This window comes from Aphelocoma coerulescens, chromosome 1A, assembly GCF_041296385.1.
Source record: "Aphelocoma coerulescens isolate FSJ_1873_10779 chromosome 1A, UR_Acoe_1.0, whole genome shotgun sequence".
Classification (NCBI taxonomy): domain Eukaryota; kingdom Metazoa; phylum Chordata; class Aves; order Passeriformes; family Corvidae; genus Aphelocoma; species Aphelocoma coerulescens.
In genome coordinates, this window is record NC_091014.1 from 61,740,677 (window position 1) to 61,812,765 (window position 72,089).

Below are 72,089 nucleotides of genomic sequence, written 5' to 3' on the forward strand. Positions count from 1 at the left end.
AGTACCAGCTTGCATCCCCAGCCTGCTCAGACATAAATCTTGTCTGCTCTGAGTCAGAGCTCTTGATCTTTCCTGTGCCTTTTTTCCTATGCCTTTTTGATTTCACCATTTTAGATGAGATGCATTTTTCAGACTGGCTATAGCATCAGTAGAGTCTCCCAGGCCACCAAGATGGACATTAACATTTTATAAAACTCACTTGCTGCTGAGAGACACTCCCCTGCCAAACATTTTCTGTCCATTTTTTCCCTTAAGTAGACTTACAGAACTCACCTAATTCAAAACTAATAGTCAACTCAACATATTGTATTCATAAATTATTACAGAGCAGCTCCACTTTGATCACAGCAGCTCTGTGACTTCCTGCAGATCCAACTTCCAGAACACACTGCCTTGATTTATATTTCAGGGAGTCATCATTTCTTTTCCACAGGAGGGAGCTTTGGTATTCTGGCAACCTGTATAACCTGTATTTATATGTATCAGTTATATTTTGACAATGTTGACACTGAGGATCTTCAGTAGCACTGACATGGTTCAGCAACACAGGCTTAGCCACAGAGTGCTGTAAGAAATGTCCTCCCTTGGATCAGCAGGGCACAAACACTTGTCCTTAGTACCAACAAAGTGAATAGTCCCCATGGTGGCACAGTACCAAATTGATTTTTCCTGTCCTGCAAATTTAACATGCTTTGTGCCCTTCCAGATGACTGAGTCCCATGTAACACGAGTCACAGTCTACACTTGGCTGGAAAAAAATTCACATGGCAATACCAGAGGCATTCTCCTCTCTGAGCCTGTGAAGAGGTTTCCCAGCAACAGCAACATTGTAGAGGTACTATCAGATAAAACATAAAATCACAGCCCTGAGCACCTGCTATCATCAAGCATCCCTTAGCACTCAGCACAAGATTGAAGGTGTTAGTTCCATTCTCCTGACCAGATTCCCCTGTGAAATTTAAATCCCACCTGCAGCTTCACTTTCTCTTAGATTTCTAGCTCTTGGTTTCCTGTGCACTGTTAAAAAACTGCCAGTTTCCAGGGTTAAGGAAAAGGGAAAGTGTGCAGGAGATATTATTCACCTGGATGAGTAAACAAAAGACACTTTTTGAAGTTAAGATATTATTTGCCTTGGAAAAGGCAAATGGCTGTGATCAGCAGCTCAATTAACTCCTATGCCTAATGCTTATGCTTTTTCAGGAATTTTGTCCTGTTTTACGGCAGAGAAAAAAAGGACAAGTGATAAAACTACTGAAATTATCAGTTTCAGGAGGAAGGTTTCCATTTCAGAGCACTTGCAGTTGCATTGAACAACTTTATGTCTACTGCCACAATTTCCTTGGTCTTTCTTAATTCTGTGGTCATCTCTGTGCCATGATTTAGCTGTTTTCAGAGAGCTCAGTTTAGACTGGCAAGCCTCAGAAGCTAAATGAAAGTGAATCTCGAGTTAAACTGAGTCTCTGCTGTGGTGTGAATGAGAGAGAAAATGTCCCATCAAATCATGCATTTGTATTTCTGATATATATGGTATATCTTATCCATATTTTGGATGGTTCAATACATATTGCATGAACTTTGTCCAAAAGTCACCTCGCTGTCTGATTAACATACATGTCATATTTTAACACTTACAGAATTTTCAAGCACGTTCATTTGTATGAAATAACATCATAGGAACCTTTCAGGTCAAGGAGCTGTCACTCAGTAGAGATTTGTCAAGTGTTTATCATGAACTGAAATGTATTTCTGATTGGTTGTGGGTGTTCTGTTGTAACAGAAGTGCTAAATAATAGCGACTGTACCTCCAGCCAGTGCAAGTACTTGTATGTGCAAACCTGGGTTTTTGCATGGTCGAATAAGGTGATTTTCAAATTTTGCAGGCACATTTATGGATCTCTGAAAAATTTTACATTTTCAGCAGAAAAAGAACTCTATTACTGAGTTCTGAAATACCCTTCTTTTAAATGTTTGCCCACTCAAAAATTACAGTCAAATGATTTCGGGTGTATAAAGCCTCTTAAATTAATGGAGTATAATAAAAAGTTAGTACATATAAAAGTTTATAAAAAAGAGATAGCAAAATAATCTTGGAACTAGACTGTCATGTATATGTTGTACATCATTATGTTAAAAATTTTTAAAAAGATTACATTGATTCCAATTAAAAAACTGAGAAAGAGGAGAAAAGGATGGATTAAATGAGTATTTTAACTAAATTTTTTCTTAATATTGCTCCAAAAATGCATCCACAGAAATAAATTAGGTAAGTAATTGCTTTTCCCCTTAAAAAAAACAACCCAATGAAAACAGTTATTGTTAGTTCAATATTTTCTTCAAAAATATTGAATGTGGTGCTGATTCTTTAAGAAAAATATATAGTTATTTTACTTAAACATAAAAAGTCAAAGGAATTCCATTTATAGAAGAGGAAATTTTGCAGGGGAAGTTGCTGGCCACTTTATCTTTGGCCAATATTCATATTCCTAAGCCCAGCATAGAAAAAAGATGGTGGGGAAAGAGCTCATTGCTTGCTGGGAGGGCGAGGAGAAGAGCCATGTCAGCAGAGCTGTACAGTTCTGTGATGCAAAGCTGAGGCCATGGAGTGCTGTACATGACTTAAATCTTCTTGAGCTTGTGCTCACCTGTGCAGTGTGAAAGTATAAAAAAAGCTAGGCTGTGCAAAATACAATTCTTCTTAAGTACTGGTGCTGTTTCCAGTAAACTGCTTCAAGAAAAATAACTCAGGCCTTTAGGAAATGAAGCTTTTTTAACTGTTGTAGAAGTACTACAGTATATTTTACACCAGCCTTTTGCCACATTTGATTCTTCCCAAATTATGCTAATGTATGAGATATAGGAGAAATGTAGATAAGCAGGAAAAAATCAGGATGGGAGCAGGGAACTTGCAACTTCTTCAAATTAAAATATCTAAAATTCCTTAATAAAGATATACATTGAGCAACCTATTCCTTGACTTAAACTGTGCTAAGCTCTTCCTTGGGGCTTCTGTGATGTCACTGAGAGTAACTTGTGAGCCAGGCCCTAAAGCCGATGGTTGGGTTATATACTACGTACATATCCTGTCCCTTGAGATGGCTAAGGAAACAATGGGGAAAAAACATCTTTTTTGCTAATTCTATTAATCACTGCTAAGGGGATAAGTATAATTAATTAGGGGATCATTTTTGAAGTTAGACATCCTGATGATTTTGCAGCCTGATTTCTCCTAGATGCAGAGCACCCATCCATCAAGTTTAGACACTGAAGTCATTCACTATTGTTACTAACAATACCAAAAATAACACAACAAGGGGGCACAAACTGAGCCTTTGGTATTTGACAACAATTAAAATTTAAGAAAATGAATCTCAAAATACCTTACTACCTATGATGAAACATACAGGATACTCATAGAGAACAATAAAATAGGTAAAAATACGTTGCTCATTGCTGAACACCTATGCTACATTTGATCGTGAATTTGTTCGCTTTTTGGATATTAGGTGCAAAAAAGTGCAAAGAATATTTAGTTAACTGTTACAGTACCACATTACAAAAAGTATTTTCTAGGCCACAAAGGCCACTGCAGATATAATTTATATTAAGATAAATGTATACATAAAATAGTTTTTCAATCTCCACATATATATACATATACATCTGTTTCTATATCAGCCTTGCAGAATCATGTTGAAAATGATCTAGGCCACAGAATTTTGTTAGGATAATAATGATGGGAGGAAAAAAAACCTCACGGAGGAGAGTTTGTTCTCCCATTAAAAAAATTACTCATCCAGAGCAAATGGAGGAATGAAATTCTGCAAGGCTGCTCTGTATTTATGGTGATGAAAATACAATCTTAAGCAGGGAGGATCAGTGTTCAGCATTACCAATCCTCTCTGGGAGAAACCATTTCTGCCTAGAGGCTATGAATTACAACCTGAAACAGGCATTCAGAAACTTGGGCTGGAGCCTTTTCTTTTTTCCCCTTTCCCCCTTTTTTCTTTCTTTTTTTTTTTTTAATTTTTAATTTTTAAACACTGTCTGAAAGATTGATTTTTATATTTATTTGCTTGTTTGCTGTGTTCATAGGCACAGGAGCCAAGGTATAAAATCTACCCCCTTTTTTGACTTAGATACACCTGTAGTGTTAAGACCAGCCCTGCTAGCTTTCCTGGAGTAGCTAAGACACTTCCAGGCATGTTTGACTGTTTTAGAGATTAATCAGTGGCAAGGAGGGACTGGATCTTCAGGAACATATTCTGTGCCAACCAGGCTAAACCAACCCAAAATGGTTCTTCAGAAGTTTGCGAAAATGACCTTTTGCCTTCATATCTAGATTCATTCTCAAAGTTTCTTTCATTATCCTAAATCAATCTTCCACTGACATTTTTCTCCTGCATGACACTTCTGCAAAAATGCTGTCTTGGAAAACAGGGTCTCCTCATTTTTCTTTATATATATTGCAAAGATACAAAAAGTGCCACCACCACAGCTTTTTTCTGATTGCAGTCCAGATTTCAAAACATCAGACCCAATCATGCAGTTTTTGCTACACTCTTCACAGAAAGAAAGAAAAAAGAAAAAAAAGAAAAGAGAAAGTAATTATCTGATTTATCTGATTGAGGTAAACTGCAGTGTTTAGAGACAAATCCATGAAATATTATGTAGTTCTCTTCTAGTTTTAAAATCATCTGACAACAACCAATAGTTTTTTGCATTTGCTGTCACTGTGTATTCTAATAGATGAATTAACTTGCTAGTAAAATAGCCACATTTCAATTTTTTTCTCCATGAACTGACAGAAAACACATCTCAAATTCATATTTAGCATATATGTCTAGAGGCATCCAGCCAGCAACAAGAAACTAAATTCCATGTGTGCTGTGCACTCAGTCAAAATAACTTCAAAGAAATCTAAGTCTGTCACATTAAATCAAGAATCACAAAAATGTTGTAGGTAACTACAATATTTGGTCAATTTTCTGAAGAGATAAATCACATGAAATAAATTCCTTTACTTCTGAGCATTCTCTCCTCTGCAGTTTGACTTGTGTAGAGATGCAGCTGTCATCATGAGTGCTGGAAGGTTATAACTGCATAGATCCCGTTCTCATACCTGTTCCATAAGGGCTGGACTAAAACCTATTGAAGTCAGTAGATCCTTCTCATTGCCTTCAGTGGACTTTAAATCAGCCCTTCCTCCCTGCCCAAGGAATGAACTGATTTTCCAGATACTCAAAACATGACAACAGTTGGTTTTATTCATGCAACATTCAGTTTGAAGTGCTATCTTGCAAAGTCATAGAGGATTTAGTGCAATTTAGAAGAAATTGACTACATGAGCTGTATATGACTACTTGCTCTCCCTCGAAAGAATTAGGTGTTAAAAGCTGCAGTAGTTTTGAATTGCTTAAGGGATCTTTTTGTTTGATTTCTCTGCCTACGAAAAGATATAGGTCCTGTCAAAACACTGCTTGAATATGACACTGGATATATGCCAGAGATAAAACAGGTGAATGAATTTGCACGAGGCAGGGTTGTATTTGACTCGAGTCAACTTCATTCATACATTAACAAATTATTATAAACTGTCATATAAGACTTGGTATAGGAAAAATGTATTTTGATAAAAAAATATGGATACAGTTCATCTGCAGAAGCCAAACCTTCTGTTTATGTAGATGTGAGCTACGAGGGAGCTTTGGCCACTGACCATGATGAATCCACTCCTGCTCCCTAGGGTGTAAGCGGTGGTTTGGGTGAGGAACAGGATCCCTGGCTATCAAAACTCGTTGCTCGGCCAGGTAGCTGCAAGAAAGGTGTTATTTTTACAAATGTCATCATACCTGACTGTGCATCATGCTCTTTTCAGAGGATGAGAGACTCTCTCAAAAAAAAATCCAAACCACATCTAGACCCTTTCTAGTCTCTGGATCAAAGTCTCTGGTATCAAAGTCTCCAGCAGAACTAATAATGGAAAGAAAACCTCTTAACTGACCTTCTTAAAATGCCTCTGGGTTGTTTCGCAGGACTGGGTTTATTTCACCAACAGTAGTGTTACCTCTGTCTCCAAACTTACGTAAACCAGACAGAGCCATGAATCTCTAAAAGACCCTTCTCTGCTGCCTTGACTCAGTTTCCTTGCCCCCACACTCTTGGTGTTTTACTGAAGCCTTGATGTTATGCTTTTTCTACCTGCCACAGGACATGTTGTGCAGCCACGTGCTACAGAATTGGGAAATCAAATGCCTCAGGCAGCAACTCATTTTTCTCCAGAGATTGCTTTTGTGATGGGCTAAACAGTGCCTCTGTGTCCCTGCTGCGTCCCAAGCCTTCAATATGTATCTTTCTGAGGCCAAAGCTGTGAGGCTTTTGTGTACAGAACACCAACAATGTGTGGCCACAGCAGATTGAAGAGGGAGTCCAGGCCTGGGGACTTGTAGATATAATCACCCCAGCATCTGAATAAGCTTCCAGTAAGCGTTTGTTGAATAACTCTGGAGGGAGCTGCTGGTATGTTGCCACAATTTAGCCTAATTTGCAGGCCAGTTCCAGATTAATGTTTTAGCAACAGCAGTTTATGCCAAAGATTTTTGAATAGGAAATGATTGCTTTTGAAATTTTTGCAAATGATCTCTTCTAAGTAGCTGTAAGCTCTTTATCATAATATCTGGAAATTTTAAATGTCTAAATGTAATCTTACAATGCCGTCAGAGCATCATGGAAACTGCTGAAAATGCTCTTTTAAGTGATTCATAAACCCATGCAACTAGATTTAGGCTGTGCTAATGATCTTGTACCTGATCTATAGGTGCTGCACTGATTTTCCTGATTCTCAGAAGCCCATAAATGTGAGGGACAAAAACATTCAAAATAAAGGAGAAAATTTTGCTACTTCTTACCTCTAGTAGAGGATGCCAGTGAGTTATTGGTTTACGTGGGTAAGCCAACATTTCATTCCAGTGATCTCTTCCCAGTCCTTCAGCATCAATTCCTGTCCGACATACTCCAATGACCTCATTGTGCCCTACTCTGAGAATTGTAGAGAGACAGAATTTATTTTTAATAAAAAATAGCTTTAATAACCTCTGATATACAGTCCTGTTTACTGGTTTAGTGTGGCACAAAATACATGACCAAAGTTTTCACATCATTTATTACAGATATTAGTTTTAATGGTAGTATCGTAATATTCAATTCTGTAACGGTAACATCAAAAACCTCCAGCCACTACCAGAGTGCTTCTAGCAGCTATAAAAATAGCAATGAAAACACAACCCTTGCCATTAAAAGGTTACAACCCATAAGACACAAGGACAGAAAAGGACCATAATACACAAAGTTATCTGAAGGAGAACATGCTTGAATTTTGTGGGAGAAGAAGGTGAAGGAAAGTGGTGGGGAATACATTTCCTGCTGCAAATCCTTCAGATATCATTTCATAAACTATTTCTCAGCTCTAGCTGTTGTGATCTGTGGAAGTTCAGTCAAAAATGTGAGAGGTAAGAGTCATAGCTGTAATATGCTATACCTTAATGCATCATGGTCCTCACAGTGCCATAAACCTGTTGAGGGACCCCAGAAAGTAATTTTCTGTACCTTGAATCTATGTACCTTAGAATAATGCTATCCAATTTTCCCTAGTGTGTGCTGAGAAAGGAAGAGCTGAGGAGGACTGAAAGTGTGCAAGTTGCTGTGCTCCTTCCCTGCTAATGGCACCACAGTGCCATTTCACGTCTGACTGAGAAAGCCTTCCTGGCAGAACTTGGAGAACAACCAGAAATCTGATGGCAAGGGAAAACCATCTGAAGGGTGATGTTACTAAGTTGGACTTTCACTGTTTGCCCTGCAATCTCAAGAGCTCATTACTAATAGCATTTGAATGAGGCAAACTTGGCTCGAGCAGGATTCTGTCAGTCACTGTCTTGTTCAACCTGCAGTCCTTGAGCCACTCTAGGCAGACTCTCTTCCTGTCAATTCTCAATGAAGCCATAGATAATTGGGACTTAGACACGTTATCAGTGAGGGCTGAACCCAAAGGTTACATGTTGAAGGTTACATATTGAAAGGTTATTTTACTGAATCAACTGAAGAATTAATTACAACCTAATTCAATGAGGTAATTAGCATCTAATTCCTTTTCAGTCATTCACATTTTCTTTAGTTTCAAATACCTGCTATTTAAATAAAAATTAGAGGTGTGAGGGACCTTTTTAAGCTGGAAGACATACCTGATTTATAAAGCTTTTACACAGTCCAGCCACCAGATATTGACAGAAATGTAGGCAGGGCTAGTGGCCTGAAAGAAGATCGAGCCAGATTTCTTCCTCATTCCAGTTATTTACGATGCAGGTAAGTTGCCATGTGCTCTAAAATGTGTGGGAACTTCAAACCTCTTCAGGAAGAGGTCCCAAGGCTTTATGTTTTGTGACACTGAAGCTGTTTGTAAGCTCAAGGAGGCAGAAAGCAGTCACTTGCAACGATCAGGAATTGTCTCAATGGTCAGAAAGCAAACTGTGCTTACCGGTCATAATCCATCACTGCAATGGAGAGGCTGACCTGGTCCACGTTCTCCGGAGGGATATCAAAGATGATGGCCTCGTTATAAATGGGATTCAGCGTGTTCTTCTTCGTGGTCGTTTTCCGCTTTTTCAGTCTCCGTCCCTCGCACATCAGCGACACTTTGACATACGGATCTGAGTTACAGGGAATCAGTTCGTGCATTAGGACTCAAAGCCATTCAGATGTGGAGCATAAGAACAGTATTTGTGGTAGGGATGTCATATTGCTAAGGTAAAAAATTGCAAAGATTTGAGTGACCCTCAATGCTTTTATCATGCTGTAAATGCAAAGGAAAGTTACGGGCATTCCAAACAGACACACTGGCTGCCAGGCCAAAGATAGGCAGCCCAGCTAAATAGGGTCTGTGTCCATTCTCCTGCTGCTTCCATCCCACAGCCAAGTTAAACACACAAAACCCAAGGAGTTGTTATTCATCCCCTTCCTGAATAGACTCTGCCTCGTTATTTAGAAACAGCAGATTCACCTGATGCACCAGTTATATCCATTGCTTTGAGATTCCGACATTTGATGACTGTCAATGTCATTCGCCCAGCAGTAGGCAGATAGCAAAGGGAAAACATGATCTCGCCCAAATCTATGCTTTCCTGAAACAGAAAAGCAATTATTAGAAACCTGATCATACTGCCAAAATTCAGTTCAGATCATGCAAAACAGTAGTAATTTTTTTAACATGGAGAGAGGCTTCTTTTGCAGCCTCAGATTGCTTTTGAAGAGGTCACAAGTGATTTTCAAAAATTATTTCCATAAAGTACAGGAGGAATAAAAACAAAATAATATTTTAGGGACAGGATCTTCAATTACAAAACTGAGAAATTAAAAAAAAAATCAGACACAAAACTTTCTGGATTCCTGGTATGTTTGTGTTGAATTCACACAAATGAAAAGGTGTTGAAAATAGAATGTCAAGTTCTGCTCTTAAAAACACAGCCCCAGTAGAAAGAAACCTGGTGGAATATTTAGACCATACACTTTTAAATGCCCTTTAGACACTGGAATTTATGTAGGAGAATAATTTCTGCACATGTATGTTATATAAAATGCTAATACTGTGTAAGGGTTTCAAAAAGAAGAACATGCTAGTAAAAGTTGCTCTCTTCACTGCTCTTAACGTGCTTTGAGAGGTTGTTCTGTTTTAGAAGAAAAGCAAAGTAAAGGAGTAGCACCTACAGCCTTCCTGGCTCAGCAGCCACTTTTTGGAGGATAATATACTCAGAAGGATGGATAGGGTCCATATGAATATTAATAATCCCCACAAAGAGACAGGTTCTGTATTGAGACCATGTGCTACATATGCAATACGATGTTGCCCCAGTTTAGATGCCACAATACTTGAGATGTGTAACCTAAGGAAGAGAGTTCCTACCAGTTCTTATTTTTTCCCCTTTTCTCACAGTTATACAATTATCCTAACATTGCAAAATTTTAGGTTTTGAGATGCTTCTTATGTTCTTAATTGTTCTGTTCTAAATTTTAAACACACCTTTGCTACTTCCCCACCCCCAAAAATTTGCATATTAAGAACTTATCAAATGAGCTTGTAAGGGGCATGTAAGGCAGCCACTCTCAAGCATGTGATCTCAAAGGCCTTTTTTTTTTTGACTAATACTAAAAAGCTTATTTTTAACATCTCAGCTTCAATATTTTATCTGTCAAACCTACACTTACCCTGAGAGTACAAATTCGCTTGAGAGCTGCTGGATTTAGTGTACAGCTGTTCTAGCATCAAAAGGCAAGCATAATACATTTTTAAGTGAAACATATTAAAATAATGATTGCTGGGTAGATGACAAATATATTGTTTACAGTTATAAGGCTAGACTGGGCTTCTTGTTCACATTCTTCAGCTGCTTATGTGAACAGTTTTATTGCCTTCCTTCAGGCTAATACTCTGTCTAAATTGAAACAAGTACTTCACATCTTTCTTGAGTAAAGATGGACTTAATCTCGTGTTTCAGGGTTTGGGGTTTTTTTTGTATTTTGTTTTTTTTTATTGGCTTTTTTCCCCCTGCATTGCAGACTGGATTGAAAAATACAGTTTTGGAATACCTTTAAAGTTTATGTTGCAGTGGTAATAAAACATTGACTTTTGTGTAGGTTGGTCAGTTGACAAGTTCAGTCATTTTGCTAGGAGTTTGTTTTGACAATTACTAGTTTGATAAGCAGGTGAACATGCACTGTGGGAAAATTCCATGCTTGTCAGAATTTCAGATTTCTCAGAATTTCAGAATTATTTAGCTCATTCAGTCCACACAGGACAAATACATCTGCTTGACCTCTCCCTTTCTTTGCCACAAAGAGTGCAGAATTTCATGCCACAGAGTGAATGACCTAACTCTTCTATTTCAGAAAACACAAATAAAACTGGAACAAATGAAGGGTAATTCTTTCCACTCATTTGTTAAAGTGGCAAGTGGTCTCCTATATTTTACAGTTCTTGACATATCTGAACACTTTTTCAAGCAGAGCTGCTGTTACTGGCACTACTTTATGAATTCAGAGTGTGATGGTTGTTTCTCATGTCCACATATCAAACAGATCTCACTCTTTTGTATAAAAGAAAATAGAGTTCCCTGAGTTTCAGTGCTTCAAAGTTATCTAAGGTCTATGTTGAGAAAGGTGGTGAAAATAGGTTGTAACATGACACACCATGGGTAGCTCATAAAAAGACCTAATTTTTCCTTCTTCAGAGAGATGACTTGTGTAAGTGAATAGAGAAAAAATAATTTTTGAAGATGGGAGTATGCACTTGCGTGTTCTGTTATTTCTTTTTGAAGAGAAATTGGGTAGACACTCTAAGGTTTGTGTGAGCTCAGCTGATAAAGCAGAATACAGACAGGACTACATACTATGACTTAAATGCTTTAGAAGAAGCATAGCTCAAAATGCTTGCAAAACTCACTTTGTTGTTACTCTACAGTACATTTTTAAGAAGCAGAGAGAAGCAGTTTCTGCTCTGGATATCTGCCAAGATTGGTGGTCTTTCTTCATAGAGGAGTGTGAATGTGCGAAGTTCTAAATGTTCTTTTGAAGAATGAAGATTAAAATTATAAATATAGTATCAGGGACTGGGTATTGGATAAAATGCCTGTGATATCTCAATTTCTACACACACACTTTTATTGTTAATTTGAGTGCTAGAGGTTCATAAATTTGGACCTGAAAACACAGATTCAGACCTAGATAATAAACATAGTAACGCTTTGGTTTTTTGATTTTTTTTAAACTTCTCATGACAGTCTTAATCACACTGATTATCATGAGTAACATTTTTAAATTCCCTGGATCCCTAAGCATTGTTGATTTTAATTAAGATTTAAATATAGGCTTCAATTTACTTTAGAATCTCAGTGCTATAGAAAATTCATCTTTTTCTTACCTTGTAATACACTAGATAATTAAGTTGACACAAGTAATCTGACAGGAACCCTTCAATACAAGCAAACCTGAAGAAACCAAGACACAGACTGCCCTCAACAGTCACATCTGCATTACAGTGCACCTCAAACAAAACACAACTCAGAAGACACAATCCAGTGGCTGCCATTTGTGCATATTTTTAAGTAGTCCTCAGATTGCCTTACGTGTCATGTATTTACCGAAAATTGCGAGACTTAGTTAACTCCCATGACACATCATCTCTTTCATAGACCTATTTTGAGTTTTTCTTTTTCTTCTTGAACTAAATTTGGATTTCAATTAACAGCTAGCTTTACAGATGCTTGTAATGATTGCCTCCCACTGACTTCTACAGAAAAACCAGCATCGAGCACAGCTGCACTTATACAAACAGAAGCATTTGTTGACACTTCATGTTTCTTCTTCACTTATTTCCCTTCTGTATCCACAAACCATCACACAGTACCAAGGACCTCAAACAGTGGCTAGCACTATACCAGCTTCAGTTATTTTGATAGCTGCCATTATACCTCTATCTCATCCATTTTCTGGTATGGTGGGTCCAGAACAAAATAAAACAAAGAAAACAGTGACCTCACGTGCACATATCAGTTATTCTGATGAACTTTGTGGGTTTTGAGCTACAGAATGCAGATTTTTTTAATAAGCATAATTCTCATCCCACACTAGCAAGCACGTGAATGAATGTGCTGATATTTTTTTTCCATTAGTTCCATTCTCTGCTTTGTGGGCTCTTGGAAAATTAGTCCCGGAGTTGGCACAGTCACAAATAAAAAGTTCCTTTTTCTATTCTATTATCATACCCAATGCACACCAGTCCTCTCATTTTCACACTTATGCCTGGAGAAATAGCAGCATTTCTACAGAGGCTGGGCTCCCCACTCACAATATGGATAAAAGGGGAGGGATGTGAGGACAAGTTTGGAGAACTTGTAGGGGAACATCAATTAAACTGATTGAGTTTTTTGAACTGCTATTGCTGGAAAAAGCCTTGCTGTCACTTGCTCCAATTAATTTTCTCAGTTGTTTCCACTAAATTCAATAAAAGAGACAACTTTTAACTAGGAACCTCCATAAGTTTAGTGGGGAAGGTAACTATAAATCTTTCCATGTTCAGGGTGGTTTCTACTCATGGTATCAATCCCCGTAACCCCGAAACTGAACAGGAAAACTGTTTCTTGATTGTACTGACAGTCTAATAACTTTTGTAGTCTCCCTCGTCTGTGCCAGCATCTTAACTGGTTTCTTATGACAGCAGGAGTAAAATCTTACAAGCTGCAGTGAACTGTTGCACTTACAGGCACCCGATATGTGAAAAAGGCGTCATTTTTGAGTCATAAGCTGACTTTTGACCATTTTTTTCACCAATGTTTGTTTCCACTAGACTTTCAAGTTTTGAAATTCAAGCAAAGTCCTAAAAGAGCAACTTGCTGTGTATTCTTACAATGAACTATGTCGATGCTACTGGAACTGGAAAATTGATATGCTTTTATTGTTACTTGTGTATAATTAATTTCCATGGTTAAAGCAACAAGTATCTTTATAATAGTGCAGTAGAAATTTGATTCCCTCAAAAACTTGTTGCTACTTTATTTATCATTCAGATTATCATAATTCACAGTAATAATGTCCATTCTTAATCTCAATTTTAGTATCTGGAACTACTTCCCTATTAATTGTAATTGGAATGCTGTTTTAAAGATTGTGTGTAAGAGTAGCATAGCAAAAATACTAAGGGCAGCATTAATTTCTTTTGTACTTGATTCCTAACAAATGATTTGCAAATTTCGTTTTCAGCTTTCCTGCTATATTGTGGGCAAGAATCTGTAATAAATAATAATAGTAATTTTCTAGCTACCTAAGAAGGTATTCAGGCATTTACTTTTATAGACTTCTAGCTTTTTTACCTTTAATAGCACTGAAACAAGTTTTTCTATATAGTATGCAAATTTAAAGAAAATTGAGTTGGCAGAGCTAGACCTTTGGATTACTTGAATATTACAGGAAGATAATTCCCTCATAGGACAGATTTCTCTTTCCCTGTTTAGAAATAGATTATATATATTTCTGATATTATATATATTTCTGCTTTCCAGTAAAAGCTACTGAAGTAAAGCTTCAAGAATCAGGGATAAAATATAACAATGAATGTTGGGAGTTGGATGGAAAGAGAAAGGAAATCTGTCCCCCCAGAAAGTTAGCTAAGAATGTGTTAAGGTATTTCTGGTTTTGAGGTACAGATAAAAAGAGTGGTAGTAAAGAACAGAGCAGAAATCTACCAGTCTTTTTTCTCATTTATGCATTTAGTATCTGATGGTATCCTTGCTATCACAGAAATTATTAAAAGTTCTGAGAGGCTCAAACTGCAGAGCTAATTCTACCACCTCTCAAGGGGATTTTCCTTTGGAAACCTTGTCCTTACTGCTAATATTTATTTTTGTCTTCTGTTATTCTTTGCATATCAAACCCAGCTCTTTCCTTCCTCTCAGCACTGGTTACTGATTGAGCTGTTGCCCTGGGAAATGAATCAATTAAGTTTGTGTTTGTTCTTGCCTCTGTGGAGGACAGTATGGAAGCAGTGGGGCCTGTTGCTCTGTAATGACTGTCTTCTGCTTGTGGAGGGCTAATGCTTGTCTGAGCCTCACACCCTGATTGCTCTGGGTAAGCACTGCTGCTGATTGCAGACCTGATTGCAGAGGGAGGACTCCCTGAGATTGCAGAATGCCCTCAGTAGCACCCTGGAAGCCTCCTGGGTGCTCCTTGTGTCGCTCCCTCTGTACAGAACCATCTGTCTTGTGCACTGGGCGACTGCTACATCTTGCCAGGCAGCAAGGAAGCCCATTCCTGCCTCAGAACAGCTGAGAACAGAGGCACTTCTGTGAGCTAACTGTGACATGAGAATGAACCAAAAGGTATGTAGCCTCCCACATAAGGGTGCTATTCTGAAGCTGCAGTGCATTGTCTGCAAAGAGACTGTTTGCAGTGGGACACTCAGAGACCTCTCAGGGCACAGCAGATCAGACAGCCCATGGACCTTAGCAGAGCTGCCACAGCACTGTCTGGATGCAGAGATACTAAAACCCCTTGTGGAAACCATACCCTTCATTCACCTAATATTTATAATTTTTAAGGCAGACTGAAAGTAGCAGTTTGTCCCTAGCAAATCAAAATATTAAAATAATTTGTCATTTCAAATGAAAAAAAACATTAAATAATAATAGTAGAAACCTTCCCTGCCTTCAGTAACTGGACAGAAACCCACCCTTTCTCCATCATCTTTTCTAGTTACCAACCAGACCTAAAGCAGTTCCAAACACAAATGAAGGTCTCCAAAATGTGTCCTCTAAAGACTGATCCAGAGTATTCTCTCACCCGCTCAGCAACAGCAATGGTCACAGGGGTCCTTTTCAGCACTGGCCCCAAGCAGAAGTGACAGGTGCCAGCAATTCTTGGCTTAGAAGGGGCTGTTCCCATGAGAGAGATGATAAATGTTCCTACACTGACAAGCCCTCAGTCTTTCACACCTGTTTAAGACTGTTAGAGCTTTCAGGTGCATTTCCAGGAACATTCATAAGTCTTAAGTGCATTTTGATGAAGATGGGCTGCTATAGAACTTAGCCCACTACAGTGCTGGTGAGAAAACATTTCCTCATAGTGCTCCTCTTTGAACACTGAGGAACAGGACAATCCTTAAAATGTGGCCTCAGGTTGTCACTGCAAAAGACATCTCTGTCAGCTCTCTGCCACAATTGCCTTACTCAAGGAAAGGTCTTATGCTCTGTCCACTTACAAAACAGTGGGCATGGAGAAAACTAAGCAAAGATAATGCTCTGGGTGGACTTCACAGGTGGGTTTCATTCTTGTTTGATGAGGAAATCAGAAGAATCTCTTTCCATAGCAGAGGCCAGCAGCCAGCAGAATTACCTGTGTAATATCCTACTCTGGCAAGTGTTTGAAATAAATGAACTGAGACAAATGTTACTGTCCTACTTATTTAAAAAAATATATATGTTTAAGCATTTCTGTCTTTCCCAGTGATGCTATTCAACTATATTCCAATTGCTTTAGAAGCAGCAATCATGCACCGTGGACATCACAGGAAGACTATGTCCTTACAAAACCTGCTTTGACATTCTACTTCACAAATGAGCAAACTGCAGCACTGGAAAGCCTGGTGTTGGAGAACTAAACAACAATCAGGTTCCAGCTGTCTACATGAGATAATTCAAGAGGCTACAAGTTCATGACAATTCGATGACTAAGATCCCCAAGAGACTACCACTGCTGGAAATGGAACTGTCTTACCTCTAAATTCTGTGCATTAATTTTTTTCCCAATTGCATGGTTTCCTATAATTAGTTACTCTAAAAGACTTCACAGGATACCTTCAGAAAAAAAATCTTCCTGACAGTTACTTGCCAATTTTTTTAGGCAACAGCATTAGAGGAAGTTTCCAAAGCAGCTGATCATTTTTAAAAGTATTATAGGAAGTTAATAAATGTTTACATTCAGAAATTGTTGGATCACAAGCAGTGGACTTTTTCCTAGAAAATTTTAAAACACTGAATATTAGAAGTGCTTGTTACCAATTCAAATAAATGAGTTTTCCTCTTTTAAAGTATGCAGTATATTTTGATAGTAACAAAACCTCAGAAATGTATGCAAAAATTACAAGCACTTGACAAAAACAGAAGCCTCATATTTTGATTAAGCAATCCATTTGATTTCATTTGTTTGCCTCTAATGTTATGAATTAATTTTCTCAAGTGTAGTGAGAATTACAATATTCCAATATATTGAACAACATTCACAGGTGGTCCAAAGCTGCCTCTTGATTTTTTTCTTTTTTTTTTTTTTTTTTTAATTAATCAGGTCAACAGAAGCAAATGATTAATTATTTATTGAAAATTCAATCACCTGTGTATAAGCAAAATTTGGGGATATATCAGATATCTGAGATACTTTTTCTACTGATTTTGAACTAAATTTATCTTAATAATCTAACATTAAGAAATAGATATACTTTAGCACTTAAAGCAGGTACATGTTACATATTATAAAATGTGGTATGTTTTCAACACAATGTATAACAGAGAAACAATAATATAAACAAAAAATAAAGGTAAAAATCCAAACTACAAAATGTGAACAAATATCAGCATCTGAAAACAATGAGAATAAAAATGAGTGTGTGTGTGAGCCAATCCTGCGCTTCCATAGAATAAATTCAAGTGATTATTAGGAGCAAAGAAAGTGTATTAAAACTGTAGATTCACACAGAATCATTGGGTTTACACCCACAAAGACTCAGTGCAACTATCCAGTCTGATCTTTCCCAGATTGTATTTCCTGTACCAAATAAAACCCTTTATGGTTGTGCAAGCAAATCTTTTAAAAATTATGTTAGCTACTGACAAAGGGTTGTTGCATAACAAAACATCTCCTGATCTCCTGTGGCAATTTCTTTCACAGGCAAAATGTTGCAATCCATTTTCATGTTAAATCTCTCCAGTAGTGTTTAAGACTGCAGAGTTTTGTGTCATAAGAATAGATTCTTTTCATGCAGGTAATAGGAATTGTTTTTACCCTCATTTTAACTTCTGAGTAGAAAATTCTTGACTGTGGAAGAGAGTTAAAAGATTCATGGCTGAGGAGTGGCTGCTTCCACTGTTTTTTTAAAGTTTGGGACTAATTCTTTGATCTATTCCATTATTTTCCACCATCTATCATTTAGCAACAGCACGAGCAGACCACTGGGTGTAGGAATCATGTCTGAACAAAGAGATGAGAAACTTCTCAGAACATACAACAAAACAGAGCAAAGGTGAAGAAGAAAAAAGCATGAGAGAAATATAATTGCAGAATGGCATCTGGGCTCCTGGGCTCCACTGGGTGGGTGTGGCCTTTTCCTTTCACGCAGCCTTCTTGAGTTTCAAAGATTCTTTATGAAGACCAAAGCATATTGACCTGGACTAGAACTATTTTCCACCAATTGTAGAACAAGCTGGATCTTTCTTTTTCAAGTCTTATCAAAGTTCAATTGACTCTGGCCAACATTAGTCATTTAACTGCTAGTTAGTGACTTTGGTAAACATTAGATCTGGTGTTTAAGACTGTAAGTCCCCATTGATTTACATCTCACACAGTGTTTATTTCTGTGCAGGTTTGGCTCTCTCAACTTACAGTTTCTGAACTGCCAAAACTAGAAGCTTGTGCTAGTATTCCATAAAACATCTCAAGTAAAACACAAGGAAGCACATTGCACATAGAATTACTGGACATCTTCTAGGAGGGTTTCATTTTTTCAGGAAAAAAATCAATTTTTAGTTTCTTACTAAAATTTTCTGAGAATAGGGTAAGGCTTGTGAAAGCTGATGAGGTTACCCAACACTAGAAGATATCACAAACTTATGAACCTATCATTGATGGTTTAAGTGGAGACGACCTTTTCATACACATTTCTATAGTGATGGAAAGGCTGAAAGCCAAAAACCTCATGCTTTCTCTTAAGCTTCACACAGACCAAAACATCAACACAGTGAACTAGGCATTATAACTGCATACACTAACCTTTAGTGAGGAAGAAACTTGGATTAAGATCCAGTGCCAAGTTTGACAACCATCTTCATCCAGGGGTGTACTAGTACCTACTCCAACTGAACAATCTGGTATGATATTTCAATCTGCTCAAACCAGTGATGAACAGTCCAGAGATTCATATTTGCTGAAACCATTCTAGTTATCAGCTAAAAGTCTCACAGACACACCTGCTGCAATTGACCAGTGAGATTTTAAGTAATTACTACAGTACTAAACACAATATAAGTGCTGGAAGAAATTTTTAGAAATGGTTACTTGGACTGTTACTCCAAGACCTTAAACACAGATTCAATTTTAAGCTTGAGAACACAATTCTTAAATGTACCTGAAATCTGAGCTTGATCAAACTAAGCATACACAGATTCAGATTTCTGGAGGTGTGCTGAAGGCTGTGCAGAGCAGCTTGGTAGGCCCAGCAGTCAAAGTAAATTGCTGCTGTTGTGAATTCATATTTGAAAACTGCCCCCGCTATTCTACACTCTCTGGTGTTTCTCCTTTCTCAGGAATCACAGTGCTCATGCTCAAATTGGTGAGGATATATGAGCACCTCTGGTCCTTCTAGTCATGCAGACCTAGACCTCTCTGTCTAACAGGTATGAACATCCTGAAAGCCTTTGGTGGAAAAGGCATGGGAAGTCTCTGACTGTAGAGCAGGGATGGTGTGAAGCTTTTGTCACTTTTCCCTAGTTCTGGTTTGTCCTCCCTTCATCCCTGTGTGGAAATCTGGCCCATGCTGAAACCCTGGGATGAGTCACACAGTTTGGATACACCCACAGAACAAGCAATGGGAAAACTTCTCTATAAATAGCATGCTAGTTAAAAAGAAACTGAAACCAAATCCAAAACCAAAACAAACACTCTACACCTCACAATTTTAACTGGATTTTTTCCCCCTTCAAATCCTAGCCAGGGAGGATGAGTTTGGAATGTAAAGTTAATAAGATGATATCTGGAGACTGCTCTTCTCTGGTAGCCTGTCATTCATCCTGCCATCCATGCACAGACCTCCTTTTTTTGCATGCAACAATAAACAAATTAATTTCTATTTCCTAATTCTACTTGCTTGTGTCTCTTGAGTTTTGCTAGCAACCAGCAGCAATGCAGATACAGCTACTGGGGACGCTATGCACAGTGCAGCCAGCAAAGAACACCTTAGACTTCAAGCACTTTCAGCCTCTTTTCCTTCCCAAGATTTCTAACATATGAAAATTCCCTAACAAGAGCAGGATAGGATGGGCCTTTTTTCTTAATAGATGGTCATTTTGCAGGACAAGGTGTTTTGCTGACAGGAAAATGTTATTATTTCTGGCTAAGCAATGACTTTCATGATGTAGCATTCAATTAATAAATGTAATTTATATACACACAGTGAGCCATAAAGATGACAGTATGCTCCCAGAAGATTTTTTGGTAATTAAATTTTATATCTTCCCAAGCATTATTTTCTGTGCTCAAAGCAAATATTGGCAGCTCCTTCTTTTTTATTTATTTATTTATTTATTTATTTATTTTAAATTTCAGACTCTGCTGATAAACAGGGTACCCTGCCAAAATCTACAAAAGAGAAATGAAAATATCATGTTAATGCTTTTGGAATACATTACTTACTGTGGTGGCACAGTGGATGTCTTTCCATACATTGGCTTCCCTGGAGAGATCTGAGACTTCAAAAAGGTTATCAAGAATAACTTCCCCAATCATGTCATGTCTAGAAAATCTGTCAAAATCATAAACACTGAAATGCAATTTCCTGTTGCTGAGCTGATCATAGGCTACAGGAAACTGAAAGGTTTCATCAAAGACAGGATTTAATGTCTTTCTGTGAACTCGTGTCTGAAACTTCTTTTTCCTATCTGGAAGCAGATAAATCTTAACGTAGGGGTCGGATGTTCCTGTGAAGTCTTTAGCAGGCAGATCTAAGGCTTTGACAATTGTGACAGCCAGAAGTTCATTCTCATAATCATACCGGAGAGTGAAGTTAAGTTTTCCACATGTTTTCACATCTTCTTGTTGCCCATCAGAATCCACAGACTTCTGTTTGTAGAGTTCTGGTTTTATTCTCCCAATGCTGGTTGTTGTCTCTCCCCTCTGCAAAACTGGGTCTGTCCCCATGTTAAAATCAACACTGGACACTTGCATCTGCCTTGGCAAGTGCCTCCTGAAAGAATTGTGCCTGAACACACAGACACACAGACACACAGACACACAAAACAAGCCATGGTTATCTCTGGGAAAAGACCATCACTCAATAGAAAATATAAGAACAAATTAGTGAGGGCTCCTCTCTTTAAATTAATTAAAAAATAATCCTCTCCACACCCCTTCAATGTTTTGCAAGTGTTAAAGCATCCTTGAGAGGAAAAGATCATTCAGAATTAATTTCTTGGCCCAGGAGACACCCAGTGTCCTGGAAATAAATATATTTATAACTTTGCTTTCAGACTATGCAGCTGAAACTGAATTCATGTTCTTTCACAGAACAAGTTGACAGTTCCAACATTGCATGATCCCACTGTGCTAGGGCCTGAGTAAAGTACAGTCAAACAGAAAAAAAAAGCACTTGCAGAATTTTCATCGGTACTCCCTGGTTTTTGGAGGCATTCCATGGTGGTTTTCTAATTAAATATTTACCAGCCTTCACACTGATGGCTGTAAAAGGCACCTGAAAGGGAAATGCAGAGCTGTGTCTGGAGGTTTTTAGCACAGTGCTTTGCCATCCTACATTTTATATACACCTCCTTGGTATCTGCTACACTGAGGTACAGGCTGCCTTCTCCAAAAGCACTGGGAACATTTTGTTCTGCCTGCAATGCATTTCAGAGTTTTGGTCAACATTTTTCTGCCATTGTTTTGTTATTCCTTTTGTCCTCATGGTCTGCTGTGCAGTGTATCAGAAAGCTGATTCCTGTACCACTAGAAAGAAACAATATGTTAAATTCCTTGTAATTCTGAATACAATGTTGTATGAACATATGTATTTATGGGTTTATCTTGGCTCATGAACCCGAAAGGAAAGTTGTGCCATTACTACTCAGAGTGAAATCAAACCCCTGGTGTGCCATACAGCCCTACAGCAGTATGAAAACACTGGTCAAAAAGCTTCCCAGCATTTATCAGCAGCAGATGCCATTATGACTACACTATCCAGATCAGATTTTAGGCATTTTCACATTTCCTTGGTGCTTCCCTACCCCAACAATCTGTGCTGCAGAAGCTTACCACCTCCTCCTGTGAGCACACTTAGTTGCCATTAAAGAACAATCTGATTGTCAGAATTTCCTCTGCTTTTTGCAATCAATTGCTTATTAGTGCCACATGTAGCCTTGCCTTATTGCTTGGTTTCCCTGTGGTGTTGTGTTCTGAAAACAAGAGGTGTCACAGCTGCATGTTTCTTTCTTAAAATCAGAAATGCAAATTGTCCATTTGAAAACAACCAGGACTCATTTCATAGATATTATTTGTATTTTTGCTGTAAGTGAAGAGGTTGCAAAAGGCAAGAAGCACAAAACTGCTGCAGTTCAGCTGAGCAGAGATACAAGAGGGTAATCTGCAGCTATTGAATAATAGACAAGAATGTTTCCCATTTTCAGCTGTTTTAGTCCTGCTAGGTGCAGGGAGCAGTCTTAGCTCAACAAAAGAACAGGGGAGGGAGAGCTTCACAGCCTAGACTTGAAGCAGCTCAACAAAATCCAAGTGTTTTGATTTCAAATGTAAATGAACAATACACCCCTCTTGTAACACACTTTGCCTTTCTTTCTTTACAGATAGACAAGTTGAAAGATTTTCTTCTCTCTTAAATGTTTAAACTCCCTGAATTCATAGTGTATAATGCCCACACTGGAATGGAGTGAGGAATGAAAAGGCCCTGACTGGTCAGAAAAGTAGAATGTTGTCCTCAGGGAGTTTCACAGCTGTTCTTGTGCCCTCCAAGAAGTGCAACCTCATAGGTGTGCCAAACATAGGGAAGGAGCTGAGCTCCACTCAAAATGTAGTACAATAAATGTCTGGGCAGGCAGCAGTTCAGGGACTGTCTTTTTAGTATCTTTGACTTGTAATGAGGTCCAGGAAGACCTGTGTTACTGCTACTTCTGTCAGTGCTAAGGAAACCTGTGCTCCTCACACCTGCACCTGCACTACTGAGATGCCCAGATGATCACAGAATCATAGAATAGTTTGAGTTGGAAAGGACCTTAAAGATCATCCAGTTCCAACCCCCCTGCCATGGGGGTATCATGTTCCAACCCTGTTGTACACTAGCAGTGGCTAAAACTGCCTTTGCAGGGAAACAGTGGAGCTCATTGTACGACATCAGTTTGAGTGAAAACAGGTCCACAACAAATTGTCTTTGCTTCAACCTCTCTTGCATTTTTGACAGTGTGGGTTAATGCATGCAAAAGCAATGTATAAAACCTGAAATCTATGATTTCTAAGGTACCAGCTTGTTTTTAAATTTTCGGACTTTATGCATTTCAGATCTTCTACTGAATTGTTGTGAGATGTTCCTAAGTAAAAGAATGCATCTGTCTGGCTGTTCCCTGTGGGAATCAGCAGCACTTTTGCTCTAGTAAGCCAGAGTCCTAATTACACAGTGCCTAGTATCTGTTCTGAGTCACAGCATTTCACCAAGACAGCTAATTGGTCTGATAATAATTAAGATGTTTCATTGTTGTCATGGCAACATATTTATCTTCCTTTGTTCTGCAGTAACAAAGGGATTAATGGCTGGGATAATGAAGTACAAGGATGTCAGAAAACCAGGTTGTTAAAATGTGGCAGAGCTACCAACATGTGCAAGTCCAGGTACTTCAACCTCTACTGATTCTCACACACAGCACTCCTAGAGCAGACTGGCCTTCCCTAGCAGAACAAATGCATTTTGAGTGATAGCAAATCTGTATGTAAAGCTAATATAAAACTGTGTTTTCATGGGCATCATGACAGTATGAACCTAATTTCTAACCCAGTAAGGCTGCCACGTCTGTGACAAAAGGGAGGAATAGGATGCTTGTTTATGATATAACTTGAGATTAATGAGGGGTGACTCTGGTCTAGCTTTCCTAGATGGCATTAGGCCAATCTTTTGGACCAAATCCAGAAAAGTGCATGATCATTGGTGGTATTTAGACAGAACAAAAGCTTCTCTCTTCTTGCAAACACTAAAATCAACAGATATGTTTGTTTTTCTTTAACCTTAACAACCCAAGCCCCTCACTTTTGCCTTTGAGCCTCTTGGGAACTGGCTGGCTCAACACATTCCTCTCCAGTTAACTCTAAAGAGCAAAAAGCATGTTCTTGGAAAATACAGGTGAATGTTTGAAGAATGGGTTTTCATAGAAGCAATAAACTATATTGCAAAATACTTTCACAAAGTGTGGGAAACGGTGGTTCTCAATAATGCAGAGCAAAAATATTTGCAAATGAGCACCACTGCTGCAGTTCTTCTGTAGTGTACTGGTTAATTGGTATCAAGGATTAAAGAGCTTTTAACAAACAGGTCTTTTCATATTATCAGGGACTGTGAAAATGGTATAGTTCTAACCAAGCAGAAATGCATTATTTCCCCATACTAACATGTCTCTGTTAAATGTCCAGTCTAAAAATTGTGATCAGGCACATTTTATTGTTTCTCTCATTGGCTTATTAAAATTCTTATGCTTCAATTACAATGACTTAGTATGATTTCATTTCTTTTATTAAGAGCTGATGGCTGCATGAACCCATCACAAAACTGGTTACAACCCTTTAATTTGACCCAGCTCAGCTGAGATCAGTGTACAGGAGACAATCCAGACAGCAAACATTTCTCTTAGATCCTCTGTCAATGGAATACATTTAAGAGATGGTGCACCTGAATCCCTCAGGACTCCTGAGGACAACAAAGCAATGCTGCATTGAAGATGGTGCAAGAGAAGTTGTGCTACCTCTGCATCTGCCATTGGCTCCTCTTTGTTTGGAAGCCCCCAATTACAGACACCAGAACCAGGTTTCAGTCATTTTTCTGGTACATAGTTGCCAGCTGGGGTTAATACACAAAAAGGAAAAATTCAGAGAGCTGGTCTAAATGTCCAGCCTTCTGTTTATACATTGTATTATTCCCAGCAACAATTAGTATAGGTTGTTACATTAGAACTCCCTTAAGGCAGGCAGGGGTGTAGATAAAATGCATTTACAAACACAAAGATTGCCATTTATGGGTAAGTTTTAAGACAAATGTAATTCTAAACATGTTTTGTAAAAGGATGCAGAATTTTTCACCAAACTCTAAAAGAAGGTGATGTTTCCAAGCACCCTTCTACTGATTGGCTGTGGTGGGACAGTCACTGTTACTCAAAGCAAGGGAACTGTCCCTTTTGGAGGAGATTTAACCCTGATAATCTCGAGAAGATAAAAAGAAAACTCCCTTACAAGGTTGCCAACATCTGCAGAAAGAGTAGGATTGATAACAGGTTTTACTTTTGTAAAACTCTCTTTGGCTTCAGAGATACTTCATATGCATTTAGATCCCAGTCCAAACCACTCTAGAGGTCTGTGAGAATATTTTCCCCACCTGAAGTAGATCTGGAGCATATCCCTGGAACTTGTTTCTTCCCCTATAGTACCACTGGGACTATTCAAGTCCATTTTCCAGCCAGCTATTTCTTGTGTCTGTTCTGGTGGTCAGACAGTCTGAATACTTGGATTTGATGGATAAAACTCTTTCACTTAATATCCTTTTAGGTAGTAGTGAGCTGGGTAATAGGCTTGTCATGCTAAACTGAACCAATTTTTGTTCCTCTGTGTTTAGTGTAAGAGTTATAAGTTCAGAATTGTCATCTGAGTGTTGTGGAAATGTTCCTCGGTGTGGTTTGGATACTGCACTCCTGCTCTGAGCAGACAGATACAGTAGCAGGAAGCAGGCACAGCCAGGGCAATGTGGCTTCGAGCCAGCTAGACAGTCTCATAATTCAGGAGATGCTTTGGCTGCTAAAGTCAGTCAGACCTCCTCTGGCTGGAGTGCTCTGATTTTGGAAGCCTCCTGTGGCTGACTGCTGGCTGTTCCATGAGGTTGGAATAGCTGAGAAAAAGCACTCGAGCACTCACTGCCCCAACAAGTGCACTGAGCTGGCAAAACATTGTCTTTAGGGCTCCCAGAAGGCCAGCAAAGTATGTGTCCACTGAGAGTAAAGCATGTGTCTTCTCCTCCTTGTGCCTCTTATTGTGAATGTGAGACTTTTTTGTTTGGTTGGTTGGGTTTGGTTTCGGGGGTTTTTTGTTGGGTAGTTGGTTTTGGGGTTTTTGCCTGTTTGTTTTTTGGTAGCATGTGTTTCTTTAGCAAATAGCATCTTAAGAAAAAAGCTACTTCCCACACAGTATCTAAAATGTAACTTATGCCATTACACAATACTTCTTATCCTTAATTTTCCCATTCTTTGTTTATAAAACACTCCCCTTTTTAATGTAGGATTTGAGCTTTGCAGTTCGTTGTTTGTTTCCATGCATTAAATTTGCTGACAGTATTTGAAGAAAATCCCATTTGAATCTATAGGTCCTGGCTTGTCTTCACTGCTTTTCAATATAAAGTGGTACCTAAGGTAAAACTAAAGTTTGTGTCCTCCACTTTAATACAAAAGAAACCACCAAGGAATGCTGGGTGCTTGTCATTTATTTACAGACCTATAGGGAATCTGTACAGCTTTAAGATCAGCCCATAAGGATATGTATATTTAGATTGGAATTTTAATTCCTTTGTAATCAGCAAACCATCTCTTAAGGAAATGTGCCATCAACAATGAGCCTATCATTTATTTGGTTGAGAGGGAAACTTTCATCTGCAAAAACAACTGACATATCTATCTCTGTGAAAAGCTAAACTTGCAGTTCTTTTAAAAACAACACTGAAATATGTTTTCCTGTAATCAAAACCCAAAAGGGAAACACTTAAAGTAGCAACATGTATCTTTACAAAGTAATAGAAGATGTAGATTTCACTTTCATATGTTAAAATGATTACGTAACTGAAGGAACACTAAATTTTTCAGAATATTCTGTTCCAAGAACACTGTGGCTTCACCTTCACATGACTGATGTTTCCCCCTTAACTGCTAAGAAACCTATGAATAATCCAGGATCCTGGAAATTTCAGCATTCCTGCTCTACCTGTTCCTGGGAATGGTGCCAGCAGTGCGAGTGCCTGTGACTTACCTTGATGAGGATGTGGGCTCAGTGATCTGCCTCTGCATTCGAGCATGTCTGATCAGGTGCTCCTTCAGTGCGTTCTGGACCTCTGCTGGAATATCAGGCGAAGTGTGGCTAATTTTCAGTGCAGCTTCAAGTACCTTGGTTGGAGGTTTCCCATTTTCTTTAACTTCCTTTTTCTCACTGTTCTCCAAAACCTCTGTAGGAGCGCTGGAGTTGCTCTGTGGGACATTGCTGGCACTGGAGGTGAGAGGTTTGCTCCTCCAGCAAGGCCAACACAACTTCCAAAAGACAAAAAGTGAGACCACCAGCAAGGCGAGCCCACAGAAGCTGACGACAACCGCTAAGAGACTGACTGAGACATCTGCAAGGAGTTAGAAACAAAAATCATCGTGACAGACAAACATGCAGAGAAAAAAAATCATTAAAAATGACACAGGCAAGGAGATAGAAGCATTTTTATGACTACTTTTGTGTAGAGGTTTAAAGACTTATTTAAGGTTGTGAGTTTTTCTTCTTTTTTTTTTTTTTTTTTTTTTTTTGATATCTAAGCCTGTATCTTTAAGATGTAATTATTTTCTAATGTCTGCTTCACAAACACTCCTTTAATTGTTCAGGCCAAGGGCCAGTAGGTGCACCACCCACCACATACTCAGACATCCTTCTCAGGAAGTAAGAGACTAAGGAAATGATCCCCAAATCTCCCAGCCATTGTTGTCTAAGGACTTTGAGATCAGTAGGTGAAAGAAATATTGACCTACTTTGCTGAAGCAAAGTTATTATTATCAAACAACCAATATCCTCACAGAAATTTAAAGCAAAACAGATGAGAATTCTGTTCCCAAATCTAGAGTTCCAAGTTTGATGACCAGCACCTATACTGTGGGGAGAGACAGCCTTTTGCTTATAGGTAATGTACACATCCCTTTGCTTACTGGCTTCAGGGGGAGGACACACCTGAAAACATCAACAACCTTCATTTCAGTGAGAGGATGTTGATGCTTAGTTCTTTAGAACATATAATTAGAACATCAAGAACACGTCTTGATGAAAAAGTTAAGCCACAGCCAACATTTTCTACCAGTGCACATAAAGACAGATCAGATCTAAACTGCCAGGCCAATGCACAGATTTCTTCAAGATTTGCCAAACTTCTGACTCTGTGTGCCAACTGCTTCAGAAACATTTTAAAACCTAACATTTAGGCGTAAATAGGAACTTTATCTTTATTCTTATCATAAATAAGAAATTTCTGTGGTTAAATCATCAGCTCTGAACCAAGTCTGTGTCAGACCAAGATAGCACAGATAGATAGCAGTATCTAAAATTCTGCTATGAAAATGCAGCTGGCTTCAGAGAACACAGTGAAATGCCCAGAGCTGTTTGGAGATCATGCTGTACACTCAGGTACCCCTGCTGCCCTGTATTTGACTTTTGCTGCCAAAACTGCTTAACATGTCCAATAGTCTGGCCAAAGATAGAAGATAGGAGAACAGATTTCATACCAACAAAATTCCTTGGACACACTTGTATTTTAGGAGATGGTGGATCACCAGGACTGCCATTTGAGTCCTAATTAGGAGTCCAGTATCCTGTAACATTATAACCAAGAAATCCCTTTCCTTTTCAAAAGAGACTTTTATATGCCTTAAAATTATTCACTAAACCCTGCTTAAATATCCCTCAAGTAATGGCTGCTGCTGTTTGTTACAAGTTTTAACAGTTTACCAGCTAATATTTTGTATCCATAACTCCAGGCTACAGGCTACTAAACTGAATCACTAGAAAAGGGCAAAGAGAGTTCGAGCATATTTTTATAGATTTTCACATGAGGAAAAATGTATGGATTAGCTCCATGAAACAGTATGTACCTCACCAGCCCTTATGAGAAAGAAGATAGAAAGATGAAGCAGAATGATGAGGATTGAAAGCTGAAGATGAAAATTTGGGGAGGTTTTCTTTATTAATATATAATATCCAGGTGCAATTCTCAGTAACAAACACTGAACTTATGGACCACTCATCACGAAAGTGCATGAGAATAGCAAAAATGTAAAGAAAATGTTGTAGTCTGGAGATTTGATACATACAGTTCTGTTTACATCACATATGTCCTGGCCAGGGTCATTTGTTGGGGGCAAATTGGCAAATGTGCTTCTGGATTTAAGGAGTTTGGCACAAGCTGCTGTTCTGCCCTGAACAGAAGTATGTCTCCTTGGCCATTTCCTGAGAGACCTGAAAAAAAATCTTCCTTTTCTACTCATAGGTAAATGTCAAAATGTAGCCCTTGGAATAAGTATGTCAGTTATTGAGACATTTGTATGGCAAATTTTGGAGGGAAGATGCCTCTGCAAAACGAATGGGTGCACAGATATATCTAATAATAATGCAACAAAAGAAGCAAATGATACATTTACTAATGATTTTTCTAGATAATTTCTCCCCAGAAGGGATTATTAGGCTATTTGTTTTAATCTATTATTTACCCAAATATCCTTCCAAGCCCACTAATTTTTGCTTGTCTTGTCTGTTCTGCAGCAGACTGTCCTGCCTTGGCAAGGGAAGACATTGGGAGATACTGAGTTTACAGCCTCTTTCAATGGTTAGTCACTCTGTTGCAAATTTGTATTTCTGTAGTTGTAATTTACAGTCATTGCTTCTTTCATATTTCTGCATGAGGGACTAAAAGATATGCTATGCTTCATAAGACACCCTATACAAAATGCAAATAAAACAAACTCTGCCAGGAAACAAACCCAGGACTCAAAACTCAGTTTTGAGTTACCATTTCCCTGGAATGGCCTTAAACTGGGCTGGTTCATACCCTCCCAGTCAATTCCTAGCCATGGATCAGGAATTAGAATAGGACAATGATCATTGTTGGTGGGTGGTTTGGATGTGGCCCTTCTGTTTCAGCAGACGACAGACATTAATAGCAAGGAGAGAGGCTCTTGCATGACCTCAGTGACAAGAAATGGTCTGTAGTGGGCTGATTGACAGATCCCAGAGGCTCATCAAAGCTGCTCTATCACTCCCCTCCTCAGATGGACAGGGAAAAAAAAAATATAACAAAAAACACTTGTGGGTCAAGATAAGGACAGGGAGAGATCACTCAGCAATTACTGTTATGGGCAAAACAGATTTAACTTGGGGAAATAAACTTATTACCAAATCACAGCAGAATGATGGCAAATAAAACCAAATCATAAAACACCTTTCCCCACTCCTCCCTTCTTCTGGGGCTCAACTTCATTCTCGCTTTCTCTGCCTCCCCCCTCCAGCAGCACAGGGGGATGGGCAATGAGGCCGCATCAGTTCATCACACATTGTCTCTGCTGCTTCGTCCTCTTCAGGGCAGGACTCCTCACACTCTTCCCCTGGTCCTCTTCTCCAGTGTGTGGTCCCTCCCACAGGAGACAGTCCTGCACAAATTCCAGTGTGAGTCCTTCTCAGGCACCTCTCCAGCGTGTGTCCCTTCCACAGGGTGCAGACCTTTGGGAGCAGACTGCTCCAGCATGAGTCTGCCATGGGGTCATGAGCCCTGCCAGCAAACCTGCTCCAGCAAGGGATCCTCCCTCTTTCCACAGGTCCACAGATCCTTCCAGGAGCCTTCTACAGGGTTGGCTCCTCACAGGGTCATGGCCTCCTTTGGGAATTCACCTGCTTTGGGGTTGGGATGTTCCATGGGCTGCAGTAGTGAAGACCTGCAGTGGGAGGCAACTCACTGTGGCACCTGGAGCTCCTCTTCCCCTCCTTCTTCACTGACCTCAGCATTGCAGAGTGGGTCCTCACATGTTGGGACTCCCCTCTTCCAGCTGCTGATGCATTGCAGATTTTTTCTCCCTTCTTAAAAATATTTTCCTGCAACCATTTTGTGGTGGGCTCAGCCTAGGCCAGGGTGGGTCCATCCTGGAGCCAGCTGGCCTTGGCTCTGTTGGACATGGGGAAAGCTTTCAGCAGCTTCTCACAGAAACCCCACCAAAGCTCCTCCTGCTATCAAAACCTGGCCAGGCAAACCCAATACACAGTCAAAAGTGAATTTAATATATTCATACAGAGGTATGCCTCAATGAAGGACTAGTTTTGATAGATTGAACCAGATGAACTGGCAGGCAACCTGGCCAAATTTTTTCCCGCTCTCAAAGCCTGATGAAAAGCAGAACTCTTGACAATGTTGATGGTTTACCAGAAATAAATAAATTTAAAAAAAAAAAAAAAGAAATAAAAAAGAGAAAAACAAAAAGAAATTCAATTTTGGGTGATCTACAATATTTCCAGCTCAGTTTAGGGATGGTTGGCATAATTAGATTATATTTCGAGAGGAAGACTTGTAGAGCTGAAAATTGTAGGGTTTTTTTCATTTGGAAAATGTTGAAGGAGAATGTTTTAACAACTTTGAAACTGCTGGAAATATTTCAAAACCAGAAATATGAAAATTGATCCCTTCCAGCAGAGCTTCAATTTGATGAATAGATATTATCAGCTGAAAAACATTGCATCAAAGCATTTCTAGCCAATTCTAATTTAAGTTTTTCACTGCAAGACATTTTTCAAGCCTTCAAATAACTTGTTGTCTCCTTTCAACACCTACTCCTATACTTCAACTTTCTCTAAGCTCTTTTTCTGTATTTCCATTAAACTACTTCAAAGTTGAAAAAGCTTCCAAAATCTTTACAGAAAATATATGCTTTATAGTCATAAAATGATCCCATGAAACATTTAAAGTGTCAATAGCAGAGATACTGAACTAATTCTGCAAACAGTTGCAGTCTCAATTTTTGCTATTTTATTAATGAATTCAACAACTTCACATATTGAATTTCAGAATGCAGAAACTACATGAAATATTTGAATTGCAAAAAAATTGACCAAAAATAGTTCAAAACAAAAACCTATTTAGTTACATTTATTGCCACAATTACTAAAAAGCAATTAATATGCCATAAAAATAGACATAGAAAAGGAGTCAAACCCTTTGTGTGTTAGGCTGGATATGTCTCTTATATTAACTTTTTATAGAAAGTTTGGTTAAAGTATGTAAAACATTAAGAGACACTTGTGCAGACTTAGAACTTCTTCACACCCCTGCCAAGGAAACCTGTTTGGGAAGAAAAATGAGTACTGAATGATGGATTTGTCATCAGACCAAGGTTGCACTTCACATACATAAGTATTATTTAAAGATATAGGACTGCTGACAAATTCAAAGACTGCCGAAGTTTTTAGGGGCAGAAGGAGAAATAGACACTCTGCTAGGACAGCATTAATTGTCAGCATTGTGAACAATATTCTCACTGGTCTCTGGTCCAAAAGAAAACAAAAAACCATCTCAAACTACTCTCTGAACTGGTAACTGCAGCTTGTCTGCAATGATTTAGATTTGCACAGAACGGGACATCCTTCTGAATGTTTAGGAATATTACAGAATTATGCATTTCCCACTCTTGTTCTCATGCTTGGTACACCCAGGAATGCCAAGATTTTTTTTCTCACACCATCCCCTTCTGGTCAGTGGGAGATCTTCCAACAACTTCAGTGAAATTACCACTTCACTCCTGGTGAACTCCCTTTACTGACCTCTGTCCTTAATGTCATATTCCTAGTCTTGATAAAATCTAATAACTAAAAGCATCCTGTTTCCTCATGGCCTTATATTTAAAACTACTCTTTCAAGATATGGAATTTTGGACAGTTCTTTATGTCTCATTTAAGAAAGGCACGTCTATTGAGAAGCCTCAAAAATTCTCTGTATTTTTGTAAATATCCTCTGATACATTTCTACCATAAAAGTCTGCTTGATAGCAAGTCTTTTGTATCAGGCAAGTACTTCAGAAAAATCCCCATGTGTTGGGGTTTTTTTTTGTTTTATTTTTTTTTTTCTTGTCTGGATTCTGGGTAATGTCTTGAGCAATAGTTTCTGTACTATGGTTTCCAAACATTTTTTGTTTGGAACTTTCCTCAGAAAAGTTCTGCCCATGAATCCATTCGCAAACATGCACATTGGTAGACTTCCACTTCAAAACCAAATTAGGGTCGCTGACATTTTAGACAACTTATGCCTCTTGAGGCTGAACTTTGGAAAAACATGCTCCACAAACCCATGATCTTGACTGGGGACAGAAACACCCCATAGTGCTGTGATGTAGATGCCCAGGTGTATGAGGGTCAGGCACATCTGATGTGAACCACACTAAAGAGAATGGATTCTTGCCAGAAAAGGAGCAGGGATGAAAGCAACACTTGGGGAAAGGAGGGGTGGTTCTAGTCTCTTTTGACACATTTCTTTGTCTATATCTGGTCTTGGTTCTCTTAAATATTTAAAGCTCAATGTCTGTAACCTGTCTTCAAATATTTTTTTCTTTAACTTTGAATTTGTTTGCTTGTTCATCAAGACATAAAAAACTTCACCCTTTCCATAATAAAGGAAATGTTGTGTATGTAATACCAGGATTCATCTCAATCAGATAAATTAATGTCTCTGATTTTCTAGGATTTGAAGGGAAGCAGGGCCCTTATAAATTATAAAAGGTCTAGGGCAAATAAATCTCTTTTATCCCCATGTAGATGAACTAGTTGGTACAACCCATCATTTCTGCTGTTCTGTTTCCCTTGGGGAAATTTTAAGCACATAAAATGTTGCTGGTATTAACTTTTACTCTGCATTAGCAGATCTTCCCCAATTACCTCTGTCTCACCCAAATCCCTTCAGACGGGGACATGATGCTCTAGCATGCCTCAGAAAGTGGCAGGTGCAGAGTCTTGTATTTTTGCTCTTCATGTGAACCTGTCAAAACACCTGATTTAGATATCAAATGACATAAAAAACCTTTCACTTAAAAGAGTAGGTGTGACCTTCTCTCCTATTCTCATGGAGCAGCATCCTTTGAGGATCTTCCTCAAATCTTTACTCTGGCCCTATTGTCAATGTGTTCCCTCCCTGTTAATTCATTCTGGTGTCTGAACATTCTGGTGGGTTTGTCCCACACCCACCACCATCTTCTGGCTGGCAGATCATTTCTTAATGTCAGCAGAGCTCTATGGTAGCTTGTTTCCTGACAGGAAGGGAACCAAATGAAGTCAGGTATCACTGTGATTTACACAAAGAATTATTAATCTCTTGTCAAAATCAATTTCTCTAAGCTATATTAGAGATGACGGCTCTCATTTTTGCCTGGCTGGGTCTTTTTTTTTTTTTTTTTTTTTTTTTTTTTTTTTTTTTTGGCTAAGTGTAGGAAGAAAAAGATGTTGCACATTGTCCTCTCAGCTGTAACACACCACATGTAAATTATTGGTCTTCACTTCCAAGGCTTTCTCTGGCTGACATGCTTTTCTGCTTGTTGACCCTCACTTAATCTCAACAGGAGAGACTCTCTGCTTGACCCACACCTGCCCATTTAGCTTTTCATTAAACAAAAACCTCCCAGCCTTAGGCTTGGTCCCACGCAGTTCTCACACTTGAGAGGATTTCTTTGTGTTTACAAGAAGCCCTCACTATCCTCTTTCAGCTGAGACAAGAAAATGAGAACACATCATAAGATCACTGGACTGCTGTTTGCTGTAAGCCTACCATAAGCTGTAAGGAGGTTCATGCAGCCCAAGTGTCATCTTTCAATTGTCATGGTTATGTTTATTCTTACCCAGCATTATGTAACAAACACCTCACACATATGACAGGACCCAGGAAAACACTAGCTCTCTTTATCATTACAGATTTGTCCTCCAGATGGTATAAATCTTTCTGTATTCCCCCCCTGTATTTCTTTGTGAAACGTGTATAGAGGAAGATTCTTTTGTAAACCTCTTGTTCTTACTGTGTATTGCTGCTGTCTGCATTGTTGTGACTGCCTTCACATTTGCTGCAAGTAAATCTGGTCTCAGTAGTATGTTTACCCTCTGTTTTGCCTTTACACTGCTAAACCAGATTCATTTCTGAGTTTCACAGCTTGTTAACACTGATTTTATAAGTTATGTTTTTCTGTAACCCTGAGCTTTTTACCCACCAAGCCTTATTTCTCTGGTAGCAACATTGATCTAACCAGGTGATGAACTGTATGGTAAATAATTTGGTCGGTCTGTCAACTGTTAAAATGTTTCTTTTAGCAGAAATACTCAGTTTCATTTCTCTGTAACAGAATGCTCACTTGTTTCACACAGCAGTTACTTTATCGGGAAGAAAAATGCCCCTTTCTTGTCCTACCCGGATCGCAGTCGCCTTCACATTTGCTCACGCCATTCCTTGTGCCCTTCTTTACTTACTTTGGCACTGCTGAGAAGAATTTACAAGCACTCTATGGGGTAAATCTGTTCTTCCCCCTCCCCAAAATATATCCAGGCAGCGTAAGCACAGCCACAGCTTACACTGTTTGTGGATGTGGATGTGTGTGCACTGTGTGCATGAACACAGGCGTGTTCAGAGGAACCAGGACTAAATGTAAACCACCAGCTGCCATCCAGCAGGTTGAGAGCTGTCAGGGAAGCTTCTGACAGCCAACAGGAGGCTCATGCCAGCTACAGCAGGAGGACACAAGACATTGCTCTTGGTGGAAGAGTGATTTCAGTGATTACAGCCTGTGTTACAGACTGGCCATGTGCAGGATGCTCCAGTGTGTTCCTACTCCCTCTGTACTTCCACAGAAAATTGTCAGTCAGGGGTAGGGTTAAAAACTTGGTAGGTTAAACTGTTATGTTAATAAAATAACTGTGAGTAGAATATTTAGATTAATAACAAATGATCCCCTAGAAGCTGATGTTCTTTGCATGGTCAACTTTCAAAAATCAATTGTTTGACAAGCAAAGGAGCAAGAGTAAACATAACTCTCGAGATATTCTCTACTCACTCTAGTGGGCTAAAATATGCCCTCCTGCCAGGGAAGCAGCTGGGTTTCCAGCTCTGTAATAAACATTTGTCACCCATGGGAGCTGATAATGAGAGAGGAAAGTTTTGCATGACCAGCAGGCCTAAAAAAGGCAAAGACAGCACTAAGTACCCACCATTTGCAGAGGACATAAAATTAATTTTAAACACGTGCCCCTAGAGCAGAATGTCCCAACTCCTCCAATTATGCTGTATGCAATTGGCTTAATCTTCAGAAATGCTCACAACTGGGACCTTTGATGTGCTTGGTTCCATTGAAAATGAGGAGGGATGCTTAGCTGGAAAAAATTAATTAGAGTCCTTTATTAATGAGATAACCTGAGACAAGATAGCAGTATAACCACACTGCATATATGAGTTTGGGATAGTTATAGAAAATTAATAATTTACTAAGTTTAGAGATAAATTTTATTATGCAAAATCCTGCACATCCAGCTCCCATTTATTTTCCACTTGAACTCTTACAACTGACATCTTAATTATTTTGCCCAAACGTACTGGAGGTGTAAAATAAAAACAAAACATCTGCACATATAATTGAGCATTTTGCCAAAAATGCTGTAACTTTCAGAAGAAAGCTCACAGCTATCTAATCATCCAAAGGTACCATAAACGTAAACAGCTTCCTAATCTTTTCACTTGAGCATTCCCCTGAGATGAGCAAATTAATAGTTCTTGTAATTACTGGGGCAGAAAATATAACAACAGATGTCTATATTCACTTGTCTAAAGTTCTTAGAAATTGAAAAAATTATCTGTCTCATGAAGATTATTTGCATGAATTCTGTACATTAACTATTCATTACACTGAATATGATTACCCCTTCTTGACCCAAGTAGTGAGCAGTAATTGAGGGTCCTAAGGCATTGGTGGTGTCACTGAGAGGAAAAATTGCAGAATAATCAGTCATTTCTTTGATCTAATCCTGTCTGTTCTCTCATTGGCAGGAAACCTGAATATCTCCCCTTTCTGCTTTGTTGCTTCATTTTGTTATACTCTGCCTTCCCAGAGCCATACTCACCATTTTTTGTTCTGTGTCTCCGGCTTCCTGTTCTTTGTGTTTGTTTGTGTTATCTTTTTTATGCTTCTTTCTCCAATCTAGGCATCTACATTAAAAAAAAAATCACTGCCCAGCCTCTCTGCTTCCCTCTGAAAGTTCTTGTGTCATGGGGTCAATATCATCTCATATTTTGCTTTGAGCCTGTGATAGGGCGATGCATCTTCTGCCTCAAGTAGCTGATTCCTCTGAGAAGCTTGGCTGATTTTCATGGTCTAGCTGAACAGAAAGCTATTATCACACTCACTAACATAACATATCAATGCAGTTCTAGTTGCTTTTCACAGTGTTTTCAACTTCCAGAACATGTTTTTATTCTTGTATTAAATAGAAATGGTCTGCTTTCCTTTTTACCATCTACTCTTCTACTTTCTGAAAGGTTGCTTGCACCACTCTTTCCTTTCCAAATATGTGTCTCCTCATGGTTTACAGAATCACAGAATATTATGAGTTGAAGGTATCCACAAGGATCATCAAGTCCTACTCCTGGCCCTGCACAGGATCATCCCCAAGAATCCCACCATGTTCCTGAGAGCATTGTCCAAACCCTTCTTGAGCTCTGTCAGGCTTGGTGCTGTTTAGACTTCTTTCCTTTAGTGACATCTCATTAGTGATTTTTGCCTATGCTAGCTTTGTGACACTTTTAGGCATCTTTTTGGGATGAGGAAAACTGAATGAACTTAACATTTCTATCTCTAATGAGGAGGATCTATGGTTGTTCAAGGCTCTGGGCAACATTATCTTTATCCATAGAGACGACAAGGAACTCTATGTCCATTTGAAGAGGAGATATGGTGTGGCTCGCTTTTCAGTGACACCACTTCTCTCAACCTAAACCATATTTAGAATCCTTCTGCTCATAAAACTGATGCAAGTTATGTTTATATCTTGTCTATCCAAGTGTTTACATATTGAAATATTGTCAATTATCAGCAATGACAGCATGTCTGTTCCCTCTCTGAAGACAGAATATTAATATACGTTCATTAGCAGTGTTATTAATGACACAATGCTCAATATACTGTGCATCTCAATAAAGTTGACACTCATCATCTAATATTTCTTTCTTTTTAAGGAGGAAAAAGTGAGATTCACGAATTCAGCTGAGATGTGCTGCCCAGTGGTTCCAGCTCCTGGTCTGTTAACTATATTTTTTTCCTAATCCAACAACTGTAAGGTAGTTAGGGTTTACCAGTGAAAACCTAAGAAGATCGTTGGCTTTCAAGAAATGTTTAAAAAGCAGCTCCTCTTATTATACACAATGCAAAATCCCACGTGTTTATACACCAACTCTGCAGAGCCCAATTTTCCAGACTCCATAGGGCAATGCTATTTTCATTCAACCTTCTACCATTCAAACCATGAAAACTAACACAGTGCATGATCAGAATATTCATGATCTGTGCTGGGGGAGAGGCTGCAGACCCCTTGTCCCCCTCACCTTGCTGCCCTGCCCTGGCGGCTGGGTAGGGCTGGGCTGAGTAGGGCAGGGTCAGACAACAGCGATTTTGATATGAGATACTACAAATAACCCGAGATTTGTGATAAAATCTGTGGGTATTAAAAGAAAAGAAAACAAACAACAAAAAGCCCATCAGCTGTGGCGGCAGCAACAGCGCAGCTGGGGCACACACTGAGAACCTGCTGCTTTACATGACCCGGTGTTAATTTATTTAATTTGCACTGTTACACTTGGCATTTGCTGGCCATAATGCAAGCTGTTCATCTGCATTCATGGACAGACAGTAGAGGCTATCAATCCCTTCTGGCAGAAGTTAAACACAGAACTTCGACTGATTTTCAAGCCCCATCCTAAAAATAAGTGCCAAGGAAAGCAAGGTGTCCAGAGAGCACTGCACAGGATAGTGCAAAAGTGCAGAGTCGGTTCCAAAAGCTGCAAAAAATCCAGAAGACCAAAGTCACCACTATTACGACTCAAAAATCTTTGTTTCAGTATGACAATTTTTCTGGTGACGGAATGTTTAAATTAACCCGGATTTTCTCCTTCCACCCTACCCAAATTTTCCTAGGCAAGTGTCCTGGGCCGGTCCGAAGTTCTGCCCTGACTCCACAGGTTCCCACCGGCTCTCAGACAGCTCTCCTGTCGCCCCCAGCGATGAGCGGAGAGGATGCAAAACACTCAAACCCCACTCAGAAAGGGGAGACTGCCAGCCGGAGCTGGGCTACGTGCGGCTCGATCCCCGGTTACCCTCCCCGGCCTCCCGCACTCCCCGCCGCCCAACCTGCTGCCCGGGCCCCCAGCGCCACACGCCGAACCCAGAGGGACGGCCGGGGACACGAGAGAGAGAGAGAGCGAGCGAGCGCATCCCACGCGTGCCGCGCCTGGAGCACGGAACCGCTGCCCACCCGTGACAAGAGCATCGAACGCAGCCCTCTGCCCCGCTCCCAGCCCGCACGGCCCCGCAAACACATGCAGCAGCAGCCCGGGACAGAGCTTTCCATACAGAGAAACTCCCGTCGTGGGGAAAACCTTGCCGGAGCGAAGCTGCGGGCGGCAAACGAGCGAGCTGCGGGGGTACGGGACCGTCTCCGGCGGCGGGGCTCCAGCCGGCGGCGATTTCTGTCCCCTCGGCACCTGTCCGTGCTCCCCGTCCCCACGCCCGCACCCTCGCCCGCTGCCCCACATTTCCCCGCAGCGCTGTTCCCCGCCCCAGCGGTCCCGGCGCTCCGCTCAGCGCTGCTCGGCAGCCTCGGCGGGCTGCGAGAGGGAGCGGATTTTAAAGCGGGCTGCGTGCCTGCCCCCCCCCCCCCCCTCCGCCCCCTCCGTACGCAGGGAAAGCAAAGGAAAAAGTTGCTCTCTCCGGCCGCCCACGCCTCGCTGTCCGCCCCGCGGCGGCGGCAGGACGAGCCCGGCGGCGGCGGGGCGGGGGTCGGTACCTGCGCCGCCGATGCCCTGCCGGGCGCTCTCCAAGGGGAAGATGCCGGCGCACTTCTCCCGCTCCACCTGCCCGCCCAGGCACAGCTCCGAGATGATCTGCAGCGCCTTGTGGCAGAGGCTGCCCACGCCGTTCTCCGCCGGGAAACTCATCTTGCGCTCCGGCCGCCGCCGCTAGGCCATGGCCGGCGCGGGACGGCTCCGCGCCCGACCCGCGCTGCCTCCCGCGGGGAGCGGAGCGGGGCGGAGCGGCGGCGGCGGCGGGAGCGGCGCGAGTGAACCGAAGAAGTAGTGAAGGAGCGGGGGGAGGCAAAAAAAAAAAAGGGGGGGGGGGGGAGGGAAAAAAAATAAAAAGAGTGGAAAAAATAAACATCCACTTAGCAACGCCTTTTGTGGCTCCGGGCTCCGGCAGGCGGCTCGGCCAATGGCAGCCCGGCGCGGGGGGCGGGGGGCCCTCGCATCCCCCGGGAAACTTTTCCTTCCCCCGCCCCGCGGCCCCGCTCGGGCGCGGTGCGGTGCGGTGCGGTGCGGTGCGGTGGGCGGCGCGGGGAGCGGCGGGCGGAGCGCTGTCCCCTCCCCGCCGCAGGACCCCCGGCCCCGCGGGGCAGCGGCGGCAGCGGGGCGCTCCGGGCCGAGCATCCGCGGCCGCTCGTCGCGCTGCGAGCACGAAGCAGAGCTGGTTCCCCGCCGCTCCGCTCGTTCTTCCCCCGGCGTTAATTCCGAGGTGACCTCGGCAGGGTGATGCTCAGCACGGGCTACCGAGCCGCGTCAAATAACTTCACTGACCAAATCATCATCTCCACTCCGCTTCTCTGCAGCGGAAGGAGGGGGACGGTTGACTTTGACTATTTCTTTAACTTCTAAAGGAGTTAGAAGAACCTTACGGTTGTCTGGTCTGTTTCCCAGACAAATTCTGTAAAGTTGGGTTATTTTACAGGTAAAAAAGTTGCAGGTACGGCGTGTGTTTGAATATACTCCTGAAAATCAGCAGAGCATATAACACTAGTGGTTGTTTCAGTTACTGCCTGTGGAGCTGAAGAAGATTTTAGCTGTTAATTTGTTCATCTACTTACTGAAATTCTGATACAATTTTATATTTGTGAGGGAAAATTCCTCTAGGTCGACGGCATGCATGTTTTGAAATACTTAATTTTGACTAGGCATAGCTAGAAGGATGTCTGCTAGCAGTTTACTTAACAGCAGTATATGTAGTCTGCTGCTTGGGTGTCTTTCATAGGCAAGAAAGCGAAGTTAACTTCCGTGCTGCTGTGCTTTCTTCCCCTCTGGATTTTGATTTTTTTTTTATATGTCACCTGTAAAACAATATCTCTAACAAACCGTAAAGTTTAACAGTTGAAAACTTTATCCTTCAATAACTGAATTATGGAATGATAAAATGAATGATTATTCCAGTTTTAATTCTGAAATTCTGTACTTTATATAGCATAGATGTTAAAAACACAGGACGATACTTCTGAACCCCAGCCTTTTGGTGCTTTGAAGGATCATGCATTTATACAGATCAATTCATACACATGCACTTTTCAAGATCTTGGGAAAGTAATAGACCGAGTTGTACACAAACTGTAACATCAACACAAAATCTGTTCCACAGAGCTTTTTTCCACAGATATAACACGTATTTCAGAAATATCAGATGCTACTAAAGAAATTGTTCTCCATTCAACGCCTTTCCAGAGACCAGCTTTGTCAAAACCTGTGTTAATGCTGCAAAATGTTCTGTCAAATCTTAGAATGTTTAGACTGTAACTAGTCAGGGCACAGAACTGTATAGGTCTATTTGAAGACTCCTTTCACCCTCATAGGGACCTAAATTTGTATAAATATTAAAATAGGCTTGCTAGCAATAAAAAAGTATGTAGATATTTTCGTTACAGTGAAGGCAACTGCTGCCTACTTACAAACTTCAAAATATGAACATATTTACTGTCTGTGTGACATTTACAGTCCTGTTCCCAAAATTCTGTCATGCATCACCAACTAATAATTAAGCAGTCTGTTTATCTTTCAGACATACCCAGAACTCTAGCAAAAGCTAAGAGGAGACACATATACTTCCTAATTAAGAAAGGATCTTAATCAGAAATTGGTTTTCATGAGAGTAAGGACTGCATTGAAAGGCTGAGACCAAAGCTCCTCCACTTCTGAACTTTTCTACAGACTGTGCCTATGGATGTACCACACAGTCCATGAATGAAATTTTCTGTCTCTGAAGAGAATTGCCACTGATTGCAGTAAAGTTTCACACATAGACCAGTTTATTATCCTGCTTGTTTATATATAGTGAGCTTGTTTATTTATAGTGAGACTTTGTTGCATTTCTATATTGCTTGTCTTCACACACAAGAACTTCATTTCAGTGAAGATCACACCACCTTGTTGTTACTGATAGTACTGATATATACATAGAATCAGAAAGCACAAACAGGTAGATTCCACATCAGTAAATTAAAAAAAAAAAAACAACAACAAAAAAACACCCCACCATTTGAAGATTTTCAGGTAGGTATCTGGAAGTGGATACCCAACTCACCTCTCTTAATTGTCCTAAATATTTTAAAGATCCTTTTAGGCATACAGAAAACACCAGTCACACTAGCTAGTGTTACTGTACCTTTATCAGAGGCATCTAAAGGATCTAAATCCTGTTCTTCACTAAGTAGCATGGATATAAACTTAATCAATAGAATATTTTTTCTCAATCTAAGTACTATGAGATTAGTTTCATTCGGAGATGAATGATTCTCCTGGTGAGATATGCTGACTGACTTGTCCCAAACCAGTTCCAGAAACAACTTTTGTTGCTGGAGTTAAGTTATTGATGAGGAAATGCTTCACTTTTCTATTGAGCATTTTAATCTTAAATGTAAATTCAGATTACCAACCATGCCATTTTTCTCCAATATGTTCTTTCAGGGGAAAACTACTTTTTCTGCATATGAAAGGACATAACAGCTTGTTTTCTAGCTACAACTCCCACTGCTTTGATTTTCAATAGCCTGGCAGTTTTTAAATTAATATGCAGCTGCATTGTGTGCCCTTGGATCCACAAAAAACATTAATTTCCCCTTTGGAAGTGTTCTTACATGGTGTTTTAGGACACAATAACCTCTTGCCTCATGGGTTCCAGTCAGTGAGATCAGACCAGACCAGACCATATCAGCTCTTGCTGTACTGGCTGCTGGTCATTACCAGGTTCATACTGGCTCAAGCTTCCTGTTGACTAATGGAGAAAATTTCTCTTTTTTCAAATAAATTGCACATATTCACATCTTCATGTTGTCCATGAACTATCCAACCAGTGGTTAGGGTATTATGTTCTGGACAGGAAAAACATAGCAAAACTGCTCAGTTTTGTAAGATGTATCCTTTAATGAAGATTGTGTTGGGAGTTTTGAAGTTTAGGCAATATAGGTAGCCTACATATAAAGGGAGGTAAAAATTTTGGCCTTGGTCTCTTGATTTGGAATCCAACAAGGATGCTGAAAAAGCATTGGGACTGGGGGAAAAGAAACATTTCAACATTTTCTCCTACTTTTGAGTAGGAGAAAAGATTGAAACCATAGGTTACAAACACAGTTACAAATACATTTTTTTCCCTGATAGCATCTCGGTAACTTTAAAATTCCTTGCAAACACCAAAATAAACCCTGAAACATTAAAGATTGCTTTACTCTATCTACTTATTTTTAACCTTCTACTTTTGAGTAAGAAGTGAAGAAAAAAAAAAGGCATACAGCAGTCCAGGAGACAGTCAAAGCTGAATGTTCCTAACCTGTGAATTAGAAAGGAAGGGTGCCATGAGCACATATGAACAGGGACTCTACATTAGTTTTAGCAATAATATAAAAAAAAAGGTTTTTTTTCTACCATTCTTGTCAATTTGTTCTTCTTGCTTCCACACTTTCATAATCTCTGGCACTACAACCCCTCTTCTGGGTTGCTTTTTCCAACTTCTAATTCACTGTGAATAAAAGCCTTAATCATGAAGAGACCTTCCCATGTTTTCTCCAAAGAGATGCTTCTTCAATTTTCAAAATGCCGAGCCACTGTTACTTTATTTTTTTTCCACTTGATTTGGTGCAGTTGGTACTTAAGACTACAAATCTGAGCAAAGTCCTTCAGGACCTGCACAAAGAGATGAAGCCACTTCTGAGAGCCAGCAGCTAACAGTGTTGGCAGTTTTGTGAAAACATTTTTTACAAGATGTGTGGCATGGAATAATTTATGAAGATTTAAGATAAGTCCTGCAGAATAATTAGTCAGAGGGCAAGGGGAAAAAGTGGTTACTACCCTATTTTATTTCAAATCATGCTTTGTAAGTGATACATGGCATAGACAAATTTTTGGTGTCTTGGAGCCCTGCATCCACTGTGAGTTGTTATCTTTTTACCTTCTGGCCAGGAATTACATAAAGTCCTTTTTTTTACTGCTATGTCCTAAGCATGGGGGATGGTGTTTTTTATGGCTATTGGAGCAGGAGGAAGAGCAGAGCAATTAACTGGGAAGCCAGCAGATCACTAGAGCTCATCCTGGCTGAGGGGGAGAATGGATGTAGCTGGTCCTCACCTGGTGGACAGACTGTTGGAAGAGGTAAGAAGGGCAGACTGAAGACAGTTTCCTTCTCTGATAGTTTTGCTTTTTTTTTTTTTTTTAAACAAATGAAGTATTTCTGGTTCTAATTAAACTTTTATATTTGCCATTTCTCAATGGAAGGGCTTCCTTGTCTCCTCTGTGTGACTCTATCACCTGCAGCACACAAGCTCTCATTTTCATCATTTTCACCTAATTTTTGAAGAAGAAGAAAAGCAAGGTCACACAGAAGCAACGTGTTTGAGCACGAATGGGTGACATGGTGCCTTACAAGGACATATTCCATTGAATCATAGCATTTTAACAATCTCTGTTGCCTTGTTTCTTCCTGTTGCCTTCCCTTCTTTCTGAGTTGCACTTACTGAGGAAAGAGATTGTGACTGCCATTAGTAAGCTTTCTTCAGCTGTGGACAAGATATCATACTGAAATAATCTCATGATTTGCAAAGTTGTTTGGTTTGAAGAACTCATAGGATAATAGAAAAAAAAAATTTTTCTTCTCTCAGCATACTTTTCAAAGTTTCTCCTGAAAACCAACTTTCTTAAAATACTGTCTTGTAATACAAGCCAACCATAAACTTTGGTGAAATAAAGTATTTTTTTCCACTGGAATTGTTCAGTGCAGCCAGGTTTTGCTGATTAATTTGGGCTATTCTTCTGCACCTAACGAATTTCTGTCTCTGTGTGCCTTCTAGTGAGATGGCTGTGAGCATGCTCCTTAATGATTTTCAAGCTCTATTATCAACCTGAACCCAGACACAAGGAGTTTGTTGGGAGAATATAATTTTTGTTCCGGTTTTGTTCCTCTGTACTTGATTTTCATGGTAGAGTGCCTCCTATAACAGCTCCACATTTATTTTGCTTAAAAAATATTTAATTAAAAGTCCTGATAAATTAAGGGTATTGTAGCCTATTTTGTTGCATCCTGCTCTCACAGCAACACTATTTAGTGAATGTATGATTAGGTCCTAATGAAACAGCACAAACCTCACTGAAATAATTTGTGGTAGTGCAGATACAGCAAAAACCTTTGCTGTGAAGGGCAACACTTTTGCTGCAATACATTTAATTCATATCCTAAAGTAACTAAAATAAAATAGATCAGCTCTTATGAAATAAACACCTATTCACCTACACTATCAATAGTCACTGTAGAGATAATAAATTTATTACATCTATAGATATATAGATAATAAAATTATTACATGTATATAAATCATTTAGCTTCACATAAACAAATAATTACTACTCAGCATCATCAAAAGAGTAAAGCTCCATGCTTTTAGAAGATAGCAACTCTGCCTCGACATTCATTCATGATAAATGAACCTCATTTCAGCATTTGTTGAGTGCAGGAGACCTTTATCCTGTGACATTGTTCTATTCCACTGTCATTATTTCTTAATTAGCTCTGTCATCACTAGTTTGGAGTTTGGTATATGTTACTGGCCAAATTCAGCTTTGACTTAAGTGGGTACAGTGTCATTTACTCACAGCAGAAATTATGTTCATTTGTGTCAGGACTTTGCTTAATTCTCAGCTCTTAACCAGTGGCTCGTGATTCACTTTCCTTCTTCACAACAGATGCTGGAAAAGAAACAGAGCAAGCTAACTTTTAGAATGAGAAGATGCCATTCACATATCTGTGGATGAGTGTCACCCTGCTCTCTTCCTCCCATCCTTGTCACATTCTGCTGGGGGTCAGGAAGAGCTGCCTGACAGGGTTTCTGACATGTCCTGAAAGCCAGGTCTGCTATTTGCAGAGTGAGATGTGTTCTTGGAAGGTCTGATAGTGGCAGCAAAGAATGCAGTTCTCCTTGACCATCCTCAACCAGAGCAGCTCTCTTAGGTAATTGAGAACTAATCAGATTCTCCCAGCTGTGCCTTTTTTTACTTAAAACTCCTGTTGCATTATACTTTGGCTGGACCCTGGTCCCTTAGCAATGTGCCCAGACATAAAGTGATATCTTATGTTCTGGTTCTCAGAGAGCCTGTTTCCCATCTGAATTATGGTAAATAAATTCTGTTAGGTTTAAAGTGATGTTTTCCATTCTCTAATAATTAGTAATTTAATTTTTTTTCAGTGAGAGAGAGGAACTAATCCCTGGTAATTGTGATTAACACAACTCCAATTTTGCATAATCATTCATTTCAGGGATTTCTTCCTAGCCCTGAATTGCTGCTCTCTCTTTTGTTTGCAGTCAGGGGAATAAGTCAGACACAATACCCGAAGACAATGTATTAGTACTATGCAGAGAACTGTTTATGGGGTCTTCCATCAGCAGAGTGTGGTTGCTACTGACTGGGGTCTTGGGAAGGGGTGGGGACTCCAGTGCACAAAGCTTCCCAGAAGGGACGGGAAGGGAGCACGAGGCCACGGCATCAGTTTTTTTTTCCAGCACAGGCTGACAAAATGGGCAAGTCTGACTCGCTGAAAAAGTGTGCTGCAAGTGTTTGCACTCAGCCTGAAGAGAGCAAGATTTCCTGGTGGAGAGCTGCAACTCTGGTTTTCCAAATGGCACAAATAAATGGCAGGAATGTTGATGCCTTCCACGCCACCTCAAGTCTGGTTACCCATCTTGAATTAGTTATCACATCACAAAGTACAACAATTACAAATTTCTTGATCTGGTGTGTGAACACTGGGGAGACTGACAGCAGCAGAACCTGCCTAAAGGTCACAGCAATTAATGACTGTGAAGGCTGTACCAGGGCTATTTATTTTATGCACAATTTTTTTTTTGTGTGTTTATGGAAAGAAAATATTTTTTCAACTTGCTTGAATATGCTGTCAGATTGCCCCACCACATTGATAAGAGTCCTGGGATGGATATGCAGATGTCAGAAAGGATAAGGATATAGGGAAGTACACCCACAGGAACAACTCACACATGCAAAAATCATGTCTCAAATATGGCTGAATCACGACTGTTTTCATAAAGATTTCATATCATGGTCTCTAACTTGTCATTCAATCATGATTTATATATATGAACAGTATCTAAATGAATAAATTCTGGTGACACACAAAGTGAAAGGTGTGGAAGCAGCTTCAATCGTTCTTGGTAAGACAACTGAGTCTCTAAAACATGTGGTTCTCTAAATTGCACAGGCAGCTTGTCCTGATATCTGGTCTCTGTGTCCTTACAGGGAGGTGTTATAGTGTTTATTTAATTCCAGAAATACCTATCTGAGAAGGAACATGATAGCATTGTAGAGGGTACTTTACCATTTCAAAAGAAAATCTATACCTGCAAAATGGCACTGCTACATTTGTTTTTCAGAATTAGTTCTCACAAGTACTTTTGCTATTAAAAGAGGTTTTTCCTGAATGGTTTACAATGCACATAGTCTAAAGCAAAAAAATATAATAATAAAATAATATAATGATGCTTTGAATTAACCATATGTTACCTGACTGAGCAAACTTCTGGAGCACTGAAATTACAGCATCTTCCATTTACTGTAAAATTCAGAAATCAAGACACAGTTTTAGGGGAGAATCACTGCCAAATAACTGTGAACATGGAGTGTTTCATATTCCTAACTGTGAATGATACACTTAAGGAGAAAACTTGGAGAGGAACTTTAAAAATGCAGGTTTTAAAGCAAAAGGGGAAAAAAAATAAAAGCAAGCTTTTTGTGTAAACTTAAAAGCTTTTGCATAAATTCTGAGTCAGGCACTGCAGACAGCAGCTTCATCTGTGCAAAAAGGATAAATATATGGCTGCACTCTTCTCCATCTCATGTTGTCATTTGATTTAATGGAAAGAAGCTCACAGAGAAAGCCACTTGTAGGTCTAGCTGTGAGACTGGTACTATATTCATGTTTTGATGAAGACTTGATATTTTGCTCTATTTCAGAGCAGCCTAAAAGCTTTTTTTAATATATATTAATAGATAGTGAATCCATTGTGCCTATCCATCAGCTTAAAATCAGCTAGAAATCAGAGCTCATGAGTGCTGAAGGCCTTAGCCTCTAACAGAAGAGTGCACAAGAATTTATTTGTCTTCCCCTATGTTTAGCTATCTGCAGTGCAGATGTGTTATCTGTCACCTGTTCTTAGCTTATGGACAGAAGTGGGTACTGTACTGTGCATTATCTGAGCCCTCTTGTTACCTTAAGATGAGATAAATTTTTCTTTTAGTATACCTATTCTCCATCAACTTCGGAGGAATGGCCAGCTCTAACAGACACACGAATTGCAGTGCAGGACAATAAATCCAACTCTGAGATCTAGAATTTCAGTCTTCCAAGGCAGTGGCATCAAGAAAGCATCAAGATGTTGCAATACTCCATGCAACTAAGGAAGTGAGAGGTTCTAGGGAAAGTGATTACCCTTTCACTAGCCTTCCAGTACTCACACAGACTGATCTCATGGGAGTTTTTGGATTTTTTTCCATAATGAACATCATCTGTGATGGAAGACACAGACCAAAACAGTTTTGGAGTGTCCTTGCACAGATTTCTCCTTCGGCTACTCATCTTCTGGGAAGCCAGAACCCTTCCACTGACCTTGTGCACAGGGTGGCTGCTTTGGCAGCCTGCTACAGAGAGCCAGAGGGACAGCTGCTAGTGGTAGGGCTGGAAATGGGGTGGGAATGGGACTGATTCGGGAGGGAGAACTGAAAACTTTATGTTTTCCCTGCCTAACTTGCCTTCCCTTGGAGTAACCAGTGCTGGGGAGTGTGACTGGAACTTGAAGGAAGACACAGAGCCTACACTGATTGTTATAAATATATATATATATATATATAAATATAAATATCATAAGATTGTTATAAAACATTTAGAAAAACTTGCAGTGCACAATATTTATATGGTATTTGGTGAACAAATCTAAAGAAAATCAAGTGTGAAATAGAAAAAAGGCTGACATGATATGAGTAGTATATGTCAGTATGTCAGCTACTTGAGTGGTGAGAATTAGCAACAAAAAGAAATTCTTCAGAGGAACTAAGGAAACACACTGGAGGAGGTAAAATCAAAGAAAACACTAGTAAACTGGGGAAATAAATGAATGTATAAAATTATGCTTGCTCTGACTAGGAAAAAAAAAAAAAAGACCAAATAAGCAGAAAACTTTGTTTAAACGGTAAGAGAAGAGATGAAGAAGAAAAGCAGGCTGGAACAGGAGGTGAGATTGACACTAAAATATCAGTGAACAGTGCATTGTGTCCAGAGAGAATTGGTGAAGGTGGCCAATAAAATTCAGAGGCACTTAGCTGTGATTCAAGAGCAGGTGACACATCCTATTTATTACACTGTGATGGAGACAGCTCTATTGGCAGAGGATCTCTAGCTCATACATTTTGGTTGGCAGTACCAGATAGCAATCCCTTACCCACAGTTAATGAACAGTATGCTGAGGAAGCATCATTTGCTGGTTTTATCAACCAGAAAATTATTATTTTTTTTTTTTTAATTTCGACCAAGAATCTGTTTGGCTGGGAGTAATCAGAGATGACTTGGTTTTTTAAAAATATATGCCAATATGCTAACCCCTTCCCCCCCAAAAAATATAATAATGCAGCTCTTTAAAGTATGAATCCTGTCCAATCTCTATTGAGTAAAACCATGATGGTTCACAGAGGATGGGAAGCTTGTTGAACAGTAAGAATTCAATTAGCATCCAAGATGAACATTTCATTTAGCTGTTTAGAGAGAGATTTGGATATTTATATAGATGTACATGCATAACATACATATATACATCTAAAGCTGGTTTCTCGGTGTCCAAATTTCAGCCACCTGCTGCTTTTGCTTCCTCTAATTTATTATTGTCCTACAGTAGCACAACAGTCCTGAAGTTGTCTGTGTAACTGATTAATATTATACAATACCTACTCAGGGCCAATCCAGAGCCACTTGAACTAATGAGCAGATTCTTGTTGAGTTCCAGGGGTTTTGGAGCAAGCTCTCAAGAGATGCCTGTGACTCAACAAATGCACTGGAATTCTGCTGTTATACAATCTTAGACAATAATAAAAAAATATGCTCAGAGTTGGAAGCAGAAGGCACAAATACAGCATATTTTAATATATATATAAACACATTTATCTCCGAAGCAGTAAATTTGCTCTAAAGCCTTTTGTGTATCAGTACATATGTCTTTAAAGAATGTACAACTCTCTTTCTCTGTTTCTTGTTAGCATTATATCTTTGGGTACTAAATAATTAATCACTTCATCTTACTTTTCAGTAGAGGGCACTCAGAACAAATCATAGATCAAAATAATGTATAAAAGACACTAAACATAATGCAAAGTATTCATTAAAAACTTTCCTGTGGCTTAAACAAGGCTACTATATATTTACATCTGTTTCATATGATAAGCAGCTCTATGAAAAGATAAAACTTCTCAAAACTTGAGCTGTCTCTTGTGCACATTCTTACGTGGTTCACAGCGTGATGTAAGCAAGCTATTAAACTTTGAGAAAAAGCAGTTTGTTCCATTTAATGGATTAACTAGCCAGGGTCTAATAAAAAATTTAACAGCTTTGTAATGAACTAAGCCTGTCCTCTCTTTCCAGATATAATGAATGGTGTGTATGGGTCTTGGAAATAGACATCATTCCCTTTTTTGGTACAGATAATTTAAAATATGCAAAGTTGAAAACATGCAGGTTTTGTTTCCAGGAGAAACTGATCTGTAGATGAGAAGAAAAGGGTCCTGATTCCTTACTAGCTTTATCTAGCTTTTATACCACTATAATCCTAATTAATGCACCTATCACACCATTATAAAGAGAGCAGTGCTGTGTAAATCTGGATAAGCAATTTGATTATGTTGACTTATAAAGAGAAACTGCAGATTCAAAAGAGCTTTATTTTAAATAAAATTCAAGAAAAGAATCAACCTGTGTCATTTAGAAGACTTTTGTGAGGTGATGTAAGAAGTCAAGGTAAAAAATTTAAAGCATGAAATCTTGTGATATTTTTCATAGCTATATAAGAGCTCTGCTTTGCTCAATAAAGGGAAAGAAGACTATATTTCTTGGGTTTGGGATTGTTGTTTTTCCCATACAAGTATCTAAACTTAGATTATGTATCTGTAGTTTATAAAATGGGTGCTTTTTGAGTTAATACTTAGTAACACGAGCCCACAAATTTTGTACACACAAAAGTGTTCCATGAACACTTAGTTTTTTGTTCGTGAAGGGCTTCTAGGCCTACATGGAAATGTGCATCCATCATCTATTACGTCTGGATTAAACCCAGAAAATGGAAGTGTGTTCATCTGTATCTTCATTGAAAGAAACATCAGTCACAGACTTTCACTTATTTCTTCCAAAGATAATTTTATACCTTTTTATACATTTTTAAACAATTTTTTTTTAATCCTTGTGAAGTGCTAAAACTGCTGTTTATCTACAGATTATGTACACCAAGACAGCAAATTTTCTTACAGCTTTCCCAGTGGGTGATTCAAATTTGATCTGCTGGAGAAGAACGAAATTTCATCTGCTTGCTAATTCTTCACTGGGCATAACTTATTGAAAACTGGCCATGCTAAGGTTAATCTCCAGCACACTGTTTGTGAGACCAAGGGATGAGGAGCACTGATATTTGGTGTATCACTAATATGGCACTCCCCCTGCTATGCTAGTGATAAGGTTCTGTAAAACTAGCACTGGTAATCAACTGGAACCAGGCACCAGTTCTCTGGGACTAACCACTGGGTATAAGCAGGCAAACTGCAAACTCATTTTATTTCTGAGCTAAATTGGCACCAGGATGTGAGGCTGCTTTTGAAGAGGTGAAAAGCCAGAAAACTAATCTACCAAACTGCTAACTCTAAAGGTTTAGCCAGTCCTGTATCACTGTGTGACATAATTCAAGGCTTTTATTTTTTGAAATATATAACCCTGGTGGTTTAGGTATTGACTTTAAAGATCACCGTAGAAGAAAGTTTATTATATTATCTCTCCTCCGTGTCAGACAAGTACATACTGTGAAATTAAAGTAACACACCATTTCTCATAAAAGGAAGCTAGTCTGTGCTCTGGATTGATTAGGGGAAAAAAAAAAATCTTTATCACAAAGTCATTTAAATGTGTTTCATAAAATTATGTATTATGTTTGAGGACTGTGACCCAAAAAGGCATACATACACATGGTTTTGCTCTTTGAAGCATCCATGTGTGTATAGTATTTTATGTTCATGTGCAAGTATTTTAGACTCCTACTATAATACTTCGGACTGCTTCAGAAATAGAAACGCTGAATAGAAACATTGAGTGATTTTTTCCATATTGCATGGAAGTACCTTGCAGTATAAATTCTGACTCAAAGAACTGTACACACAGGACACACCTACAGCCCTGGTTCTGTTTCAGATCACATGTGCAATTCCAGCTCTTCCCTTGTTCCGTGCTTTGCTTTCCATCTTGGGGTGGGCTCAGAGTTAGGAACTGAATTCCTTTCTTAGGGAAAGAACCTTGAAGAAGAGATCCAGAGATGTTATGTGCCTAACATCCCATATCCAGTATTGAGTATTCATTAGCCATTCATTCATTCATTCATTCATTCATTCATTCATTCATTCATCAGGGGACCACCTTAACTTCATTAAATGTGTGACAGGGGTTTTGGGCTCTCAGCACCAATGGTTTCATCCTGCACAACTCTTCTTTTGTGCTCTACTGCTTGTAACACAGGCAATGCTGAAACAACCCAAAATAGATACGCTTTAGATATCTTAACAATTCTCATTAGTATTTCTTGGCCCATAAACCACGCAGAGGCAGCTTATCACATACATTCAAAAGCTGAAATCTGCACTGTGTTGGTTGATTTAAAATGTGTACTCAGATCAGATGGGAAGCTTCATATCCTGATTAACTGAAGATGGGAATGGAATATTTATGTTTACAAATTCAGTTTGTTTTCTGCAAATATTCTCCAGTGATCACTTAAAGTTTAATGCTTTATATATTTCTGCCAAAAGGAATTTTGCTGTAAAAGTCAAACACAAAAAGGTTCATGATTATAAGCATTGTAAGAGCAAATTAATCTTCTTAGAAATGGTTTTACACTCTTTGCCCAGGACTAATTTGTTCTGCATCTCTTTCAACAATAAACAACATAGTTTTTGATTGTTTTAATACACATTTATAATGTTAAAATATTAATAACTACAGGGAACTTAATTATCATCACTTCAAAAATAAAATGTTAATGATGGCTGGAGGAATCATTGTTTTACATAATAACATCTACTGTAGCCACACAATAAAATACCAAAAGAGAAGACTTTTATCCACTTTTTACTAACACAGCATGTTTTACGTTATTGAAAACATGATTTTTTGCAATGTCTATCCCTATTTAAATATCTATGTCATTGCCCTCATCCAAACACAGCTGTAAACTCTCTCATGTGGATTTTTATACCAAGATGCCACACCTGCTTAGATAAATGGCAAAGTGGGAATGCAGAAGAAACTGTACCTGACAGCTACATTAAAGCAAGTTTCTGAATGTGCACAAGCTTTGATAGATGCCTCAACAGCACAGGCTTTTTAGGCTTCACAAGGAATTATAAGCAAACAGCACTCATTATTTTATTTTAACCTTAATTCTTAAACAAAATACGTTGGTGAAAGAGCAAAAATTTTACCCTGCAAATTTTTCTATATGATCTTTGTTGCTGGGTCTCTGTGTAGGTACAGAAGATTCTCAGCACAAAGCCATCTGCAGAACTGTGGTCTTTGCTCTGTTTTATCTGATCTATATTCAGGAGATTTAGAGATTTAATGGCTCAGTTTTTATGGTAAGCATAAAGCAGAATAATTACCAAGCAATGGTAAATTAGCTGTGTGTTGTTTGGCATGAAACTTTTGTATCACCAACTCTGTGCTCACATTTACCTCAAGAAAATACATGCCTTAAGTTCTTGAGTAATGAATGAGCATGTTCATTACCCATTCACATATTTTTTTATCTTCTCTTTTATAATTCTATTTAGAGCTTACTTTGAAAAAAACATTTTATGGAAGAAACATTTTTAGGACATTTTCACTTGTCAGAAATGTTAGATTTCAAATCAGATGTATCCCAATGAACAGTTTATTTTCAATTTTATCTGACAGTTACATGGGAAAGCAGTTTTCCTATTTCCTAATTTCTAGAAGAGTATTAAAGTAACATTGGTCCTAAAAAATCTTATGCTTTTTCCTGGCTTTGGAGAAGAGAGAATGAATTCTTTACTGTGAGGGTGGTGAGGCACTGGAACAGGTTGCTCAGAAAGGTTTGGATGCTGCATCCTTGGAAGGTTTCAAGGCCAGGCTGGATGGGCTCTGAGCAACCTGTGGAAGAAGTCCCTGCCCATGCCAGGGGATTGGAACAACAAGGCCTTTAAAGACCCTTCCAACCCAAACCATTCAATGATTCAATGGTTTTGAGCTCACCAAGGGTTTTTATGCCTCCAGAGTAGCTATTAGGCATTTGTAATCCTTGCTCCGCTTGAATTAGATTTGGCTATGGTGTAACATTGCACGTCTTCACTGCCACAGATCACTGCAAATATTTCAGCAGAAAAAAAGCCCCAAACCCCACATTCTTTTGTGCATATTCATATTAGCCTAATGATGCCAGCACAGGCATGATAAGGATAACAAAAGAGTGCAGTCACAGTGCAGTCAAACTGTTTAATGCCAGTGTCTGTCTAGCTCCTTGTCTACTTTTGGACAGTAGCCAGTATTTGGTGCTTTTGGAAAGAGTGCAAGAAACATGGTGAGATCTTTGCACTTTCTTCAGGAAAAGACTGCAAGATCCTTCTCCATCCACCACTTTCTAATGACCTTCCTGGTTTACAGCCAATTAATTGTGTTAATAGCTGCCAAAGGACCTCTCTCCCCTGAACTTTTCTTTCCTGATCTAGAGTCAGGATTCTTCAGACCGGTAGGACCATACCTCTAATAAAAAAAAAATAAAATTAAGACCTTATTCTCCAGAAGATCATATTTTAGGCCAAGAATCAGAATCTATAATATATACATATTTTTATGCATTTCCTAAATAAAACTTTAAATCACAGCACCAAAGCAATGCCATGCAGCCTTTTACAGGTGCAGGGCAAGGTCACCCTGCTCTTGTATTCTCACAGCCTGGCCCCTTTGTTTCGCAGTCTGGTGGCACAGAGCAAGCCCACCCTCAGTGCTGATGCTAAACAATGACTGGAAGAATATGAATCATGGCCAGCCCCCTGCCATTTTTGCTGGAGGGCTAGAAAGCAGTAACTTTGAGAAAAGAGACTGAAAGAAATATTTAGGCATTGTCATGCCTTGAACTAGTGCAGCAAGTTCTTCCAAAGCTCACCCATCCTTTCTGCTGCTGAGAATTGTAGTCAGATGCCTGCTACTGGCTCTGGGTTGATGAGGCAACAACATTATTATGCACACAGGCAAGATAGAATGAGATTTTCCTTTTAAAGGAAACAGCAAGATTTTCTACATGAGTTCCAGAATTTGTTTTTCTATTTGAGACAGGAACAAATTACTATGCTTAAAAGAATGAAAAATGGAATGTGCCCTTCTAGGTGAGGTACTTGTTATTCCTAATGGTCAGGTGGATGCCAGCCTGAGCATGCTGTGGAAAAGAAGAGAGAAGAATGGTGTGCACCTGCATGGGTAAATCCCTGTTACAGATGCAAGGGCACATTGCAGTGCTAGTAGGAGGTTAATTTTTCCCAAAGCCTGGACAAAAAAATTTTTGGGGCTTCTGCTCTTGAAACTTGTTTTTACTTTATCTGGAGGCTTCCAGCTCTATTAATATTGCATTCCTCCAATATCTTCAGAAGTGTGGACATATACAGGAGTCCAGTGTTTCTAGTTCAGAAACATGAAGAAAGCAAAACTGTCCTAGCAATGTAGCACTTTAAAATTTAAATTTCTTTTAGCTCCCGCTCTTTCACAGATTTTATTCCCATGAAACAGGCCTATAATATAAATGCATCACAAAAAGGAAAATTAAGATTTTCCTTACATACACTGTAAAAGTATCATTTTAATAATTTAAATTTGAGTTACTGCAGTTGATTCCCTTTTTCTGTTAAAGTTGAACTCAGGAGCATAAATAAAGATTGTTGATCCTTCACTGTAGACCAAGTCCCCAAATAATGAGAGTATTGAGCCTTGCAATGATCAGGACTCTTTGTAGCTCTGTCTCCTTTTGCAAAGGGTTATTAACAAGGAGAGGACAATGACTGATAGAAAGGGAGTAGCTTTCAAGGGCTTCTTAACCTCCAGTTAAACCAATTTCTTAATTTTGGTGTTGTAGCAAATTATTTCCTTGCCCATTTTTGGCACAAAGAAGAAATCATGTAAGGGATTTTGCAGCTGAAATACTGGAGGGGACTGGCAACATGGTGATTTCATGAGCTCTCTACCTATCCTAACAGCAGTTTAGCAAAACAATTAAACCAGCAATCATTGGTGGCTAGAAAAGAGAACATTGTTACAATACTTCAGTTAGGTAACAGAGAGTGTATTGAAGTGAATAAATCAGTTAAAAATATGTAATACCAATCAAGTAAGGTAGTAAAAATCTAAGCCTGTCATCACCTTTTTGAAAGGCAGTTGTGTGCCCTAATGCCAGGAGCAGGGACTGCAATGAGCTTTGAGACCAGCTCTGAGGAGCCCAGCAGAGACTTGGTGCCCTGTTACTTCTGATTTGGGACTAGGATTGCCTATCCCAGGGCAGTGATATAAATCCTTGTGCAAATTCTGTACAAATGTACAAATTTTGCCACAAACTTAGGTCCATCCTGATACAATGTCTGCTAAATAACACTACTAAATCAATCATGAATCTATTAAGCAGCATCAGCTTTCCACTGCTGATCTTCCACACCAATGTTTTGCTCCAGACCGGAGGAATAAAATTATTCCATTCTGCAGGATTTCTACAAAACCTATTTCTGATCACTCATATGAAGCACTACATTCTGTAGCACCTTAAGTACAGATTTGGCCATGAGGAAATAGATGTGGCCATTTTAAGAGTAATGACATATTCTAGAGAAAATGAGGTTGCCGAAATCTGCCAACACTTGCAGCATTTGGAAGGAAATTACAGGACAACATACACTGAACAAATGGGAGAAAATGCAGGGTAAACTTGGATATTTCTCTCCTCTGCCCTGAGTAGAGGAAGGGAAGTGATAGAGCAACTCTGGTGGGCAACTGGTATCAGGATCAACCCATCACACCATGTTATGTGTGACTTTGCTTGTGACCAGCAGTGGGAAAAGGAACTATTCTGTAATAGGACATGCTGGTAGATTGAGAGCATCAGCAAGAAGTATTTGGAAACAAAAGTAGAATTGGCAAAGGTGGATTTAACTTGTTCCTATAATTTCTGCATGAAGACCTGGTGTGGCTACATTTTTCTTCAGACATTTTGGCAACTGCAGGATGAAATTGAATATCTGGGCTAAATCCCCTTAACTGGAAATAGCAAATAATTATGCTCAGTCTATGCATGATGACAGGAAAAAGAGGAGTTGGGGGTCTTTTCTGCATCTAAGGCTTTCTACAAGTGACGAGTGGTCAGCACAGATTTGCCCAAAATCCCAGGTGCAGGTATTAGATAATCTGTTATATGGTATCACTTGACTTGAAGTTGCTGTGATATTGCTGATGAAAAGATTATACATAAATGGTAATTCATAATGTCTGTCACAATCAACTGAAACAAAAAATATTCTCTCTGTTGCTATAGATTCTACAAAATGATTACTGAAGTGACAGCTTTAAAAAATGTTCCTGTTAGATTTGTAATGAAAGAACTGCAGTGTAATCTGTATTTTGCTGTACAGGAAAGAATAGAATATAATGTATTATCAGGGATGGGAAAAGACAGACCTAAGAGGTTGTGTAGGGCATTAAACACAGGAATTAAATGAATTTTGGATGGTGTTAAGCCGTCCTAACAGTCCAGGCATAACATGTCAGACTGCCTTTTAATAAAGAAATTATGCTTCTACTATTTCATTTCTTCACAGCTGGAAAATTTTAAATATTAAAATATAAATAGATTTGATAAACAACCAAATAATTTTCACTGAACTAAAGAGAATACTTTCTAAAATTTTAGAAAAAACTGTGAAGAAACAAAGTTTGAATGCAAACACCACAGAGAGCAGCAATATTAGGTGGTCAGGGACCTGATCTTTGACTTTGCTGGGAATGATTGTGGTGAAACAAAGAACCTGGGAAGTCAGGGTAACTACTCATCTGGAGATTTCCCAGAAGATGCCTAAATGCTGGAGATTTAGAAGTTCATCATAGAAAGATGATCTTTGTGGCAGAAAAATTGCTCATACTGAGGCAATCTGCAGGATCTGAAGGAGAGTTCTTAGCAAGCAAGAGTAGTCAACAATTTCTAACAGCCAGGAAGACACATTAACCATATTAACCTCTAAAGTGCAGCCCAGCAAGCAAGGGCACTTCTTCAGGGTCCTGATTGGCTTTGAGAGCCTCCTGCAGGGATCCAAAGAAATTCTGTGGTAAGTTTGTGCCTTAGTTACTGTCTTTTCAGTCTGTGCTGAGTGACACAGAAGGTCAGGGTCATCACCTTGGAAAGCTGGTTACCAATCTACCCAGTAATGGAGAGCACTTTGCAGACTTTGTTTTATGTGTCTACACATAAAACTCTTCACCTGACAGCTCCAAGTTGAAGAAAGGAAGGCATCTTTAGGCTGCCATTTGCTCTTGTGTGATTTCTTTTCCTGAGAACCACAGGCAGCTGAGTTGTATTTTATCTGTTAATTGTCACACTTATCAGAAGAGTTCTCATTGATCTGCTACCGCTTTTTATGTACAGTGGTATATAGGTGATGTCCCAAGATTCAGGTAATACACAATGGGTTAAATTTGGGTGGAAGTGTAGGCTACAGAAGGTTACAAAACCAACCATTATCTGAATAATTTCAATTAAAAAAAAAATGTCGGCTTTTAGTGTATTTTGAGGGTGAAGAAAATGGGGAGGGGAGAGGAGCAGCCACTCTTCAGAAGCAGTAACTTTTTTTGGGTTTTACTGGTTTTGCATTGTAAAAAAACTCAGTTGGCTGTTCTGAAATGACAGCTTTTTTATACTTGAAGAAACATGCCCTAAAACAGAGTCAAATTTTCAATTTAGAAATTAAAATTTTCAAAATTATATATAAGTTTATTAATGTGTTTCCTGACCTTCAAAGTCTACCTGCTTTCCTAGATCTGTTCAGTACCATGCCCTATTTTGGTTGGACTGGGATTTATTTCGTTTTATCTCCTTTTGTTCACAGAGGTCTTTGATTTCATGTTTTTTTTCATTTGAAGCAATGATGCTGTCAGTGTGTAGTGGTCTTTTTTATGTTCTGGGCAGTTCAGCACTTTTAAATATTTGTTGATATAGGTTGTTTTCATTTTGTTTTGTTTCTGGATCAGTTACCCACTCGTATCTTTTCTTCAAGAAGGTCCACAGGTCGTTGCAGTTTGCTGTGTGTTCATGAGGGTGTAGCTCTGAATGCTATGTTTGGTTACCTTTGATATACTGGGTCAGTTTTTAATTTTGTGTCTTTATAAATTTGAAATTATTCCTTTCACTCAATATTTCGGTTTATGACACTTTTAGTGAGATTAGAATTTGAGAAATGCATCTTCCATGATTAGCATTTAGAGCCATTTGAACAAGGGAGAGGACTAAAGAAGCAATCACATCATTAATAATAAATAGCCTTGATCACAGCGAGGACTATTCCATTAAGGAACTCCATAGAAATGAGAATCATAGAGTAGCCAAGGAAATAATAAAAACCTGGAGCGTATCTGTCCTGGGTTGCAGTGTGTTCTATTACCATCCTCATGAGCAGTTGAAATCAGGTGGGGCAGTGTTTCCTTGCCTCCTCCCCCCAGACTATCTTGCTGTTAATGGCCCATCATTGTCCTGCTGCACGACTCAGAGATAACTCCCTCCGGACTATCTTCTGTTAATGAGCCTAATCAACACCTGGCCTCATGACTCATTACCCCATTGTGAGATGCTCCGCCCAGAGGGAGGAACCAATCATCCCACCGTGGATATAATCTGAGATTCTGAACACCAGAGACACTCTTTCCACTGGATTTCCAGAGGACAGGAGCTACACAGCCACCACTGGACTTTCTCAGGAAGAGCAGACCCCTTCTACCACAGGATCACCGCTTCAGAGGATTGCAGCCACCATTCTACCAGACTGCTACCACCACCCTGCCTAACAGGGACTCAGCTTGTATCTTGACTCTGTCAGTGTTTTCTTTTACTTTCTTTTCCTTTTCTTTAATTTCCCTTAAATTGTTATTCTGACTTGGTGCCTCCCACTGGTTTGTTTTCAAACTAGCACAGTATCCTTGTTGGGTATGAACAGTGGTCCCTACACCTCTTTCCACTATGACTGGTTATTAATAAGTAAATGTGGAGTTTTGTTAGATTTCCTGATTTCCTGTAGAATGGTTAAGGCCATAATGAGTTAAGGCTCAGTCAATTTGATTCAATGCACATCTTCCTATTAAAATCATCTAAGTCTAAGGGTTTAACTCTTGTCTCTTAGGAAATCACTATTTTCTCTTCTTCTGTTATCAATGTGGAAATGTTCATAAGCACCTGCACTAACGTGCTGAATAGCACAGCTTCACAGACAACAACTGTTCTAAGTGAAAGAGCTGTCAAATTTTCCTTTTCATTCCTGACTTCTCCATTACAAGCTCAGAAATATCACACTGATTTTCTAAACAGAAGGATCAAAGCACAACTTTCAGGAATTCGGTGACAGATTTGTTTGGCATAACCAAAGAGTGAGACCATTCTGGAGGGTAAATGCTCTGAAAACTGTTGAGTTGGATCTTTGATTTGTGTTCTGTGTTCAGTCCTGGCACATTATTTGAGGAATTGCTTATGTGCTGTTTTGCTAGCCCAGTGGAAAACGGTTTTAAATCCCATCAATGATAGAATCTAAATTAAGTCTGGGTTTTGGCTAGATTCCTCCAGGTACTCTGCTAAAAACCAAGTCTTTGCAATCCTATGGTGAGCATTTGGGTATTCAAGGTTATGATTCACCAGGTTCAGCAAGTAGAGTGCAATCTGAGAAATAACTGGCACTTTTAGAGGTAAAGACAAGAAAACTTCACTCCTCCAATTTTCTTGCCTTTTATCCACTGAATGCCATTTTAGAGATGTAAGTGCTTTTCAGAATTTAAGCAGACAGAAGTTTAAATAAGGTGAACTTGTTCAGCTTTCCCCCTTAAAATCCTAGCAACACTTTATACTGCTAGAAGCACAAAGAAGGGCCTTATTTTTCCCTTGACAGGTAATTTTCATGCAGAGAAATAGAAATTATGAGTTTGAACTAATGATGGTTTATCTTACTACTGCACTGGAGAATTTTCCTCCTATAAAATAGGCTCAGAATTCAGCATTCTCTATACACAAATTGTCATGATCTGGAGAGGTCAAGGTCATGAGCAGAGCATAAGGTCCCATTCAAACCTCAACCCACCTCCACTACTTTGTTTATTTGATACCTTTTGTGGTGGCTGCAATAATGCTATTCCTAAAGGCCACTACAGAGACAGAGAGGGAAAAACAGGAGTGATGTTCCATTCTACTGCACAGGAAAGATGAGGGAATCTCTAGAGCACTTAACTCCCTAACACACTTAGGAAATACTTCCCATTTGCTCAGGCAAGTAGAGCTGCAGCTCTTTCCTGAGGATGTGGGTTCTTCAGGAGTTTACATCAGGCTAAGCTGACTGTTCTTTCCTTAGCTTCTTCAGTGGGTTGGGACACTGCATCAACCTACATATCCTCGTGGTGACCCTGTGTGTTTTTATTGCCTTAAATAAAACAAATTATTTAGATACTATTTATGTCATGGTTGATATTCAGAGACTGTTCTTTGACAAAAGGACGTTTAAAATCAGCATGTGGGCTGCAGATACATCTGAGTTATCATTTGTGTTTTCACATTTACACTAATTTTTTCACAAGCTTCTTCTTCAACTGCAAATGTCAGACTGTCATGTAGGAATGATGTTGTATGTTAGGACTTCATCAAATATAAAGAAAATATTAATTCTGTAATGCTGTTATTTAGACTGTGTTTTTCAATTCATTGTGCTTGCAGTAGAAGCAATGTGCTACACTTAGCTTCAATATAAAATTAGACAATATTTAAATTCCTTAAAACATGTACTTTTGTAGAATTACTCAGAGTCAGTATGTAATTTCTCAGTAGCCATGCTAAATAAATTAAGTGCTCAAGGAATATTTTAAAACTCTTAAGACCTATCCTGAAAATGCTTTTGAGAAAAATGTGTTCTGAAAAATTCTCTCAGCTCATAGCTACACTTTAGACATCCTGGAAATAAAAATTCCAGTTACATAATTGTGGAAAGACAAGGATTAAGAAGACTTTACAGACAGATATATCACCAAATGAGGCAAAGGAACGCTTTAGAGCTGTTAAGGATCTGGCCTTGGCATTCAGTGTAATTGTGCATTCACTGTAAATGCTGACTGAACCTATCTGGAAAACTGAATGGAAGAGCAAGCAGCATATAAACTGCTGCTCCCAGTCTCACAGATTATCTAAAGGCAAATATTACCTTCCCTAACAGCAGTGAGAAACTGCAGTGTTGGTTTAGTGCTTGTTGTGTATATGTAGGGAAAGCAGCTGCCCTTAATTTCTGAAATAGTTTAAATACTTCTGTGCTTTTAAAAACTGTAACAATTTAATTCACTTGAAAAAAAGAAGTGTTCCTCAAATTGCCATAATTTTACAGTGAGATGTTCCATGAGTATTTCCATGAGTGTGCACATGCACAGGTTCCAGAGCATTACCAGCAGGCTGGGCTACAAAATACCAGAACCTGTGTCCCTCTAAGCAGACATTTTTCCTACTGTCTTGCCATCAGTTTTCTGGAGGCAATGCAGGCTCATTAAACCACTGAGAATGAAACAAGTAAATAAATAAGTAAAAGTGTAATACAGCAACACTCCTTTGACAGCAACCCTACAGGTACAGTGTCAAAACCCAAATGGAAACAATCATTAATTGCAAGTTTTGCTGGACTTAATGAAATCTGGAAACAATCTAAAGTGCACAGGGCATGGTAAGTAGTGATGAATGTCAGGATAATGGGAAAAATTTAGCTTTCAGACATATCTACTGCACATGAACTCTGATTTATCTTTAGATCAAACAAAGAGGACAATTTTGGGGACTGCAGGCCATGCCCAACTCACATGAATGAATACACTGCCTAATGAGCTATTGGAGCATTGCTGGTGTAGATAAAGAGCAGATAATACTCCCATATTATCTGTTCATCCTTAAGAGCAAAGTTTTGCCAAGAAAGAGAGGCAGCTATAACTTTCTAAAAACACACAAAGTGCATGTAAATCAGTTGAGCAAGACATGAGGCTAGAATCATTCAAAATGTTCACAGACCAGAAAGCTGTTCTGAAGGAAGATCATGCAGGCAGTATTGATGTACATTTAATTTCTGGGTAGAGATTAATATCAATGTATTTATCTCATAAAGCCATAAATGATTTTCAGTTCTGGCTGTATTAAAAAAACAGTCAACTTTCACTTTTCTAGTACAAACCTATTTGAAATGGTAATGGGAAGAATTTCTCCAATCAGTGGTCTTTGGATCAAAAGGTGAGGCAAGATAAGGACACATACAAATTACTAATTGCTGGTATGCAGAATGGTGTTGTAAATAGTATTTTTAAAGGCAGAACCAGAACATCATAGATCCATTTTTAGACTGACATGTTCATCACGATTTCTAACAGCTTCAAATACATTTCCTTTTAACCCATAATTGAATTTTTTTCCTGAAGAAATTGCTATGACACTCTTACTTAAATTAATTAGAGAATGGTATCAGTATTGTACAATCATAGATTTACAGAATATTTTGGGCTGGAAGGGACCTTTAAAGGCCACCTAATCCAAGACCTGCAATGAGCAGGGGCATCTTCAACTGGATTGGTTTGCTCAGAGCCCTGTCCAACCTGCCCCTGAATGTTCAGGATGTATTTATTCACATCCTCACCCTCTTACATATGCTGGTGAGGGAATGTTCACCCACTTGTGGGATTTTACATTCCTAGGGGAAATAATGCTTTTTCAGCATTATATGTTCTCAAGAGAGAAAAAATGAGATTGGGAAAGAAAGAGTTGCAGTTTAATCTTGTACATTGAAGTCCTTGGTGTAATCACTTAGGAAAATATTAGTTTAAGCCAGCAGTGTTGAGGGGGTATGTTGTGCAAGAATCTTCATGCATTATTCTCCCATTTCTTAAAAGCTTGACAGAAAAAATTAAAAGCTTGGTTACCTCAGCCCTTGTGAATAGCACAGAGATGCTATCAGGCATACCTTCCATCTTCATGTAAGTGGAGTGATTGGAGATAAACCCTGATGAGATTTACCAATAACTCATTCAGGATTGTGGAGGTTAAAATTCATTAAACTTCTGCCTGAGCTGGGTTACAGGCAAAGAAGGAATTCTGTATGGTGGCCTATGGAATGGTGTATTTGGAGGTCTGAAACACACAGATATGTATGAATATGTATGAATTCATTCAGTAACAGCAAATTATGTATACTAATCTCTGTTTATTTCATCTGGACGCCTCCATGATTCTATGTAGAAACCAATTTTCCAAATGAATATAAAACTTGGGTTGTTAGCCAGATTCTGTATCCCTGTGGAATTGATTTTGATGATGCTTATGAATGGAATTTTTAAATTTAGAAAAAAGACCCTTTAAAAGTGACTTTAAATGAATGCAATTGCCTAAAAAGAAACCGTTCCTCCCTTGCTTCTTAATGGAGGACAGTATTGTTTCAAGCCTCCATAATTAACTAAAGGCTTGAGTACCTGTGCTACTGTTAAAGAAAGAATAATGATGCCAATTTCTTTCTGTAGAGATTCTTAAAAAATTGCTATTTAGCAATTTATTATTTAGAAATCTAAGCAGAAATTTTATGAATTTAGAATATTCTCACAGGGAACTGCTAGTCCTAAGTTACTTTGTTTTTCTCTAGGTAAAGATGTTTGTATTGTCATTAGTTTCATCTTCCTTTGTCAGGGAAGGAAAACGTGTTTTCTAACTCTATAGCTGCTTAAACTGAATATTTCAATCTTTATGTTCTGTGGTTCTCAGCTACAATTACAGGGAGTTGCTGAGAGGGAAAGTAATAAATAATTTAATGCTATTCTTTTTTTCCTTATTGTCTAAGCTTAAAAACTAGAGGGTGATTCTGGCTAATGGCAACTAACAAGGCTCCTATTGATGCCAGACTGCCTATCAACCTCCTCTCACTTACCACAAACTGGTTTCCAGAGGCTGGATAGGGGAAGAGATGCCCAGAATTATGCATATATATTGCATGATTTTCCCAGCTGAAATGTGGAATGCTGCTGCATTCCCCCCCACACCTTTTCCTTTTCCTTATAAAAATGGCAAATGGCACCACTTGGTATTTAAAATCTGCATTTTAGGACATTGAAAACAATGCTTAGGACTCATTACTTTATATTCCTCAAAAGAGTATTTTAGTATTTTCTTCAGTTTCGCTGAATGGGATATGAATGATATGCTGAACATCATAAATTATGAGCTGTTTATGGTGTGTCCTTGTTCCTTTCTTATGGGCTAGAGAAGGTGGTTCCCATCTGCTTTGAACTGTGGCATTATGAGAACATATGAATTTCTCCACAAATGAGCGAAAATGTGAGTTGTTACTGTGAAAATTTTGTTTAAATACCTAGTGTTCAGGTGGAGCACAAATTCCTGACAAGTACAAATAGGTCTAGACTGGTTTATACACAAACAAAAAGCTATAAATACGAAAAATGGAAAGAGCAGAAGAGAAGGAAGACTGATAGGAATTTCTTAATTCAGATTTTTGTAACAGGAACCAAAAGTTAAAGGGAGATTCAAAACATTTGCAAGCTACAGGGGAAAGGAAAGTTTTAACAAGAGAGTGAACTTTTATGTTACATTAATTGACCAAATTCTAGCATAAATTAGAAGGAATAGTTTAGTGGCTTTCTTGTCCCTTCTGGTGTGGGATCTGCTGTTGAAAAGACAGACTATTGGGTTAGACAGACCTCAAAACTACCCTGAGGACAAGTCTTACATCGTTAAGAATGTTCTTGAAATAAACAGATTAGGATGGGGGAAAAAATGGAAAAAAAAAAGTAAAAAAACTGTGCAAAGAAATCAGACGTGGGAAAAGCTGACTCTCCTAGCACTGGAATCTTTTTATGTCAGTCTGAGACAGTGTAGCTTTAGCTTCACATACAAGTTCCAAAGCCCCAGAGGAATCTGTTGGAAAATTTGATCCTTGAAGGTGGTCTCTAAAAAAATTGCTAATAAATGCAGATAGAGACCATCAGAAAAACAGAACAATATTCTGGCTTTAATAGGTGGCTTCCCAGAATTTCTTTGTTGCTGTCTCACAGCTCTCCATGGTATCTGAGTCCTGTGGTTTGGCCTGAGGCTCTTTGAGGAGGAAGAAGTCTAACCCAATCTCTTGTTATATTAGTCTTTGAACAAAGACAAACTTAAATTTCGTGTGTATCTATTTTAACAACATTTACCTGTCATGAGGACAAGAAACATGCCTGGGTAGTTGTGCCTGTGTTCGGATCACTAAAGATCTTTCTAAAAGGAAAGGTACTAAGAAGGAAAAGCTTGGTTTATGATTAAAGTCTGAGAGTAGGATAGTGGGTCTTGAATCTGTCCATGGTTCTGTAACACTTTTCCTCCATGAATTTAGAAAAACCATTATGTTTTCTGAGCATCTATACCTCAAAAGATATATGCATACACACACAAAAGGCTCGGGGGAGGAAATTATTTATTTCTATCTATTCTTTTATCTGTCTTTGATAAATAGTTTGAGTTAGGATCTGTTCCTTTCAAGTTCTACCCACTACGTTTCAAAGCAGCCCCAGTTTCAAAGCAGTACATGGAAATATTATCAACTCTAAATACTAAAAATAAATAAAAATAGGAGTGGGTGGGGGAGAAAAAGCAGACAATACTGTTGGCCTGACCTTAAATAGAAATAATACAAATGGGATGATAAAAGAAGTAAAAGGGAACCTCAACTTTATTATTCTGTAAGAACCTGTGAAAACACCAGTCAGTTTTCACAGTATTTCATCCAGCTCTCAGTTGTCCAGGGCAAAGCCTCTTTTGAGGGAGCTTTGCTGGATTTTGCCATATGGTTTTCTGGGTGGAAAATTCCATCTATTGACAATGTAGTTTATTGTCTTTGCTAGTTCATCCAACTGAAACCAAAACAAGGAAAAACACAGCCTTGGTTAATTCAACTATTTTCTACTCTTTCTGTTGGAAAGAGTAAGTAATTATGTGAGTCAAGTGTGCATTTTTGGACAACTTGTTTTCATGTAGGACACAGCAAAAAGCCAGAGGCTCCTCCCCACCAGGCAGCTGGTGCAGGTGCAGCCACGAAACACTGCTGTGGTTTGTAATGTCCTATACCAGCCTTGGCCTGTGTTAGCCCTGGGCCTCTGCCTCAGTGAACAGCATGGACTCATCTGCTCTTGGCTGTCAGCAGCTCTGCTACTGTCAGTTCAGCTCTGCTAAACCAAGAACTCTACCCTTGACACAAGGTCGGATTACTTCATAAATGTTGCAAGACAAAATGCCGAAAAATACACAAAGAGAAGTGAGCAATATGATAGTAAGATATATACAAAATACTGATTAAAATGTTTATATGTGCAGATGAAAAATACATCCATATTTTATATGTACATACATACATTTAAATAAATTTTTAATACAAACATATCTACCTATATATTTGTCTAAGCAAACATCTAAACAGGAAACCACTTTCTAATTTCTGGCTTTTTTTTAAACCTGGATTCAGAAAATAGAAATCTTAACTTACATAAGGTGTGCATTCATCAGTCAAGAAATGATAAAGACTTGACATAACTCTCAGAATCAATATCAGTCCTTTAGAGGTTTCTCCTTATGTAGTTAGGCTGAGAAGTGTTGCTGGTAAACTACTAGGCTCAGTAGAGGGACAGGAGGAAGAGGCTCTTAAAAACAGTGCTGATATTTCAATTATAATCAAGGGATTTGCAAAGAGGGGCAGAGAAATGTACTCCTACTCGAGTAAAACTGAAAATATAAATAGTCATTAGCTGGTGTTTGTTTCCCAAAGATCCATGTTTGCCTACCTGTGGCACTGCATGTGGCTGATCCAGCTGCAGAGAGGCAAACCTTGGCTGCAGGCAGCCCACGGTGCAGCTCATCAGAGGGAGCTCGTGGGAGACTGGGCCAGAGAAAGCTCAATGAATTTCCTTAAAAATAATAAACACTGAGGCCAGCAGGCAAAGTTTGAGACTCTTCAGTGAGTTTTGGAAAGTCACTACTCTTATTCATTCAGCAAACTGTTTTCCAGGTTCCATCAGGAGAAGGTGGATGCCAGCTGGGTGTCTCAGATTCATCCCAGTGACCTGCTCCCAGCAACAAGCACTCATAGGTGCTGGGGAGTTTTCTCTCCCAAGAGCTGATAGTGGCAGTGTGCTCTGGGGACATGTGGCACAGCTACTACAGCTTGGTGTGCAGGCCTGAAGACAGGATGACAGGATGACCACTGTCAGATATGCTCACTGTCTGATACTGAATTTCCCAATTTTAGATCACTGTGGGGTCCCTATTTACTTGTGGATGTTTAGGGGAAAACACTGTGAAGACTTTTGGCATCTGTTCTTAGCTAGAAGGGTGTAGATCTTGTATTCAAATAAGAAAGGGATTGGAGAGGTTATCATAGTTTCAGCATTATTTGGAAGGTGCTAATTTATGAAGAATTCAGGTAGCTGATTGTCTACTTCTTCTATATTAATAATTATTAAAATGGCATGGAATACCATGCTAGGGGTGCTACTGGATATCTCTTAGCCTAGACCATATAAAAGTATAAATATCATGGTCCATAAATATCAATGTGGGGGAAAAATCCTGATGATAGAAGTATTTTTAATCTAGCAGACCCATATCATATTCATGAAAAAATGCAAATACTGTCTTTTAAAAATTATCATTAATAGAAGGGGCAATTAATCGTCAGAGTAATTTGTCCAAGGGGTGTTTTAGCTTCTCTGTCACTTGGAGTTTTAAAGTGAAGATTAAAATGTCATCCTGAAAGATTTGCTCTAATCAACCAGAGGTTATTGGACTTGATACCGCAATTAGCAGACAAACACCTCTGACTGTGATGGGCAGGGAGCTTGGCTAGAAGACCCTGTCTCTTCCTTTTGACCTTGCCACATCTGGCTTTATGTTATAAGTCAGGGTGAACTTCTGAGGACTCAAGAAATTTTTGAAAAGAGTAAAAGCTATGGACTAGAGTTCCTCTGAGATAAGGACTGGACAATATGCTGGACACCATGTTGTAGCTGATGCTCTGAGTGATGGGATTGGACTAGACAATTGCTGGAGGTCTCTTCCCATCTCAGTTAAGGGGTTCTTTAGCACACACAACACATTTTCTTCCAAGCTCATGTAATCTTTAACCTTGGGGACCAGCACACCTCTGCCCATCCTCAAAACAAGTAGAACAGGGGATGCTGTGAAGATCTTCACAGATTCTTCACAGATGCTCACTGTTTTCCAAACTGTATTTTGACAGCCATGGTAATAACCTGATGTGATTAGACTGGCAGGCAAAAACCCCATTGAGTCTATCTGGGCATTTATGCCATTTATTAGTTGTTTAGCGTTTATTAGTTACTAAAGAATTGAACTTTGCTGGCTCGACAAGTGCACAGACACAGGATTAAACCAACAAGTAACATGGTAGGACAGCTGAGAAGGAAATAACAGAGGTCCCATCCAGCCCTGGCAGAGATTTTACAAAGGTCTACCTGTTCAGCAGATACTGCTTTGGTCAGTCTGTGGGTGTTGGCACAGAGAGCTGCGTGGGTCTGGGCTCATGCATGCAGAAACTCCCACCAAGCACTCAGGCTGCTGTGTGGTGCTGCGTCTGCCCTTGGGAGAGGAGGCTCGTGCAGTGCCTGGTGGTTGTCACAGCTGCAGGCAGCAACATGTGGTCTGGGTTGGAGTTTAAATGTTTTGGAAGGCCTCCTGGGACCAAAATGTGGAGGACCTTATGCCCAAACTGTTCCCCAAAGCAGCTGGCTGCCTTGCTGGGGAGAGACTCTCAGCAAGCAGCTGGAAGCAGGTTATTTTCCCATGGCAGCTATCTAGAGAGTTCCAATGGAATTTAATTTAATTCTGCAGTGGTTTACTGAAGGCAGCCTCCAATGATATATTGGTTTCAAAGCATTCCCTTTTCAGCTTCGTCTCTCAGGTAGCAATTCTTCTAGATCTGCTAGGCTCCTTAAATAAAATATATCTTCTCTATAATTCTTCCCTGTCCCCTAAAAAGAAGTAGGAACAGGCATATGCCTGACGCAATACTTTTTATGCCACAAGTATTGTTACCAAGCAACCATCCCATGCAGCTTTGGCAGAACACAAACTTCTTCAGTCACTAACCCTTCAAACACCTGAACCAAGATGTGCCAGCAGAAAACATCAGAGAGCTAGGTGAAGAAATGCAGTAGCAAATGATTTTTCTGAATCAACAAATGATTAAGGACAATTACAGTGCATTAGGACTGTGGTTATCAGGAACGTTTTCCAAAATGTTGCCACTAATGAGTGATGCTTACCTGCGTGTGAAGAAAAATAATATCTATTTGTGAGAGAAGGCAACCTCAGTAATCAGTAATTGAAATATTTTTATTATGGCAGGTTCAACACATTCTATATGAAATTGAATAAAACATTCACAAATTCCACCCTAAACTAGAATAAAGGGAGAGATGAGGCACTTGTCAGTTCCAACCAAATGCTCTCCCATCAAGCACTACAGGTAGTAATTTGTGTCAGGACAAAGCTAGCTTAAAATTTATCTTACCTTACAGTGGCATCACTGAAAGGTCTTCCTTTTCACAGCCATTAGAATAAAATTTCTGTACTTTGCTCAGCTTCCAGGTTTGTGGCTGCGAGGCTTTTTGGAGTCTATGCAAGTGCATAAGCAAAGGTGAAGGATCAACAGGTTCAAGTTATCACAACTCAGTTGGCTGCAGCCAGCTGAGAGCTGCTGGGGACTGGTGGTAGGGAGTACTTATTTTTGCCCAGTGGGTTAAAGGAGCAGAAAAAGAAGTAGGTGGAGACACATCTCAGTCCATGGGTATAGATACAGCAGCATTCCAGCTGGAGGACATTACCACTGCCCAAAGTAGGCCAGCCAGGTAAGAAATTTCAAAATGGGTTCCCACTACCTGGAAAGAGGAAATTTCCATGTCATCAGCCTTCCCTTTGCTTCTCTGCTGGTCGAAGGAGTTGACATTCTACAGCAGCACAGCGTGGTTCCTCACAAGAAAAGGTCTTATAGTCCAACAAATCTCCTCTTAGTCCATAAATAGAAACAGAAGTTAGAGACCTTTGAAAATGAGAACATAACTTTGTACAGTGCATTCATCTGGCTAAAAAAGTAGTGGTGGAAAGCCGCGGGTAGATGATGAAATTACTGGTACTCAAGGTCAGGTATTTGCTCAGCACTGGTATCTGCTTTGAAAATGTAAATGTTATGAAGTTCATCTATAAATTATAGCATGCAGAATCTTGCATAAGGCCAAGTTTGTCCTTTCTCATGCAAATAAATATCCAAGAGCTGAGAACAACAGTGCCTGAGGTCCATTCGACAGCTCTGTGATTGAATAGGTTTGACAGATCCTGTCCCTCACATGCTGTAGATGCAGCATTCAAAA

At 39.3% G+C, this 72,089-nt stretch overlaps 1 protein-coding gene across 1 annotated transcript; it reads right to left on the minus strand.

The window, feature by feature from the left end:
• Window positions 1-3,991: 3,991 nt before the first annotated feature.
• SYT10 (synaptotagmin 10) lies at window positions 3,992-39,875 on the minus strand. Its single transcript, XM_069003126.1, has 7 exons — window positions 39,610-39,875; window positions 26,785-27,142; window positions 20,212-20,776; window positions 9,050-9,170; window positions 8,528-8,699; window positions 6,906-7,035; window positions 3,992-5,811 (listed from the first exon to the last, which is right to left on the minus strand). The coding sequence occupies exons 1-7, from the start codon at window positions 39,758-39,760 to the stop codon at window positions 5,740-5,742; spliced, it is 1,569 nt and encodes a 522-aa protein (XP_068859227.1). The 5' UTR covers window positions 39,761-39,875; the 3' UTR covers window positions 3,992-5,739.
• Between the last annotated feature and the right edge of the window lie 32,214 nt (window positions 39,876-72,089).

Bases quoted from the DNA above. Each gene is read 5' to 3' on its own strand.
- SYT10 (XM_069003126.1), bottom strand. From the start codon at position 39,760: ATGAGTTTCCCGGCGGAGAACGGCGTGGGCAGCCTCTGCCACAAGGCG. The intron at 20,777-26,784 runs GTAAGTCACAGG...CTGTGTGTTCAG, and splicing joins GAGCCCACATCCTCATCAAG to GCACAATTCTTTCAGGAGGC. The intron at 5,812-6,905 runs GTAAGAAGTAGC...CCTTTCTTGCAG, and splicing joins ACTGGCATCCTCTACTAGAG to CTACCTGGCCGAGCAACGAG.